Source organism: Manihot esculenta, chromosome 16, assembly GCF_001659605.2.
Source record: "Manihot esculenta cultivar AM560-2 chromosome 16, M.esculenta_v8, whole genome shotgun sequence".
Lineage (NCBI taxonomy): Eukaryota > Viridiplantae > Streptophyta > Magnoliopsida > Malpighiales > Euphorbiaceae > Manihot > Manihot esculenta.
In genome coordinates, this window is record NC_035176.2 from 8791382 (window position 1) to 8863470 (window position 72089).

General features: G+C 37.6%; 3 protein-coding genes across 6 annotated transcripts; 1 reads left to right on the plus strand and 2 right to left on the minus strand.

Moving 5' to 3' along the window:
* Nucleotides 1-3079: 3079 nt before the first annotated feature.
* On the plus strand, nt 3080-4769 carry LOC110604206 (extensin). Of its 2 annotated transcripts, none has more exons than XM_021742342.2 (3): nt 3080-3240; nt 3341-4219; nt 4418-4769. In XM_021742342.2, the coding sequence occupies exons 1-3, from the start codon at nt 3156-3158 to the stop codon at nt 4447-4449; spliced, it is 996 nt and encodes a 331-aa protein (XP_021598034.1). In that variant the 5' UTR covers nt 3080-3155; the 3' UTR covers nt 4450-4769. The 2 variants fall into 2 exon arrangements, with proteins under 2 accessions (XP_021598034.1, XP_021598033.1); XM_021742341.2 differs by having other exon boundaries at nt 3081-3240; nt 3338-4219.
* Nucleotides 4770-4928: 159 nt separating this feature from the next.
* Nucleotides 4929-13083, minus strand: LOC110604205 (ent-kaurene synthase, chloroplastic). Of its 2 annotated transcripts, none has more exons than XM_021742339.2 (15): nt 12878-13083; nt 10980-11035; nt 10583-10868; nt 10327-10507; nt 8614-8831; nt 8408-8528; nt 7841-7938; nt 7530-7750; nt 7298-7410; nt 7089-7184; nt 6512-6727; nt 6284-6425; nt 5820-6065; nt 5420-5720; nt 4929-5247 (listed from the first exon to the last, which is right to left on the minus strand). In XM_021742339.2, coding segments are annotated over exons 1-15 (2346 nt in total). In that variant the 5' UTR covers nt 12927-13083; the 3' UTR covers nt 4929-5245. The 2 variants fall into 2 exon arrangements, with proteins under 2 accessions (XP_021598031.1, XP_021598032.1); XM_021742340.2 differs by lacking the exon at nt 12878-13083 and adding an exon at nt 11678-12858.
* Nucleotides 13084-32799: 19716 nt separating this feature from the next.
* Nucleotides 32800-39067, minus strand: LOC110603153 (ribosomal RNA large subunit methyltransferase I). 2 transcript variants are annotated; one of them, XM_021740844.2, is made up of 8 exons: nt 38784-39067; nt 37794-38019; nt 37591-37725; nt 36656-36878; nt 35688-35874; nt 33894-34078; nt 33316-33457; nt 32800-33067 (listed from the first exon to the last, which is right to left on the minus strand). In XM_021740844.2, the coding sequence occupies exons 1-8, from the start codon at nt 38896-38898 to the stop codon at nt 33018-33020; spliced, it is 1263 nt and encodes a 420-aa protein (XP_021596536.1). In that variant the 5' UTR covers nt 38899-39067; the 3' UTR covers nt 32800-33017. The 2 variants fall into 2 exon arrangements, with proteins under 2 accessions (XP_021596536.1, XP_021596535.1); XM_021740843.2 differs by having other exon boundaries at nt 33320-33457; nt 38784-39057.
* Between the last annotated feature and the right edge of the window lie 33022 nt (nt 39068-72089).

The window sequence follows — 72089 nt, forward strand, 5'->3', positions numbered from 1 at the left end:
AAATTTTGAAATTCATAATTAATATTAACGGATTATTAATAGATTTCAAATTTATTGGTGAATTTTTACACAAAATTTTTTATATTAAGAATTACCAATAGATTTTCAAATCCATTAAAGTTAATGATAGATTAAAATCCATTGATAAAATCCATTGATAATTCGGTAATTTTTATAGTGTAAAAAAATAATTCGACTCTTATGAAAATAAAAATTCTACTAGTATTGCCTTTTAACTCTCGCAAAGGGGGAGGAATATGACGATTTACACATAATTTGAAGTTTTAGGCTTGTCTTCTGCGTGCGAGCTCTATCATTTTTCTTACTCTTTACAAAACCCAATATATTATTTTACTTATAAATTAAGGTGAAACTCTTATTTTGAATGAATATGAGATTTGAAACTTTTAAAATTACCATAATTATTGCTTTAATATAAATATGAAATGATGTTAAAATGGGGTTAGTTAATGCCTAAATTTTCTTTAGTGATTTCCGTTTTATTATTGTTTAAAATGTAACTTTATGTTTTTTAGAATAAAATTGTAATTTTAAGGTATATAAAAACGAAAAACCACTTTTTTCCTTAAAGAATATATATGATTTATTATTTAATTTTTATTAACTTTTATTTTCAGTTTAATGGTTTAAAATTTAATAGTAATATATAATATTTATTGGTATAAATCGATATTAAAATATATTAAATTTAGGTCTAAGTAACCCAAACCACATCGATTATTCAAGTAATCTATAACCCTTAATAAAGTGGTAAAATTTTATAACAATAGGATATTATTCATATCAGAATATTATACTTATTTATTTAGGATTTTATATCATATTTTATATAGGATTCTATATCCTATTCTATTCTATATAGAATTCTATTATCTCACACCTCTAATAATATCCAAACTCTATTCAATATAATATATAAGGAGCTCACAACTTCTATAATTAGGTATGTTAATTTATAATTAATTTTATTATTTATTCAATACATATAGGCATCGCGAGGTTGCTAGACCAACCCATTCAATATGCTTTCTTATTTTGCAAGTATGAAAAAGTATGAAGTGAATAATATCATTGACGCCGTTTATGGAAACCGACATAAAAGTTGTGTCTCTCTTATTCTTTTCATTCTATAAATTTAAAAGTTGTACAAGTATTACTTTTGTAGATAAATTTCAAAGAGGCTATAATGTTCATAAAAAATTTATAACACTGAAGCGATGGTACATTCTGCGAATCAAAAGTTTTATACTCACTCTCAACAGTCTTCTGTCCATTCCAATGGTTTTCAACATCAAATGCGATTTGTCACCAAAATTCCATAAAACAATAAGTTTGTCAAAGGAAACTACCAAGCGAATCGTCGCCAAGATTCCGGTAATGTGATAAGTTCATCAAAGAGAATCATCAAGGCTATTCGTCACCAAATTCCTGCAAGGCAAGAAATTCATCAAAGAGAACTCCCAAGGCAATTTGTCGCCAGAATCCCACAAGGTGACTAGTACATCAAAGAGAACCATTCAGTATCGAACTTAAAGATTCGATCACTAAAGGAGGACTACTTATGTAGATCGTTATTAAAATATATTAAATTTAAATCTCAGTAATCCAAATCACATTAATTATTCAGGTACTCTATAACTTTTAATAAAGTAATAAAATCCTAATCACAACATAGCATTATCTATGTCAAAATATTATGCTTATCTATTTAGGATTTCATATCATATTTAATGTAGGATTCTATATCCTATTCTACGTATAATTCAATTATCTCATACAATTCTAATAATATCTAAATTCTATTTAATACGCTATATAAGGAGTTTACAACATTCATAATTAGATATGTTATTCTATAATTAATTCTCTTATTTATTTAGTACTCATACTGAATTAAGTATCGAAGAGGTTATCCGACCAATCCATCCGATATTTTCTTTTATTGTCCAGTAGATAAATGAAAAAAATATGATAAGAACAACTTCATTTATAATAATATATAAAATAAAAAATTACAATGAGACACTGTGTTGATAATATGTTTTCATCATTAATTTGTATTATTACCGTCATTAATTTAAATATTCAATGAGTTAAATCCAGATAGAGATGGCAGTAGTCGAAATTTTAATAGGATGGATTTGAGTAATTATAATCAGATTTGGGACGGGTTCGGATTTAAAAAATAATACTCGCTGCGGATTCGGATCGAATTCGAATTTTATGCATAGGGTACCCACCACCCTGAACCCGTCTATATAAATAATTAATTTAATATAAAAAATATATTTTACAATAATAATTATAAAATTTTTTATATTTTTTTATTTAAAAATTAAAATTTAAATATTTTTTAAAAATATTAAATTTTTTAAATAAAAATTATTAATGAAAAATATTTTTTATATAAATTATTAATTAAAACATATAAAACTAAACAGATAGAGTACCCACAAAAATTAAATTAATTGAATTCGAATCTGATTTATATTAGTAATTTTTAAACTCGTCCTGAACCCAATTAAAATTTAATCTATTCCAAATCCGATTACTCTATCCGTTTACATCCCTAATTTCAAACTGTATAAATGCGTAAAAAAATTGGCTTGTAATTAAATTTCAGTAAATTAAAACTCATATGCCACCCTTGACAAAATTAAAGCACCCAAGTCATTCATCCTAATTTCAATATGAACCAAAAGAAGAAGCCTAAGGATACAAGTGAAGAAAGAGAGAGCTGTGAAGGGTTTGAGTAGAAAGCAAGCAAAACCAAAAACCAACACCAAGATCTTTGCCAATATGAAGGCAAGCATATATGCCAGACACACTGCATACAGATCCAAAAAGACAAAAACAAAGAAAAGATTATTATTTATACTACACCTTTTAAGCATTTCTTCAACTGCACATCTCTAAGCAAAGTGACTGTGTAGCAAAGTGAAGCTGCTAAAGAATCTCTTTTTGCCTCTTGTTCCTTCTTGCCCTTCCCTTTCAACTATTCCAGGGCTTGTCCGAGGCTCTCTCTCTCTCTATGTATATATGTAAGCTTCTGCTTTGTGTCTTCTTGGGTGTTTTCATTAACATTTTACTAAGCTAGCTAGGTTTGAGCTGCTTCTCTGGTTTCTTTCATAGCCATGGAAAGGAACACTCCCTTCTACTTCTCCAGAGTTTCCCTTGCTATATTACTGCTTCTTCTTGCTATTGCTGCTATTAATTGTGGTAAGTTTTTTTTTTTTAATAATGAGAAATGTTAAGTTGAGCAATCACTCTATTTTGCATGCATGATATTTACACAATTTTTATATTAATTTTTTAGCAGAAGCAAGAAAATCTATGCATCTACTCAGAGGCCAAATGCACACAAGAAGCTCAATAATCCAACACATAGAGAAATTCAAAGTGACAAAGCACTTTGATTTGGCTTCATTACTTCTCCAAAAAGAAACTATGAATCCTTCTAGCACTAGCCCTTATGTGAGTTCACCATTTACTTTGCCCCCTTATGACTCATTGCCCCCAATTCCATTGCCTGAAAATGCCCCTCCAAATTGTATTTATCCCCCAAATACCCCTCTACCTCCTTCCACAACAATTCCAACTCCTAATTTGTCACCCCCATCATCACCCTTCTCTTATATTCCACCTTTTCTTCCCATCCCAAGCCCACCTCCCAGCCCGATCGGTATCGTACCTAGTCCACCCGAAACTACGCCTTTCCCTAACCCACCTGAATTTGTTCCTAGCCCGCCCACTCTCATTCCAGGCCCACCAGAAATTGTTCCTAGTCCAATAACTTATATTCCGAGCCCACCTTATCCTGAGTTTAGCCCACCTAGTTATATCCCTAGCCCACCAACTTTTGTTCCATCTCCAACAGGCTACATTCCGAGCCCTTTTCTACCACCGGTGGTGTACCCGCCGCCAACAGTTCCACCACCACCTAGAACTGTTCCACAGCAGGCCTTGTGGTGTGTAGCCAAGCCATCGGTGCCAGACCCAATAATTCAAGAAGCTATGAACTATGCTTGTGCATCTGGTGCCGATTGTGGCTCGATACAGCCCAATGGGCCTTGTTTTCAGCCGAATACGTTATTTGCACATGCTTCCTATGCTTTTAATAGTTACTGGCAAAGGACAAAGGTCGCTGGTGGCACTTGTTCCTTTGGTGGGACTGCTATGCTTGTTACTGTGGATCCAAGTAAGCTTTTGTTTTTTTTTCTTTTTAATTGAGATTTAAGTTAAAAGAGTAATGCTATTGAGAGTTTAAACTCATACAAAAGAATTTTAACAAAAAAAAATTGTATATTTTAATTAAATTTATATAAATTTCAATTTAAATATTTAATATAATGATTATTAAGCTCATTCCAGTCACTAAAATCCACTATGATTACAGGTTTTGATGGTTGCCACTTTGTATACTCCTGATGAGATCAAGACAACTTTCAGTGTTTTGAAGAAGCTAGAAGGAAATAGTCTAGAAAAGGAATCTCATTTTCTTTTCATAAATTAATAAGAGAGATAGGTTTACTCTTTTTTTTTTTTATAAAAAATCATTCAAACCTAAAAAATTTTGTAAGTAATTCTATTCATAGATTTTGTTAGGTGGGTTGTAAATGAAAATGAAATTTCCCTTTTCTTTATTGAAGGATGACCCACCCTTTATTTCTTTCTCTCTCTCATGAAATTTGTGTAAGCAACATTTGTTGAATCATTAATAAGATATTAATGTGAATATTTGTTTCCACCCATTTTTCAATTGTGATGATTTTCTTTTGGATTAATGGATAAATTCACCTTATCCTTATTAAAAATCTATTCTTTTCAGAAAGGGGAAAATGAAAGAAGAAAAAAGAGAATTAATTTAGTTAAGATAAAGTTGTGAATAATCAAATTGACCACAAATAGAAATCAAAAGTCTCTTTAATTATCAGTATAAAATAAATTAAAATAGAAGCATCTTTTGTCACATGAGAGCATGTGATTGAAATTAAAATTAAAGTATAAAAGATCTAATTAAGAGCACAAATGAGCTATTTGCCTTAAGCCTAATTAAAACATAAGACCACAATGACTAGGAGATATTAAATGGTAGGAAAATATTTTTATAAACTAGCTTTCACCGGTTACTTTCCTGCACAATAACTAGCTTCACCCTTCTTTTTTGTTCCAAGTGACTTTCTTCTTTAGTAACACCCTTCACCAATCTTCGTCCATGGATTCTCTCTGCAACAGACAAAGCTGAATGATCAATAACTCAACACAATAATTATCAGATTTTAGCATACAAGGTAGGCTTAACAAGGAAACGATTGAAATGATTCGACTCAAATGCACAAAAAGTTGTTTATAGTTGGATTTTAACAAGGAACTGAGGAAGTTTGTAGCATTTACTTACAGTTCATGAAAGAGAGGGGTTCATTAATTACTGCATTTGCAGCATTCATCATCTCGTCTAGGGTGAATCCATCATCATTCATGTAAAACAAATGCAAAACTCTGATCATTTTCCAAAACAAATCCTTGCACGGTCTAGGGATGATGCTATTCTTCTCCTGCAAAACTAGTCTCAACAGCTGTCTCCTCTGGCTGCTAATCAAAGCCTGTAATTTTTCGATGGCCTCTTCTTCAGTTACAACATCACTTCCATGAATCATGTGCAATGAGACAGCATTCAATTTGCCTTCACTTGATTCTCTCTGCAATTTAAGACAAACCATTAACAAACAACTGCATTAGGAATGAGTTCGGCAACTTCAATTTCTCTTTTTTTTTTTCCATTGAAAAGAATCAAGCACCTGAAAGCCTCTCCAATCATTGAGTAGACGCCCACAAGTACTCATAGTCTTAAACAGATCATGAAATTCAGGGTTTCTAATTTCCTCTTCTGCAAGTTTAGGCCCGACAAAGTACAGGGCTGGAAGGACAATTGGTCCTAAAGCAAACGACACATATCCATTAGCCATATATTCATCGAGTTTAGGCGTCGCCTTCGTTCTTGACCACTGAGATTCTCTAAGCATCGACTTTAGCAAATCCAACCACTGCAATGCATACATAGATCAGCTCATCTCTGTTCTCTAAGCTACCTTGTAAATTCCCAATTCAGAGCAGTTTCTTTAAGGCTTATAGAATTGAACATAAACATGTTGATGAATGTGGCTGAAACTAAAAGGATGCATAATTATTTTTTTCAGAGCTTCCAAAAGGTCCTTAATAGGTAGTGACAAGGGATAAAATGATCAAAGAGATTTTATCTTACGATCTCAATAACATGACTTGTCACTTTACGTCCTTGCCATGTGAACGCTTTGTCTCCAATCTCACAAATGGTGCTGTGAAGTGCTGAAAATATGATCTCAACTTGCTCTGAACAACATTCGGTGCTGCTATCTACATCCCACCTGTGTTTCATTTCGTATAAACCATGTTTTTAATAGGGAATGATGACCCAGAAAAACTAAGAAAGCAAAAGAGGAAAAGAACATACTTTTCAACCAACTGGATAAGGTTTAGCAATTCCTCCTCAGAACCTCCAACATCAAAGAAGTCGTCAATAACAGTAGTAAGCACTCCATTTTTCGCCCATGACATGCGAGCATCAGATAGTTCAGGAGCGAAGAGTGCAGCTGCACCGGAGAAGTAACAATAACCCAGCTTCTGCCTAGCAAATTTTAGCTTGTCCAATCCGTTATCCACAACCCACCTGTTTACATATAGATACAGAACGAATATCAGATTTCTCCACTACAAAATTGATGAATTTTACTTTAGATATGATTGGTGAATTTCAGGATTATAAAGAAACAATAGTCAAGTTTAAACAAAGGTAATTACTAATGAGTCTGAAGGAGAGCAGTAGGTTTATCTTTTAAAGCACAAGTAATAGAAATAAAAGGGGAAAATCCAACAAGAGCTAATATTCAGTTCAGCCAGAAACTTTTCATTAACTTTCATTTTCTATTTTGACTCATGCACTTGATTGTCAAAAATTGACCTTGCTGTCATGAATATTTCATGAAGATTCCAGACAACATGTATCCAAGAAAATTATGTAGAACATATACCTGCCAAGATGTTCAAGTTCTTCACGATGAATTGACTGGCAGGCATTGAAGTCTTCTACCGCCAGTTTAAGAATATGTTCATTCCCAATGTTTGAACTAGCAAATGGAAATAAATGCACAAGAACTTAGCAGTACATAAATATATAACTAACCAAATTAAAATTTTTCTTGGTAAAAGAGTAACAAAAAAAGAGACAATTTGAGTATACCGATATGAGGTTTTTAAAATCCTTGTTTCATCAACACTATAATGCTCAATGCATCTCCTATGAGATAGGCGGTCCAAATCAGCACAGTAAGGAAAATTCAGAGCATCTTGAACCTGAAATGGCAAAAGGTAGCCAGGTAAGAAATTCCACTGGAATGAAAATGGCTGCTGTGATGTGATAGAGCTAGCTGGCTGAGGGACTTGACTATTGCCAACAAGTCGGAAAAAACTACCTCTGCAGTAATATGTTTACCGAGTCTGTTGGCATAAATTGAACCACTGGATAATTCCTGTTTCAGGAAATCACTAGTCCATGAATTTTGTTTTTCCAGAAGTGGTTCATCTGGATAAATTATCTGTGAAGCTTTGCATAACTCTAAGGCACTGCTTGTGTCCTTTAAATATCCTCCAAGTGAATTTAAGAAGCGTTCCTCTGTGAACTGAGTTAACATATCTGCACCATATGCTAGCATGATTAGAATTTTTGTGATTAAAAATATTTTTAGAAGTTCCAATTATCAACTCTGCTATCTTAACAAGATACCTGATGATACATCATATCCATTGACACGTAATAATCGAAATGCCATTGCACAGGTGGTACAATCTAGAAATATTTCTTCATTCCCCTGCAGCCAATATCTGTTTCTTTGCTAATTCAAGGTTCTCAGTGATAAAAATAAATAATAATAATAATAATAAAAAGAGCAACCCAAATAACCTTAAAATTGATAAATCACTTTTCCCATTTTCAGAACTTCTTCAGAAAATTCTATGACCAATTTTAAATAGTATAATTTTACGCATTTTTAGGATTCTTTCAAAGGAAGAGTTAAAGTTTATCTAGTTCTGCTAAATTATGTCAATGCGTGATGGATTTTATTGATAGAACCCTAGAGTTATATATTCAGAGTTGGTTATGACCTCTTACCTAAAAATTGAAGAATTTGGCCAAATGTCCTAGATTAATAAATAATTTGGCGTAGATAAACCAAGAAAATCCATTAAATTTAGGCAGAATTCTGAAAAAATTCATCAAAACATGGTGGTAAATTCAGTTCTCTATAAAACTACCAGAACAAATCATTGTAAAGGAGACTTTGGATATTACCTGTATGTTTCATCCAGAATGAATTTTATTTCCTTCCTGAAATGCCGATCAATTCCCAACCTTTCAAGAGTGTCAACCATAAAAAGACGAGCATATATGTCCAAAGGGTAAATGGTTGGAACTGGCAACAATAGTAGAAAGACATTAGTAAATAACTTTGAGATTTAAGAGTACACATGACATTATATAGGGTTAACTGGATGAACCTGCATTCCCAAACTTCTCTAAGACTGAATGCAGGTAACGAAGACAATCGGCATCTTGAACGTGACTAAAAGCAGCAGCAGTGGTGGATGGTGAATTGAATAGTGACCCATTATTTCTTTGATAATTCATGACCATTTTCCAATCCTGTAATTCTCCAAGTCCTTCTGAAACATATGCCAAGTAGGCTTTTCTTGCTTCTGTGTTCCCACCACAGCCACTACACAGACCACATAAAAGATGACCTTTCCAATGTCAGTGCTCTAAAATGAATATATATTTCTTCTGATAGCAGTTATGATTTTTATGCAACATAAGCAGTTTCACTATTTGTATGAGTAACAATGAGTAGCACTGGACCATATAGACCAAAATGAAACAAAGGTGGCAATAAGTTCTCTGACTTTTTTTATTACAGAAATAACTCAAAGTAATACTTAGAAAAGAGTTTAACTATCAACAACTTAACAAAATTATTGATTGAAAACAAATACAAGCCTTGCTTGAAATAGTCATTTATATGAATAATTTTGAATCTCTATCTCACAAAAAAAAACAAATGTATTTTGCATAATCCAGAAAATTATTTTGGTTGACAATCTCACAGTGACAATGACTAAAGTTCACTATTGAATTCCGAATTAGTAAATTATGTTAAAAAGTCTTTAAAAAAAAGTTTAATATAACTTTGTAAAATATTCTGTTTTCACATTAATGGGCTGACGGGCAATATAAAAATAACAGTAGACAACCAAAATACATACTTAGGACATGTAGCATTTGTTTGAAGTGAGCTGACAGCTCAAAGGAAAGGTATGAGACTTCTTAAAGGAATAAAAAATATAAAATGAAAGGCAACTTCTTCATGCTCAGGTATCTTGTAGCCCCTCCCACCCCCCCTCCCTTCCCCTCTCTCCCCATTCAAATCCCACTCTCTAGCTCTATCTTCTTCTGCCTTTGCCTTGCCTAAGCCATAAAACTATCGCCCTGACACAGCAGACATGATTGTGGATCCAAAATCACCATCCCATTTTGCCGGTTGCATTTCTCTGACATTTGATGCATAGGTTGCATTTCCATAGTTCATACATTGCTTGAAAAGTTTTATATGCACAATTTTTTTTGAATTTCAGGAATAAATACAGCCTGTTTTTTCCTAGTCTCTGAAAATTACTTGACCAGTCTACCAAACAAGTGATCAGCCAACCTAAATTCTGAGCAATGTCGGATGAGCTTGAATGGCTTCATACTTATTGCTGAGATATTAGCAGAAAATGGGAGGATTATCGATTATGTAGTGGTTGTAGGCTGTGTTTTTCTGTTCTATGAACCCAGATGAAGGAAACAAAAGAAAGAAGACGATGAAGGTCAGAAAATCAGCACCAAGCTTGGATATCATGAAAAACAGATGAGAGAGAAAGAAGAAAGAAGCTTGATTATTTTCTCAAGCAAATGGGGATTATATGCTGTTAAATTACATCAGGTATGGAAATACAACCAACAAATCCTACAATCAACCAGTAATCACAGCTTCATTCTATTGCTATAATACAGCCTACATCTCTTCAAAATCCTACCATTTTCTCCTGATATTTCAATGCTCATGGTTGTAGTCTGAAGAACTAAATTTTGAAGCACATATTCTTTTGGAAATAATCTTTCTCAACAAACACATGAAAGCAAATAAGATAGTTTAAAAATCAGTAGACATGTACCTTCTAAGCTCCAAATCTCTCCTGCAAATCATTGCATCTATGTATTCTGATTTCAAAGGCAGGTTCAAAGCCAAATATTTAGCTTTGTCAAGCATACCAGGGAATATTATGTCAAATCCAAATGGTGTATGTTGCTTCTGATCAGTCAGTGAACCAGAATTCAACTCAATAAATTGGAGGCCTGAAACAAAAGAGAGAATAAATATTCACTTTTTTATATTTTTGGCCAAAATATGAATTATAAACTTATTAATACCTTTATTCATTTGATTTTCACCAATGCCCCATCGCTTCAAGGCAAGGACACATGCTAATGTAGATGATAGAGCATCCTTAACTAATAAGGGATGGCGATGAGGTAGACCCCAAGAGCCATCACTGAGTTGATTATCGACTATCCACTTTGCACACTCAGGAAAAAGGGGAACACTTGAGGAATTTGGAGATGGAACCATTGCCACCCAAGCAGTATCATATGAAGAAACCGAAAGTTCGATCTTATCAAACATCTTCTGAATCCTTTCCTTAGTGCCATCAAACCACTAAATGGATAAAATAGTAAATAGTTTAATACAATATTATTTCCTTTTACTACTGCAAAGGATATAAAAGGGAGTATAATATCAACAAATGGTAGGATCAGAATCGGATACCTGAACTGATGTATTGATTTCTGTGACTGAACCAGATCGAGGGTCTCTCACATTTGCTTTTGAAAGATTATTAGAAACAAAAAGTCAATAAAGATTATCCATGATGAATAGCTTATACAATAGCAATTTGAAAAAATCAGAGAATGAAACACCAATCTTGTTATTTATCTCAAGAAAAACAAGAGGGGAAAATTTTTGCTTATTTATAAAATTGCAAGTCAATTTTGCGAAGGAATTGAATAGATCTGCTCACTGTTATGGTACCAACTCAAAAAAAGATGAACGGCGAAACAGATATTTGAAGAAAAAAAAATACAACAAAAACAAGCCTTATCAAGTGCTATTTTCACATTGAAATGTTTTTTACAATGGTAACATATTTTGTTAACCATGCCAATGGAAGTTATTTGTCTTTTGCAATTGACCAATTAGCTGTTTTTACAAGACAATATAAATCTTAGACTTGCAATCATTGATTTCATGGACCAAACAACCATTATAATGAAGAAAAGATCTTTCCAATGGCTTAACTTCTTTTTGTGGATAACTAATTCTACCTTCTCTTATCTTGTTTACACATTCATTTAAACATTTTAACATCCTCATTAACAAGATGATTTTGTGGATTAGCCTATTTACTTTGTTCTTCAATTATGAATGTTCAACATTTAAAAAAAAAGAAAGGAAAATAATCTCACCTCCTTCATCTTGCTCTACTTTTAAGACCATTGTCCTCTATAACTTAAGGAAAAGCAAATAAGCTAACAAAATCGGCACTGTTAACCTTTACTGTAACCCATTTTCATAACCCTCAATAGTAGTTGAATAAAATATTCCAAACTTTGTTTTTGGTTTTCGCTTTTCCTAAACATCGTTCTCACCAAAGCTGCAGCATCCATGTCCTTGGACACATTAACATCTTTGTTTCATAAGTCTTTCCCTCTTGAAAAGCCATATTTGCTGTATGGTAAGAGTTTTAGATTCACAAGTGGGAAAGCAATCACAGCTGTATGAATGTTAAGATATAGATCATGCACGGTTCTGCTTAGGCAGGACCATGACTAGGTAATCGATTTCTCTTGTTTCTGATGAGAGACAATTAGGGCCATGACCAAGCTGAAAGAACTCAACTAGTCAGGCAGAATGGTATTTAAGCCTGATCCGTCTAGATCCAATTCAAACTGAAGACAAACGCCAAAAAGAAGCTCAACAGTTGAAGAAAAGGAGATTTGAAACTTGGTCTTGATGCGCTCTGGAATAAGATCAAAAGGCTAAGAAAAAATAGACTGTTGATATAATTTATTATTTAATACCAAGCGCTTCAACCCCTTTTTCCCATTTTTTGGGTTTCATCTGTTTTTCTACCCACTATATGATTCACTGAACTAAATTTCACACAATTCTAGTAAAAGGTCCAATTTGGTTCAATCTTTCCCCTAATTTGTTTACTTCTTCCTATTGCTTTGACCAAAACACATCATCTTTTTTATTAATTTTATATTCTCAAGTGGAAGTCAAATTGAATTCATCTTTTTTTGTCCCTTTCACTCTTTTTTAATCTCGTGTAGCGATTAGAGGAAAGAGCCAGTATGAACCAAAATAAAACTGCAAGAATGGTTTACCCTTCTAACCAAAAAAGCAAACAATAAAATCATCAAACATCTGCAGATCACAATAATAAACCTAGAAAACAAACATCTTCAACCAGAAAACAACCAACCAACATTTCCAAGAATCTGTAAATCTGCAAAAGCAGCTTAGAAAACAAAGAATATAGCCAAATTGTACAAGAAATGAAAGAAAACAAACACTCAATCAAAAGAAGAAAAAAAAAACACATTTCACACAACCCTTCAAATCTCAAACCAATAACCACTAAAAAAGATAAGAGAAAGAACCTGGTATGGAAGAAGAAGGGAAGAAACTGGAGGAGCTGCTGGAAGACATGACAATGCCAAAGCGAATTTAGCTTGCAGTGTCTTGAAAAGAACAGAGGAAGAAACAAACAAAGCTTATAGAAACAGAGGAATAGAGTTTTTTTTATAAGTGGCCTCTCCAATTCACTAGTCACTGTCGCAGGGAATCAAAGAGCGTAAAGATACGCTTCCTAGAAAGGACACTTCGCACTTTGCAACGGTAAGTGTATATATATTGTCCCGGACGTGTCCAGCGCACTTGCACTATTTAATTTTTATATTAAAAAATTCACTTATTAATTTTATAATTTTAGATATTTTTATATATTTTTAATTTAAAATTATAAATTACATCTATTTAGCCATCAAAAAACATAAGCTGTGATTTTATTCACAGGTTTACGAATAATATCAGCTCATTTTGAGTTAGATCAAAAAGTTTAGTTCATGTCCTTTCTTCTCATATAATTTTTTTAATTGTTGTAAATTAAAAATATTTTTGTCATTTTTTTAAAAAGTAATAATAATAATTTTTTTATTAATTTTATAATTAAATATTTTATTATTAAATTTTTATATTTTAAAAAAATATATTAATTAATTTTTAAATTTTTAAAAATTTATTAATTAATTTTTATAACAGCAATATTTTAAATTTTTTATAATAAAAAAATATTTAAAATATTTTTTATAATACTTAACATTAAAATTAATGAAATAATAATTAATAAATTTTTTAAAATATTAGAAAAACTAATATATTTTTTTAAAATATATTCTTTATTATAATAAAGAATATAAATGTGTGAATTTATTATTACCAATATCACATAAATAAATTTTCCAAATAAAGATTAACGGTTATATTTGTAACCGTATTTATTTATCTATGGAGAATTCACAGAAAAAAAATATTTACAATGCAAGAATAAATATTGTATATAATAAAATTAAAACTCTAATCTTCCTTGATAATAAATAAATTGCAAAAAATATTATATACAATAGTTGAATCAATCTCACGTATAATAGATTAAAAATTTGCTGCTATTTTAATAACTACTAGAATAGTACGTACCTCTCTACTACAATTGAAAAATATTATACTCACATAACATATTCATATATAATTTTACAAATACTATCTCTAACTACTAGAGCAATAGTAATAAAGAAAAATTAATTTAGCTAAAACACAGAACGCATTTGGTTACTCGAAATTTCAAATTGATGATACATATTTTTATATGTTTTGTGGAATATATAATTTATTCTTTCAAATAACCACATTCATATAACAACTTTATAATTAAAAAATATATAATATAATATAATTTTGAATGTATAAAATATTAAAATAAATATTATATTACATAACTAAAATAAAATATTAAATATATAATTTGCACCACCAGTAGCATAATGATTGACTAAAAATCTCCGATATCAAATTTGATTACTTAATTTTTTTTTTCAAAATTAAAAGATATATTAAAATATAGGACTATAACTCTAAGAAAATAGAGCTAAAACTACAGCCCATCAAAGAGTACAATAAAGAAATAGGATTTTAAGATCAAAGAAAAAGGAAGTCCATGCACCACAAAATTAAATAATAAAAAATAAATTATACTATTGAAAAATATTTTTTATGATAAAATTTTAAAAAAAATATTATTTAGTGCCTATGGAGAAAATGATCTCTCAATTTTAAAAAATATATTAAAATAGTCTTAATATTTTAAAAAGTCTATTAGTTAATCTCTTCATTGAATTTAGCCGTTAAATATTATAAAAAATTTTAAAATACCCCTAATATGAAAAGATTAATTAGTAAACGATATAGAGGTACCAATCAGTAAACTTTTTAAAAATTTAAGAGATCGACTAATAAATTTCTTAAAATTATAGAGACTAAATAATAAAATATTTAACGAAAAAATTATCGAGAAAATTAATCAGTAGACTTTTTAAAATATCAGAGATATTTTAATATATTTTTCAAAATTAAGATACTAACTAGTTAGTTTCTTCCTATTCTATCGTAGGTAGGGGTGAACAGTATTCGGTTCAAACTAAAAAAATTGACCGAATCGAATCAATTTGAAATTTTGGTTTGGTTGTTTATATATTTCGGTTCGGTTCGATTTTTAATTTTAAAAATTTTGGTTATTTCGGTTCAGTTTGGTTTTCATCAGAAAAAAAATTAAAAAAACCGAATCGAACCGATTAGTGATAACAATATATTTTTTTAATAATATAGAGAAATTAAATCATATTAAAATTAAAATATTTTAATTAAATTTTAAAATATTAAAAATAAAGTGTAAAAAATAAAAAAATTATTACAAATCGAAATCGATCAAACCGAACCGAATCGAATCGAATCAAACTGATTCAGTTCGATTCGATTTCTGACCAAAATCGGTTCGGTTTTCATAAACACTAAAATTTCAGTTTTCGGTTTATTCGGTTCGGTTCGGTTTTAAACCGAACCGACCGAATGCTCACCCCTAATCGTAGGAACTAAATAATAACTTTTTTAAAAAAAATTTTAGGTCAAATATTTTTTAAATATAATTTTTTTTCACAAATAAATAGATTCTAAAAATATGCTTTCATCGAGACCTTAAAATAAAAAAATTTAATCTCCTACGAATTTTATTTCTCTGACTTCCCTTCATAGCTTCTTCATATTACTCTTTGTTTTCCATATCTTAAAAAAAAGGGAAATATTAAAGATGTTAACATTTATTATACTCTTCTAATTGTAATTTGCTATATATCTTTTATACATTTTACCGGTTTAAAAAAAATTAAATCAGTAATTTATAGAATAATTTATAATATAGTCTATGAAATTTAATAAAATTTATAATTTAACCCATTTTTTATTAATACTAAATAATTTAGTCTATAAATTTTTATTTTATTAATAAAATAATTATTTTGTTAAATTTATCGTTAATTAATTATTAATTAAAAAAGTCAATTTAAATTAAAAAATTAAATTATTATAAATATAAAATTATAAAGATTAAATTGCTATAAATTATTAAAATTAAAAAATTTTAAAAAATTAAATTATTATATTCTAACAGTCATTTTAATAGAATGACTAAAATTTTAGAAATTAAATTATTTATTATTAAAATAATTATGACATGAATTTTTTTAAATTTAAGAAATTATATTATAAATTACTCCAAATTATTTAAGTGAAGTATTTATTTAAATTTGATTTATTATGAATTAATATACAAATAAATGGGTCTGTATGAAAAAAATAAATAAATTTTAATATTGTTTTAAATTACAGTGAATTAAATCTACTTGAAAATTTTTATAAGAAATATTTGTCTGAATTATAAAATTAAAAGTGAATATTCGGCCGGTTCGTTTAAAATCGAATTGAATTGAATAAATAGAAAATTAAAATTTTAATATTTATGAAAATTAAATTAAATCAATCTAATTTAATTCAATTCAGTTTGATTTGATCGATTGAGTTTTTAATAAATTTTTTTATTTTTATATCTTATTTTAAATATTTTAAAATTTAATTAAAATATTTCAATTTTAAATATATCTTTAATTATATCTCTATATTATAAAAAATAATGTATTATTATATTCGGTATAATTTTTTTGATCGAATTAAAATAATTAAATTTTTAAAATTAAAAATAAAATAAAATTAAAATAAATAAAAAATTAACTCAAAATTTTAAATTAATTTCATCTGATTAATTTTTTTTAATTTAAACCGTTCGCTCCTAATTAAAAACACAGATAACTATTATGTAAAAGTTATATTTGGACTAAGAATTTGTCGTTAATGAAATCGGAATATTTAAGAATGGAAAAATCTGGTTGGAGTTCTAAACGATGCAGAGAAGCGCGTTCTCAGTTCAGAACGTCAACTGAGAACGTGCGCGTCGTAGCCGGTGTGAATTTGATTCGTCATTCATTTCATTTATAGTATTCCAAATGGAGAACGTGCTTCCTACATGTAGTTGGTGTGAATTTGATTCATTATTCTAGCGCTCCGACTCCGAGCTATTGATCCAATTAGAATTTATTAATGATATCCAACCAAGCCGTGTCTTTAGGAAAATATATTTATATGCCGTGTTAATTTTTTGACCAATCCCCAATATATTATTTCTTTTAATTCTGATTATGCTTTGTGATTCGTTATCAATCTAACCAGTATCCTCATTTCTATTTTCTTAAATAAATTATTATTATTAAATTTTAAAACTTAAAAACAGAGAGAAAAACATGGAAATCAGAAGTATAACAAAAAAAATAAATAAATAAAAAGCCAAAACTTTTTCTAAATTACAGAAAAAAGTTAAATTTCACAAATTTCACCTTTTAATTTAAATTTATTTATAAATTATTATTAAAAAATTAAATAATATTAAATAACCTCTCATTAATTATTATTTTTTAAATAAATATTTAAAATATATTTTAATATTTAATAAAATTTAATATCTTTAATATGGATATAATTAAAAAATTAATAAAAAATATTTTTTAATATATATGAAAAAATAAAATAAATAAAAATTATAAAAGAGAAGAAATAATAATTTAAACACTTCTGCATAGTTTGTTGATAAATATGGCCTCTTAGTTAATTAATTTATGATTAATTTATTTTTTATATTTGAGATGTTAAAAAAATTTAGTTAATTAAAAATATTTTTTTAATTAAAAAATTAAATTATTTTTTTAGAATGACTCTTTTTTGAAAGTGAAAATCTTTTTTTATATTTTAAATATTTTATTAAAATTTAAATATATAAATTTATTAATATACTTTATTTTTTAAATTATAATTAAATAATAAAAATTAAATTATTTTATTAAAAAATATTTTTTACGAAAAACAAATATTTTTTTAAACAAACAAAGCATTAGTGAACATTTTAATTGAGCATAAATATATAATATTTTATTATATTTGAGAGATTCTTTTAAATGCGACAATTTCCTTAATTAAAATAAACAGTTTGAAATTAATAATTTTACACGAATTTAATTTAATAAATTTTTTTAAAAAATAAAAAATTTAATTTTTTTAACCAGAAAGAAATTTATTTTAAAAGAAATGAAAATTATATATAATTTTATAAAAATTTATTTAAACTTTTTATTAAATAAATGAAAGTAGTCGAATTTCACAATGACTGCTTGAAAAATTCTACCACCTATTTGAGTGTATATATCCATCTAATGGAATCATGACACACGTAATTTAAAATGAAAAAATTTTTTACTTAACGCCCTTATAAAACTACATTTTAATATCAAAATTTATTTTTTATTAATTAAATATATAAATAAATTTATATACACGATGTAAAAGTGACTATTCGGCCAGTTCGATTCAAAACTGAACCGAACTGAATAAATCAAAAATTAAAATTTCGGTATTTATAAAAATCAAATCAAATCGATTTTAAACAGAAAATGAATCAAATCGAACTGATTTAATTCGATTCGATTCAGTTTGATTTGATCAATTTAAATTTTTAATAAATTTTTTACTTTTTACACTTTATTTTTAACATTTTAAAATTTAATTAGAATATTTTAATCTTAATATATCTAATCTCTTTCAATAATATATTATTATCATTAATCGATTCGGTTGGATTATTTTTTATTTTTTTAATTAAAATCGAACTGAACTAAAATAATTAAAATTTTTGAAATTAAAAATCAAATCGAATTGAAATAAATAAAAAATCAAATTAAAATTTTAAATTAATTTGATTGAATCGAATTTTTTAGTTTGAATCGAATATTCATCCTACCCTCATGGATGGTAGAATTTTTTATGATTCTTAATATATAAGTAGGTTTAACTACTAATAATTAAATGAAAGCGACCATCAGAATAAATTTAAAAAAAATGAGAGCTGAGTGTTTCTGACCAAGCTTCATTTTCTATATTATCTATCCCTTTCCCATGTTTTGTATTGATGCATGTGGTTTAGGTATGATAAATTAATAGAAAAAGAGGCAGCCACAGGATCAAGGCATAAAAATGTGGTTGCTTCAAGGATCTTTCAAGGTCAAATAGTTTCATTTTATTTTTGTTGGGTTAAACAGAAACACAACTTTAGATTTAAAGTTTAAATATGTTCCAACTTAGTCAAATATCAATTTTTAATTATAAAATGTTATTGCTGTAATTTTTAAATATTAAAACTTATCTATTATTTTTTAATTAAAATAAAAATAAAAATTTTAAAATTCAAAAATTACAACAAAAAATTCTTAATCTCATTTTGTTAACCCCATGTTAAACATATCTTAAGAGTGAAGTCGAGTGAGTGCTTGCCCTACTAATCTCTTAATGGTCATATAAAGACCGGTGTGTATAATTTGGTGAAATTAAATCCTTTTTATTATGACCCGCTATAAAAGTAACAAGGTAAAATGTATACTTAGCATATCTGGGAGATAGAATTAGCCAATGGCTTGTTTGTTTGGCTTACAATTATTATGGCTTGATGGCTATCTGTCAAGGGCTTAGTGTAAGCAATTCGACATTACAACTTCCTAACCTTGTGCTTTCACCTTGCTACAAGCTTTGACTTATACTACATGCCAATACTGGTAGGCTTACCGATCACTCCATGGCACTCAGAAGGTTTTTGTGGCCCTGCAACTTCTTACTTTGATTTTATGATTTCAAAGCTCTCATCATTTTTTTTTATATAAATACCCAAATGAATGAAGGTATTTGAAAACCTTATGGTTGGATAAAGAAGATATAAGATAAGATTACTTCTATAGCCTAAAATCAATCTTAACTTAAAGCCTTATTAACTTTAAGATTTGAAATGTGTAACGACTCAAAAATCATACCGCTACTGGTGTTAGGATTCAGATTAACTTAAGGTCATCGGAACTTATAGCAAGCGTACTACACATCTTGCTATACCTGATATAATCCCAACATAATTTTAAATTATAGATAAAACGTTATCATGAATCAAACTCAGTATGTGCATATAAACATAACTGTAAATATAAATCTATACTAAAATATTCATCAAATACTCCAGTATAGTCATCATTACATACCACAATTCGATTCAAACATAACATAAAAAATTTAAAACTTTTTACATACTAAGATTATTGACAAAAGGATCATAAAAAAACTTTGGGCAAAACACAATACTAAACCATAATAACCTCATATATGTACGACTAAGTTATTACACAAAGAACTATACCCAAGAGATTCTGCTGAACTTACACGCTAACTCTGTTCCTACAAACTTGGGATTAGGGGAAAAGAACAAGCTATAATAGCCTAGTAAGTAGAAACATGTTATAAAATATCTTAACGTAACATATGGTTAAATGTATGCGTCATAGCACAAATAATTCACAACAAAATGGACTTATCACTAGTAATCCCCCATAAAATCCAATAGTGTTTAGCTCACAACAGATGCTCCTCAGGACTTCTTTTTAAATATAATATGCTCATAGTGTTAAGAGCGTAAAATGGACACTCTGATCTTTCTCTTACATAATGCCAGAAGTATAGAATGGGTCTCAACCTAGACTTTCATATTCTTTATATGTAAATATATTGTATCATGTCATGAAAGCTAGTGGGTCATCCAATACCTATCCACAATAATAATTAAATATACAATGTATCATATTCATGAATTTGATGCTGAATAACCTATTCAAATATATATGGCATTCATGATGCATGAGCACGCTTAAAATATTTGATTTGATTTGATTAAAATAAGAATTTAGTTTAGGTTAGACAAAAGTCTCGCTCTCTAGCAGTTATCTCACTGTTGGCCTCTAAGATCTCCCAAATTTGATCATACATAGACAGATTCAAATGAAGAACCAAACATAACTTTTACAACTTTTAAAACTACCTCAAGAAACCCTTAAAAGTATAATAAAAAATATGCTGAAAATAAACTGAAAACAGCTGAACAAGAGACTTTCAGTAGCAGGTTCGGTGGTCTAAAATTCAATTATAAACCCGAAAGTCACATTTTCAAAGGTAGGTTAGGCTGCCAGAGGTGGCAACCTACACAAGCAGGTTCAGCGGCCGAACTTGGTTATTTCTGCAATGTAGAATCCAATTCTACTTTGATGCATCAACCCCCAAACTCAACTACAAAAACACATGCAGAGGCTAGAAACCCTATTCTTTTCATCTTAGAAAACTTAAAACCACACAAAACTATCCGAAAGTTTAACATGCACTCATCAAAATAGGAATTCACCCATTATAACAAATTTTGAATTTTAAACCCTCAAGCTTTGCATGCATTGCTAATCCACTTAAACAATTTACATTCTTCTTTAAAAGTCTAAGATAAAAGAGAGGCAAAGATTTTATCTTACCTCTTTTGAAAAAACAATGACCACAACAAAATTTGGAGAGGAGGAGGATGTTTTGCATACTTTAAACTTAAAGCTCGTAATCCCAAGACCTTGATCATCAAAACTGAATGAAAAAACTGTGAATCCTTTGAAAAATTAAAGGAATAAAACTAAAATATCAAGAGCTGGGTTGGACTCACCTCTGCCTGAAATACAGAGAAAATGCTCTCCATTTTTGGGCAAGAAACTTTTTATATGTGAGTTTGCTAGCTAATGTTCGGTGGCCAACTTGAAGGGTTTGCTGGCCGAATACTAAAATTTTTCAAAATTCATTTAAAAAAAAAAAACACATTTCCAATCATACTTAAAACTCTCTAAAAGTTTATTTTACCCTTCTAAAATTTTTTGATTCCGAGATCCCATCGGAATTTAAAATTTCGACATTGAAATTTAGCCAGGTCTTAAATTCTTCCCCTTTTAAGATCATTCATCTTTAAATATCCAAAACAAAATATGCAGACACACGTAGAAACATGACACAATTGCACATATATCATAGAAACACATCAAGAACATAGAACTTTCTAGATACTTACTTCAGAATAGATGAGGGTACTGTTTAAGCATACTCTCTAGTCTCTGAGGTATACTTCTCTATATTGTGGTGATTCCATAAGAATTTCACCATTAGGGGTGCCAATGAACTAAACTATTCATGAGTTATTCGAGAATAAAAGTTTGATCGGGCTCGGCTCGTTTTCTAAATGAGTCGAGCTCGAGCTCACTTTTTAGGCTCGTTTAATAAACAAGCAAAGCTTGAGCTTAGCAGTATTCGACTCGTTTAGACTCGCGAACTGACTCGTGAACAAGTTCATGAGCAGGCTCGCGAACAAGTTTGTTTGCTAACGTTAATCCCACATCGTAAGTTGAAGGGATATGGGGAATCGTGACTTCTCTATAAAAGAACAACCCTTCTACATTTTTTTTCATTAGTTTTTGGTTCGAGAGACTTCAATCAAATAAAAAAAATTAATTTAGAAGTCTCTTAATAACCTTATAATTTAAATTTGTTTATAATTTAAATAAATTTGAATTATATTGAGCTTGTTTATAATATAATCGAGTTCAAATTCGAGCCTAAATGAGCTCAAATTCAAGCTTTTTGAATGGAGTTTGAGTTGGCTCGTTAATGTGATAAATGAGCTTATTATGAATTGAGCTCGAACCGAGTTCGAGTTTAATATTTATTTTATGAATCGAGCTCGAGCTCATAAATGAAGCTCGAGTCGAGCTCGAGCTTTTAAATTTATTTTCTAATCGAGTCTGAGCTTATCAAAGCTCGGCTCGACTCGATTACAGCCCTATTCACCATAAGAATTTTCTTATTTGTCAACTTTCTGACCTGCATGTTTACAATTTACACTGGCTACTCAACATAGGTGAGATCTCCTAGGATCTTTACATCAGGATCACCAAGAACCATGCTTGGATTCGATATGAATTTTTGTAATATGAAAACATGAAAAACCGAATGGATTGTCTCTATAGAAGCAGGTAAATCTAACTTGTAAGATACTTTTCCAATCTTTTAAAAGATTTCGAAGTGTTAAATGTATTTTGGAGCTAGTTTACCCTTCTTCCCAAAGCGAATCACCCCTTCATAGGAGACACCTTAAGAAATATCATATCTTCCTCCTGGAAGTCCACTTGCTTCCTACGGATGTCTGCATAAATTTTTTGCCTGCCTACTCATAAATGTTCTAATTCTTTCTCTGATAATGGACATCACTTTGTTAGTGATTTCCATTATCGCAGGTCTTGCTAAAGCCTTTTTTTCTGCTTCTTCTCAATAAACAGGTGACCTGCACTTCCTTCCATATAAAGTTTAGTAATGAGCCATCTCAATGCTAGCATGATAATTGTTATTGTAAGCAAACTCCAAGAATAGAAGATGTTGCTTCCAAGAGCCACCAAATTCTAGCACACATATCTTCAACATGTCCTCTGTGGTTTGGATGGTCCTCTATGACTGTCCATCACTCTGTGGGTGAAAAGTAATGCTGAAATTTAACCTTGTGCCTGTAACATTCTATAGACCCTACCAAAACCTAGAGGTAAACTGGGGTCATTTATCTGACACTATAAAAACTGAAGCCCTATACAATTGGATGATATCTTCCACATAGATTTATGCTAGCTTGTCCACAGAGTAACCACTCATAACATGGACAAAGTGAAAAGACTTAGTCAATCTATCAACTGTTTCCAATATTGAGTCATATCTATTGGATGTCACCGGCAACCCAACTACAAAATCTATTGCCACATGTTCCTATTTCCACTCTGGAATTAATAGTGAGTTAAGCATTCGATTGGATTCTGATGTTTCAACTTCACTATCTAACAGACCTCACAAGCAAACACAATCTAAGCCACCTCCCTCTTCATATAAGTCTACCAGTATACCTTCTTAAAATCCTCATACATCTTGATAGCTCTAGGGTGGACACTGTACCTGGTATTATGAGCTTCTCTCATAATGTTTCCTTTCAAATCTATGTCATCTGGTACACATAATTTGTTGCTATAACGGAGGATCCCTCTATTGTCAAACTTGAACTCACTATTCCTACCTTGTTGAACTACTCCTGCTATTTTCACCATCTTAGGGTCCTCATGCTATTTCTATGCCACTTGTTCTAGAAACACAAATGTCACTTTTATCTGTAACACTAAAGCACTTGTACTAGACAATTCTAGCTATAAGCCTTCATGAACTAATTTGTAAAATTCTTTTATTACTGGTCCTATCTCCACTAAAATCTGAGATAAACTGCCAAGTGACTTCCAACTAAGAGTATTTGCTACTACATTTGTAACGACCCCAAAATGGACCGTCACCGGTGCTAGGATTCAGGTCGGCTTAAGGCCGCCAGAACCCGTAGCAAGCCTGCTATACTCTCTGTGTACCTGTAAATCTCATACATGATCATACATTTTCTGTGCAAATAAAACTCTTTTCTGAACCAAGGCTTAACCTGTGCATGCACTATCACTGTACTCTGTACCCTGTACCCCTGACTAGAGCTTGCTTTAGGTGGGTTATTTCATACCTGTTAAGCCTGGTTTTTCACATACTCTGTAACACATATATACATACAGATCATGTACATAAACCAAAGATTTACAATACAACTATGTCAAGCACAATTCTAACTGAATACACAACTAGTACATCTCTTTAATATTACATGTCCACTCTAAGCTATTTCATAACTCTTCTCTCTTTCTGATACTCTTCTGGTCTTCCCCTGTGCACTGTACACTGAACCTGCAAGACTGGGGTGAAGGGAGTGGGATGAGCTCTATAGCCCAGTGAGTAGAACAGTAAAACATTCATTCAAACATGCTCTTATGAAATGCGTCATATCACAGACAATCCACATCAAGAGTAAACCTGTCACCACATAGTTCCAGTAAACCGTGCCAGGTCGTAGACTGGGGTCCTGGTCTTCCTGTCCTGTATATGTATATGTGTATATAACACCTGTACTTACCATTTGCCAGGTATAGACCGGAAACCTGGTCTTAATATACCAGCCAGGCCGTAGAATAGGGTCCTGGACTTTCCTATACTTGCCAGGCCGTAGAATGGGGTCCTGGACTTCCTGTCTGGAACTACTGGATCATTCAGCATTTTCCCACACCAACAAATAGGTATGCAATGCAACACCTTTGTGAATTCTAATGCAATCAACCTATTGCATAATCATGATGCATGAAAGATGCTAAAAGCAGGTAATATCTCAAATTAAAACGAGTAATAAGTTTAGTTCCACTCACCTCTGGCTCTGGACTGACTCTGCAGGTTCTGTAAACTCTGGAGCAGTACTCACTGCTGCTCTCTCTGGTTCCTCTAAGCTGTGGAAGCACAGAAAGACTCAAATGAGGGACCAAACTTACTCAAGAATAACTCTATTAAACTCCCCAAGAGTCCCCTTAATCTCACTCTAAAACTCATGCAAAGCATGCAAAAGAAAAACTGAACAGAACACTTTTGGCGGCAGGTTCGGCGGCCGAAAGTCCTCTCCAGAGACGAAACTCAGGCACCTTCGGCGGCCAAACCCTTTCGGGGGCAAATTTCGGGGGCTGAAAGGCACTCCAGAGACGAAAGTCTCTAACCTTCGGCGGCACCTTCGGCGGCCGAATCCCCCAAACCGAGCCGAACGTCAAAACTCTCGGGGGCAAGCTGTGGCAGCCAAAGCCACCATGCAACAGGTTCGGCGGCCGAATGAACCTTCGGCTGCCGAACCTGAGTTCATCCAGAACTCAGCCCCAACGGCAACCTAGCTCCTCCATCCCCTCAACCTTTCTAAACATGCATATATCACTTCCTCAACACACATATACTCAAGTATATGTACAAAGGGGTCCAAAACTATCTAAAACCCCAACAAACATATCAAACATAACACATAATCATGCTTACATGCATCAATCATCAAAACCATCATTTTTCGCCTAAACATGCATCTTTACCAAACCTCCATAAAACTTCTGTAAAACATTAACACAAGTTCAAGATCTTCACTTACCTCTTGTAAACAGGAAGATGAACGATCTGAACAAAGAAAATATGAAGGATATGGGTCAAATCGAGAGTACTCCGACATACCCTCCATCGGATACTCTGGATACTGGGAAACAGCTGGATAATCAAATCCTGAGGCCTGAACGCCTCCCTGAGATTCTCCCATACCTTCATCCATAGACGGATCAGTCTCCATGGCCTCCCTCACTTCCTCTGATCTACCTCCTCTAACAATCCCTCTTCTGCTCTCGTCTACAGACCTTCTAGGGTCTATTGACATGCTTTCCCTGCTAGATCTCTGAGACCTTGCCCTCGGCAATGCAGGAGGACGAGCAGCTAATCCCTCACTATCTGATGGGACTCCAGTCAATCGAGCTGATCGACGAGTTCCTCGCATCTTAACTCTCTGAAAAACAACACGTACTATAGCATATCAGCACATAAACATATATCTCAATCAAAATACACATGCATATGCATTTCATAGCATCAAAAACACAGGACTCAACATCCTATCCTAGTGGACATGATTTCCTATTGTGCTTAACCACCTGTAATCTCTATGAGCCCAACACTCTCTCTATAGGTCCGATCATATGAACCTAGGGCTCTGATACCAATCTGTAACGACCCCAAAATGGACCGTCACCGGCGCTAGGATTCAGGTCGGCTTAAGGCCGCCAGAACCCGTAGCAAGCCTGCTATACTCTCTGTGTACCTGTAAATCTCATACATGATCATACATTTTCTGTGCAAATAAAACTCTTTTCTGAACCAAGGCTTAACCTGTGCATGCACTATCACTGTACTCTGTACCCTGTACCCCTGACTAGAGCTTGCTCTAGGTGGGTTATTTCATACCTGTTAAGCCTAGTTTTTCACATACTGTGTAACACATATATACATACAGATCATGTATATAAACCAAAGATTTACAATACAACTATGTCAAGCACAATTCTAACTGAATACACAACTAGTACATCTCTTTAATATTACATGTCCACTCTAAGCTATTTCATAACTCTTCTCTCTTTCTGATACTCTTCTGGTCTTCCCCTGTGCACTGTACACTGAACCTGCAAGACTGGGGTGAAGGGAGTGGGATGAGCTCTATAGCCCAGTGAGTAGAACAGTAAAACATTCATTCAAACATGCTCTTATGAAATGCGTCATATCACAGACAATCCACATCAAGAGTAAACCTGTCACCACATAGTTCCAGTAAACCGTGCCAGGCCGTAGACTGGGGTCCTGGTCTTCCTGTCCTGTATATGTATATGTGTATATAACACCTGTACTTACCATTTGCCAGGTATAGACCGGAAACCTGGTCTTACTATACCAGCCAGGCCGTAGAATGGGGTCCTGGACTTTCCTATACTTGCCAGGCCGTAGAATGGGGTCCTGGACTTCCTGTCTGGAACTACTGGATCATTCAGCATTTTCCCACACCAACAAATAGGTATGCAATGCAACACCTTTGTGAATTCTAATGCAATCAACCTATTGCATAATCATGATGCATGAAAGATGCTAAAAGCAGGTAATATCTCAAATTAAAATGAGTAATAAGTTTAGTTCCACTCACCTCTGGCTCTGGACTGACTCTGCAAGTTCTGTAAACTCTGGAGCAGTACTCACTGCTGCTCTCTCTGATTCCTCTGAGCTGTGGAAGCACAGAAAGACTCAAATGAGGGACCAAACTTACTCAAGAATAACTCTATTAAACTCCCCAAGAGTCCCCTTAATCTCACTCTAAAACTCATGCAAAGCATGCAAAAGAAAAATTGAACAGAACACTTTCGGCGGCAGGTTCGGCGATCGAAAGTCCTCTCCAGAGACGAAACTCAGGCACCTTCGGCGGCCGAATCTCAATCTTCGGCGGCCGAATCCTTTCGGGGGCTGAAAGGCACTCTAGAGACGAAAGTCTCTAACCTTCGGCGGCACCTTCGGCGGCCGAATCCCCCAAACAGAGCTGAACGTCAAAACTCTCGGGGGCAAGCTGTGGCAGCCAAAGCCACCATGCAACAGGTTCGGCGGCCGAATGAACCTTCGGCTGCTGAACCTGAGTTCATCCAGAACTCAGCCCCAACGGCAACCTAGCTCCTCCATCCCCTCAACCTTTCTAAACATGCATATATCACTTCCTCAACACACATATACTCAAGTATATGTACAAAGGGGTCCAAAACTATCTAAAACCCCAACAAACATATCAAACATAACACATAATCATGCTTACATGCATCAATCATCAAAACCATCATTTTTCGCCTAAACATGCATCTTTACCAAACCTCCATAAAACTTCTGTAAAACATTAACACAAGTTCAAGATCTTCACTTACCTCTTGTAAACAGGAAGATGAACGATCTGAACAAAGAAAATGGATCAACTCCTCTTCAAACTCATAAAATCTCAAAACTTCAAAACCTTTGAAAACCAACAAAAACTCTGCATGAGCTGCTAAAAGGCTTGCAAATAAATCATGGGAGATGTGGCCAATCTTCTGGACAGGGTTTGGAGATAACACCTGTCCAAAATGCTGACTAAGGAATGCACAAGAGCTGGCTGGCCAACTCAGCTTCGGCTGCCGAATCGCATGTAAAACCATGCAACATTCGGGGGCCGAATCTGAGCTTCGGAAGCCGAACATTGGGCACTTTCGGCGGCCGAACTTACCTTCGGCGGCCGAACATGGCTTTTCTGCCTTGGTTCATTTCAACTCAAAACTTAGTTCCATTTAACTTTAAAACATACAACATTTCTTTTGTTAGAAAAACATAAATCCTACCCTTCTAGAGGATTCCGACACCCCGGATTCCACCGGACAACAAGAATTCCAGTGCCGGACTCTAGCCGGGTATTACAACATTTGCCTTAATCAAATGGTATTGAATTTTACAATCATAATCACCAAGTAGCTCTATCTATCTCCTCTACCTCAAGTTTAATTCCCTTTGACTTAAGATGTATTGCAAGTCTTTATGATCAGTGAAGATCTCACATTTTACTCTGTAAAGGTAATGTCTCCCCATCTTGAATGCAAATATCACAAACCATCCCTACATCATGTGTAAGGTAGTTTAACTCGTCATTCTTCAAATGTCTAGAAGTATAAACTATTACCCTATTATTCTATGTCAACATACAATCTAGTCCCACTTTGACATAAATAAAAATATAATTTTAAATTATCCAACATAGTAAAATATAAATTTTTAATAATAAAATGTTATTGTTGTAATTTTTAAATATTAAAACTTATCTATTTTTTTTTATTAAAATAGAAATTCAAAACTTACAATAAAAAATTAATATTTTAATATGTTAGGATGTACTTAGCTTTAAATTTAAAATTGTGAACTTATTTAGTTTAAAAAAATAAAATTGAATTTATTTAACTCTGGTGAAAATTACAGAAGCAAATTTAAATTTATTTTTTGATTTTGTGGTTGTGCCTTCTAGTTTTATCTTCTTATTAGTTTTTTTCTTCTTTTTTTTTTATCAAGAGGTTAATCTTTCAACCTTTGAAGTTTCGTATCCAATCGACACATTAGGGTAATAATAAACTCATACATTAGGGTAATAATAAACTCATTTAGCTATAATTTATTTTGGATTAAAATTTACACTAGATTAATGTAAGAAAATCCAAAGATTACTGCAATCCAAAATTACGCAGCGAAAAAAATCTCTATTTTCCTTTTCAGAATCCGAGTGCTTTATTTAATTTGAAAAGAATGATAAGAAACTAACCTTTTAGCAAGACATTATGACTACCCAATTAATATGAGGATCGATAGTCCAATAAATCCTAATAAATAGAACATGTATTAATATTTTGTCACACGATATCTAGTTTGAATATAAGTCATGGTCAATATCAAACTTATAATATTTAAATTTATGATTTCTCGATCTCTAAGTAAACTAATAAAATCAAATGATATTGATCAAGTTATCAATTCATTTGAACACGTCCATATATTTCTCAATCTCACTTATCGAGAGACTCAGAAGATATCTCTCTCAAAGAGAGAGATAAATTCTATATTGATTGTTTAATATCATCTACATAATTTCTAATTTACTTGATTATAATTTTTATGATTATTTGATTAAAGATAATGTTTGGTTATATTAAAATATAATAGTCCTTAAACTACTTTTTCTTTAATTTAGGTTCCATTTATTTCACATAAAATATTTTTCAGAAAAATATATTTCATATTTTTCTGGCATTTAGAGTAGTCAAAAAATTTAATTAACGAAAAATATTTTCCTGATCAAAGGAAAAAATAAAAAATTTTAATAAAAATAACTTTATCGTTTTTTTAAAAAAAATTCATTTTCCGCATATTGACATCTTTATAAACATCGTTATATATGAATGTTTTAATAAATTTTATTTTTAAATTAAAATTAAACAATGAAAAACGAGTTATCTTTAGAGGTGAGCATTCGGTCGGTTCGATTCAAAACCGAACCGAACCGAATAAACCGAAAATTAAAATTTTAGTGTTTATGAAAATCGAACCGAACCGATTTTGGTCAGAAATCGAATCGAACCGAACCGGTCTGATTCGGTTCGATTCGGTTCGGTTTGATCAGTTTCGATTTTTAATAATTTTTTTTTATTTTTTACACTTTATTTTTAATATTTTAAAATTTAATTAAAATATTTTAATCTTAATATGATTTAATTTCTCTATATTATTGAAAAAATATATTATTATCACTAATCGGTTCGATTCGATTTTTTCAGTTTTTTTCTGATCAAAACTGAATCGAATCGAAATAATCAAAATTTCTGAAATTAAAAATCGAACCGAACCAAAATGTATAAAAAACCGAACTAAATTTTTAAATCAATTCGGTTCGATCGATTTTTTTGATTTGAACCGAATACTACTGACCCTAATTATCTTATTGCGTTCGAATATGGAAATATATGGTGAATATAATCTCCGTAGTAAATATCTAAATTTCCTTTAGATCTGATTCCAATATAATCTCCTTGCTTAATTGGCCCAAATTGCTCCCAGAAGAATACCTATACATTCTCTCTTGCTAAACTCCCTAATCGAAAATTTCCTCAAATTGATTAACCATATATTGGCCTTTGTAATGGTGCCACTGCCACCTCCACCCGTCCTCGCACCTCTGGTTTTGGTTCGTCGTTTGCACTTCCATAATATCACGCGTCATCCTCTTAAGTCACCATCTTTCCTTTCCCTTGGATTACTCTTATGGATTCTTTTTCTTTGCTGTTGTGGCTAATTGGCAATTGATTATTCTATTGTTCTTACTGCTTCTATTCAAATCAGCAGCACCGCCATTATCAAGAGGAGAGTTTCTTGCTTTTTTATAAATAATATACAAAAAAAAAAAAAAAAGAAAGAGAGAAGATATCTAAAGTAGAAAACAGTTAATGAAAAAGTCCAAGACAGAGAAAGCAGCATTAGGATTCTTTTCGCTCAGTCTCAACACAATCTCAAGGAGCTGAGATTGTGAGGAGGAATTGAGAATGTTAGAGGGATGTATTAATATCTTTCTTTCTTAACTGTTAATTTCATTTAAAATTAAATCAAATTGACTAATTTAAAAATTAAATTTTTAATATTTATAAAAGTCAAATTAAATTAATTTTAAATAAAAATTAAATTAAATTAACTCGATTTAATTTAATTAATTTTTTTTAAAAAAATTTATTTTTTATACTTTACTTTTAATATTTTAAACATTGATTATAATTTAATTTTTTATATTATTAAAAATAATATATTATTATTAGTAGTAGATTTAATTTATATTTTTAATTTTTTATTAAAATAAAATTAAAATTAAAAATTAAATTAAATCGAAATGAAAAAGTAAACCGAATCAATGAGCACGTGATTGCTCAAATGGATTTTTTGTTGTTAAAATGTAAAATTTAGGTTTAGTTGCTATCTTTTAAAATTCTTAGGAGGCTTAATGGTCCAATATAATTGACCAGCCCTTATTTGATCATTGAGAATTTTTACAGGGGCCCAAAATAGCCTTTTAACTAAATAACACAGTAACAAAATCCTTTATTATGAATTCTAGAATTAATTTCTTAATTTACAAATAATAAATAGAATTGTTTATTATTTATTTATTAATATATAGAAAAAAGGCCACGAAAGTTTTTTTTTTTTATTTAATCAAATGTGAAAGGCAAGGTATTTAGAATTAAAAATTTTATAAAAATTTAATTTAATTGATTTTTAAAATAAATTATAATTTAATCCTACTAAATTATGAAATGTCTACTTTAATTTTTATATTTTTAAAAATTTATAATTTAATTTTTAATATTTAACAAAAATTATAAATTAATCTATACCATCAAATTTTTAATTAATTATTAGAATAACTTTTAATATATATATTTTTAATTTAAAATAATATAGTCTTTGAGGTTTAATTAAATCTATAATAAAATCCTTATAATAATATGGTAGAAATTTATTAGTATATTAATATTAAAAATTAAGTAAAATAATAAATTATTTAAAAATTAAAGTATAAATTTAATAATTAATTAATTAAAAAATTGGTCTTAAAAAAGAAAAATCTATAAATAATTTAAAATTGCAAATTCGCCGCTTTAAAAAAAATAATAAAATTACAAAAAGTAAAGGTGAGTTTTTATTATTTTATAAAATTTTTTATAAAGGAATTATTTTTTAATGAACTAACACTTGGTTAAAAAAAAAGTTTATCTTACAATTTTACTTATTATTTTATAATATTTTATTTTACGTTATGTAATAATAAAATTTTAATTAAATAAATTTTAAATATAAATAATAGTAAGAGTTTATATTTATAAAAACTCTAAAATTATACTGATTTTAAATAAATTTAAATGAAAAATTAATATAATTAATCAATCAAATTAAAGATTTTCAAATAATAATTAATTTATATTTTTTTAACAATCAAAATAAAAGAAATCTCGCAATTTCTAATTAAATAAAAAATAAGATATTGTGTAAAAAATTGCATGACTCAGAAAGACTTATGATACTCTAAGTAAGACGTTGGTTAAATATGCACCTTCCAGGTAGGATGGGTCAATAGGATGGTCAGAAGCTGCACTACTCTGCCTCACAACTGTGATTTTTCTTCCTGCCATTGATGCTGCGCCCTGATTATCATAAAAGAGAAGAAGAAAATAAGAAAATGATATCCAAATTATGGATCGCAACAATGAAATTAAATCTAAACCTAAAAAAAATATTTTCGTAGAAAATAAATTTTTTTAGAAAATATTCTCTAATAAAATAATTTAGTTTCCATTGTTTAATTTAATAATCATCATATCATTTGCAGAGACAGTAAGATAAGACTCCTCCAATAAAAAAATTAAAAAAGAAAAAGAAAAAAAAACCCTACTTGCCTGGAGAATGCGCAAGAATACACCACTTTGGGTCACAGCTCCTGAACAAGAACAAGTCATGAGAAAACCACCTTTCTTTGTCAATCCCAATGCTAATGAATTCAGATTTCTGTACATGCCTGATGCACTTTGTAAAACCTGATTTTTAAAAAAAATTCCAGAAAATTAATAACTGCTGACAAAATGTGTGGAATAAGCGAAGATTTCTTGTGTTTCAAGGCATATGACATTTTTCCTTTAACATTCTTTTCTAAAGAATCAAATCATGTTCAAAACATAATCAAGATGACATTATTTCAAAACCAACCTATTTGCAAAAAAAATTCTGATAATTGCACAAGCAACAAATAATCTTACATGAATTTGAACTATGATGGAATCCAATTTAACATCAACATTATACTTTTTTAAGTTAGAACATGAGAACTAGATTTCCATTTTGTCAAGCACACAATTAACAGAATTTGAAAAGTTCTAACTCAAACCAATCTTGACAATAGATTGCATCTGTTAGAATGAAGCTTGAAGCAAATTGAGTTTCTGTCAAATTAGATTTATATGCATGTTGCAATACCTTCTTTTTTGGTGCTAATTTAGGGGGATCCAAAATAACTAAATCCCATGATTCATTTCTGGAAAGAGCACCCTTCATAAACTCAGTTGCATCTTCTCTCAAAAAGGATATTCTTCCTGGGTCCAGGTTGTTAAGAATAATATTTTCTCTAGCAAGCTCTAGAGCAGGCAATGATGTGTCAACACCTGAAAGAAAGAAAAAAACAATAATTAAAAAAAAAAAAGGAAAACCTTTTTTAAGATTCATCAATCTTTCATTCTGTAAAGTAGCTTCCAAAACTTGAATTTACAAATGGCAGTTAATATCTACATTTTTAATTTCAACATCACACCATTCCAAGTTTTATATGCAGTGACAGAGCAAGAAACAAATTTGCTAAGAACAAATGGAAAAATTTTGGAGCGAAAATGGGAGAGAGAAGAAGATGGTTGAGAGCTGTCTAAAGCTTTTTTTTTTTTTGGTGAGATTGGAGAAATAAAGAACTGTTGCTAAGGTAACAGATTTAAGCAAATATTTTTGAGCTTTGGCCACTCTCATTCCCCCACCTTACCTGCAGTGGCTGTCAGTAATGGAAAATAGCAAGTGTACACATGTGTGCGGGCATGCAGGCATGTGTGTGTATGTGTGTGTGTGTGTGTGTGTGTGTGTGTGTGAGAGAGAGAGAGAGAGAGAGAGAGAGTTAGAGAGAGACTGATTTAACAAAAAAGATAGAAATGACAACAGAAACCCATAAGCTTGTTTCCAATAGTTTAAGATTCTTCAATTTACAAGTAGATTATGTAACAGTCAGAAGAATTGCAGCCCAGCAACTTATATATGAGTAGGGCCTGTGCATATGGAGTAAGAGTTTAATGACAACCAGTCAAGTTCTTATACAAAAGTATGTCCTTGAATACCTTAAAATGCACGAAGTACATGGACTTGATGATAGGATCAAGTGCAATAATGCTGATAAATTGACTCCTGAAGCACAGGGAAACAAACTCACCAAATTTCATCCATGAGACAGGCTAACACATCTCAGAACCCACATAATTCCAGTCCTAGATTTGAAAGGCAAAGAGTTACACGCCCTAGAATCTACTCAACTATATCATTGTCAATGCCTAATGTTAAGATTATCCAAGTAGAAGGCTTATGAGGACATATACAATCCACAGGGAGAAAAAACCTAGTGTCACCCAAGATATATTAAAAAATCAAACATTTTGTACATTAACTTGTATAGAGTTGGCTTAACCACAAGACAGAAAAGCCTAATATTCAGGAATTGATACTGGCACACCGAGTACTTGTATGCATGCTAAATTGGTCTAAATTTCAATATTTTTGCCCAATTTCAAAAAAGTAAGTTTTGGTGGTATGATATTTGCTTCACTGGCTCTCCACAGATCATCCAAACCTTCTTTTTATGGTTAAACATTTGGATGACACATTAAACAGATGGAAATTCAAGTGGAAATATATAGGAAATTTAGCCTAAATGTCAACTGAAAAATATCTTCAAAAAGTACATGACTGATTCAAACCTTTAAAAAAAAATCAAGTAAAAATAGAACTGTCTAAAATAAAATTTTAAGAGACACATGATTATATATATATATATATATAGAGAGAGAGAGAGAGAGAGAGAGAGAGCCATGCCAGCCAATTTAACATATAGGCTGGCAAATCAAATCATATAGTATTTACCTTGAGATTCTACAAAGTGGTATTTTGCTAATGCTGAATGAAACCAAAAGGAAGCAGCTTAAAATTATTTATAAACCAAAAAAACAAAAGATGTGATTGTACCTAAAACATCTACGGCACCTCCACATGCAGCATTTAAAGCAAAACCACCACTGTAGCAGCAAACATCAAGAACTTTCTGACCAGCTGAAATTGTTGATATAAATAGGCGATTTTCGCGTTGATCAGCATAAAATCCAGTCTTTTGGCCCACCAGTGATATTGCATAAGAAATTCCATTTTCCACAACCTGCAGCATGAAAGTTTGAGGATGACATTAAAGAAATGCTTATAGTTAATAAATTTCTATAGAAGCAGAAGCAGCTTCAGCAAGAAGGTATGCTCAACCCAATACGTGTAAGGAAATATTAGTTGGTTTTACCCAAGAATATCCACATGAAATGAGCTTTGTTTGACATTTTGGTAGGAACAAAGAAATATCAATATGGCAAAATATACTAGACAGTCATCTGGCCAAATATAGACACTAACAAACAACTATAGGATAACAATAAAAATATGAAGCAATAATGACACTGATCGTAGAGGTAATAAAAATAAATTGTAATTTTTAAAAAGTTTCCAATGTCACAAAAGAAGTGCATCAAGAACAAACTAAACTGGTGAATTTCTGGGTGGTAACCCAGTATCAGTAGATATACAGAAACAGCCATCATGAATGATGTTTGTGCTTTCCCCTCTTCTTTAATATTCTATTATATCAAAACTTTCAAGAAGCCAGTTGCCAGCCTTCACAGTTAAACATTGGCCACGTTTGAGGTTTGTTTGTGTGACCTCTATGGTAAACTGGTTGTAAGGTAAGGCAGTAGAATATTTTGGAAGGAAAAGGGGGTGAATGATTGACTTTCCCTAGGGAATTGCAAGAGGTATTACTTATGACAAGTATCCTACACAAAAGTTCAACTTCAAGTTAAAGGTGAACAAAATTTGATGTTTCAAACTGATGAAGTAGCTTGAATGATAAAATTGACAAAGATGCAAGTACTTAATAATCCAAAGACGTATTCCACCTTTGTCCTTTCACGACAAATTGAAGAATGTATATCTTTCAAATTGGTCACATCAATTCCTTCTTCTCTTAAAATTTCAATTGATGGTCTCCAGTTTATATGATTAGTTTCACCAATCCTTCTGATGCAAGCCTCTACTTCTGGTTTGTACTTCTCAACCCATGCAGCAGATGATGCTATTACTGCTAAATCTCCAAAGACATCAACAATTAATCCAGACAATCTGCAGTACAGAGGGACAACCAATTTGCAAATAAGTGTGCTACTGTGCACATGGACAATTAAGTGGTAAGGTAGAAGAGACAACGAAAACCAATGATAGGTCCCAAAACATTATTCTCCAAACAAATTGTAGTTCCGCAAAAAGTAATTTATCTCTCTCTGTTCTTTCCTTTTTTTCTTTCCTTCTGCTGAAGCATTTATTAGATTATAAGCACATATTATACCCAAGTCTGAAAATCCTTATCTGACATGGGTACTTCTGGACAAAATAAAGGACTGAATTTAAGTAATATAAGAAGTTGGAAGAAGGATATTACAGATAATAATATTTCAAACATCAGTAATGCAATACATCAAGAACCCAATCTGACATTTCAAACCAATTGACAAAAGATTCAGCAATCAACAATCTCCAATTTAATTTCAAGACTCAATATTTGTAACAGGTATATACATCTATCTGATTGTTCTATGCCTCAATGTTCTGAATCTATAATGTTATGTCTACTGGGACACTAGGACTATAATTAACTCAGCAGATGCTTCAGTATGGAGGCATTCATGCACATACAAAGAATAGTTTAACAAAAGAAGTTTTATGAAGTACATAAAACTTCCTTTATATTGTGCTCAAATCAGTACAATTTGCCAACAAGGAAGACGTTCAAGTAAATAAATATAGTAATTGCATCTATGCAATCAACACAAGGTACCTATCTCCTTCACTGTTGACAAGGCGATATGCATTTGTTCGGGCTGAGGGCAGACCCAACCTTCTTCGTAATTGTTTAGCAGCACCAATTCTTGTTTCAAGTAGTTTCTCCATGTTTAATGCACAAGAAGGATCTCTGCACCACATGAATCAACTTATTGCTTTATGAAGAAAAGCCAAACTATGAAATCCTTTAAAATATACCTTATTGCTTCCTCTTCTAATTGCATAAGCCTAACACAGAACATGGATACAGAATTATACAAGCCCCAAGCAATAGGTTTCTCTGTCCCATCAGCTACCAGTACAACATCACCAGACTTAGGTGGTGGTCTACCTATTATTCTATCAACTGCTCCACTGTATACCATTGGGCTTCCATCCTTAAAAAGTTGTGCCTTCCCTTTTTTCAATACAACCTTAGCAATACCTACCAAACCAGAAAACAAAAATACAAGAAACGTGATATAGAAATTTGGAACCGAACTGTTCAATTATAAGCACAAGAATACCATACCCAGTTGCTCTTGTCACACAGAATAAAGAGGGTATATCAACATTCTTAACACAGGTTGATCATGTTACGCTAACAGAAAGGGTAAGAAAAAGGCGACAGTGATAAAAGAGTCTCTTATCCGAAAGCTCAAACATTCATTTGAGTTGCAGTGCTAAAAGAATCTCTTATTCGAAAGCTCAACACTCATTTGAGTTGAACAATGTTAAACATTATTAAAAATAATCGTGGTATAATATCAGATAAGCGCATAACCGGTTGCATATAGCCAAGGGCAAGACAAAGTAAAACAAATTGTACCCAACAATGAGTTAATGTTGTAAAGAGGAAATACAAACTTTCAAGGAATCTTGTCGATAGTCCAGCACAGTTAAGAGAGAGAGAGAACAGGGTATTTATCCAAAATTTCATTAAGAAGCAAATTTCACAAGAAACATAACAATGTAGTATAGTATTGGAAATCAAAAAATTACAGTTAAAGAATATTAAATGGCAAAAACTATATTAATCCAGCAATTCAAAATTGTATTCAACAGTTGTGGATAAACTGCAAGAAAAAAATGCTAGAGCTCAACTAGTTCAGACATTGTGAAGCTTATGATTGAATGCATCTAAAATCTTTCAAAGAGAAAAACCCATTAATCATACAAGCTGGAAGAAAAAGAAAAGAAGAAATAAACCTTTAGTTGGGAGAGAAGAAGCAATTTCTTGAAGAGTAGTAGTGGTAGATGGAAGTGAACAGAAAGGCAGAGACTTTAGGTGGCGGGAGGGAAGCTTCAACTGCTGAAGCATCATCTTGTGATTTTAAGCTACCCGACACCCCTCTCTCTCTCTCTCTCTCTCTCTCTCTGCTATGCCGATTTTGATTTTTTGAAAGCTCGAGGTGGCTAGGTTTGCTGTTTGCAGAATGCTCATGAGCCTGCAGAATTGCACTTTGCACCAATCGGCCAATTTCATCTTTTCGCTTCCGAAGAGCCTTCTAATTTTGGCCTAAGTGGCTTTGTTTTTTTGTTGCATGACACAATCAATAAAATAGAAAAATATATATAATTTTATTGAAAATTAAACACTAAATTTAATTGCTTATTAATTTATTTATTTATTTTAACTTTTATTATAAATTTAACAATTAAATTTTTGAGATAAAAATTATTAAAAATAATACATAAAAATTATTAAAATAATACATTTAATTATTACCGAAAACGATTGTTAAAATAATATATATAAACTGATAATACGCTTAAAATTCTGATAAAATTATTATATATTAAAATGGATTAGTAAACGGGCTAAATAAATTTTAAGTTTAAATTTCATCAGTAGAAAATATTACAATATTAAATAATTTTGAATTTGATACTTATTAAATATTAAAATAACTTATTAACTATAATAGTGCTTTTTCTTTTAATAAGGGTGAAAAAATAGAGATTAAATTTAAAATTTCTCACAATTCAATATAATAAATTTATTGTCGATTAAGTCCATGAACGAAATTATAATAGTGCAGTTAACTTTTAAATTAGCAAATAGTTGACCCCAAAAATTTTGGAATAATTTGACTTTAATGATATTAAAACCTAATGAATTTATTTAAACATAGGAAAAAGAAAAAGATAAGTCATTGATAAGTCCATGAATGAAAATAAGTAATTTATTTTCTTGACTAAAATTTTTAAAATTTAAAATTAGATATCTAAATTTAAAAAGTTTTAAATATAGATACTTAATTTCCGTTCCACTTTACTTCTAGATAATCAATTTCAATTTGTCAAAGCACGTTTTTTAACATGATAATAGTAAGTTTTTAAAAATTTAAAATTTTTTATTACTGTTGATTATCCTTTGCGGCTGGGATATGGAGATTTCAAAATACTTATATATGTGAGTTCTTTATTCATTTTAAAACTTAATGAAAGTTTTGATATTCAAAGAGTGTTCTTAAGCTTACTTACCTACTTATTTTCAATACCAAAATTTTTTATTGGCAAATCTTCTTTCTTCTTAATAATATTTTATTGTATTGTTATGAGTTATTGAAAGTATTTTTAATTCATCCAAAATCTATATAAGATTGATCAAGTGAAGGTATTCACATAATAGAGATTTTAAGCATATGTTGAAACTTAAATAGAAGTTTGAGATGTTTATCAGATTTGTAAAGGTGCACAGGCACCTAGAAAGTTTGTTGTTTGTAGAAAAATTATTCTCTTATCAAATTAAAAGAGTTATAGGGAAGTGAAGACTTAAGGAGGATTTTGAGAGAGCTGATGAAAGCTGAGTCTGTAATAACCTAAAAATCCGGACTATTATCGATGTTAGAGTTCAGATCAACTTAAAGTGACCAGAATCCGTAATAAGTCTACTATACATTTAAGTACACCTGATATAATCATAATATGATCTCAAAACATACATAAAACATAATAAAAGAATCAAACTCAGCATGTGGAAACTATAACTGATAACATAAATAGATACTAGAAGCCCTCATCAAATGCTCCAGTACACAATCACTACATGCCATAGAGTTTCAAACATAACACAAAATTTTAAAATTTTTATATACCAAGATCATAGACAAGGGGATCATAAAAAACTTCGAACAAATTATAATTCTAAACCATAAATATTTTACATATCCAAACTATGCTATTACATGAGAAATTATACTTAAAGGGATCTATTGAACTTCCAAACTAACTCTAATCCTGTAAACTTAGGGTTAAGGGAAAGTGATAAGCAAAAATAGCCTAGTAAGTAGAAATATGGTATAAAACAGTTTAACATAATATATGCTTAAATATATGTATCATAAAATTAAAAAAAAACACACACAATAAGATGGACTTGTCAGTAACTCTCCTTAATTGTAATAGTGTCCGACCCACAATGGATGCCTCTCAGGACTTCCTCTTAAATATAACATATCCATAGAACCAAGGGCATAAAATGGGAACCATAGTCTTCTCTTACATAATGTTAAAGGTATAGAATAGGTGTCAACCTGTATTTCTATATTCATCACACATAAATATATCGTATCATGAGGGCTAGTGAATCACCAAATATCTATCCACAATAATAATTTAACATGCAATACATCATATTCGTGAATCTAATATAGAATAGTCTATTCAAATATAAATGGCATTCATGATGTATGAGTATGCTTGTAACGATCCGAAAATCCGGACCGCTACCGGCGCTAGAATCCAGATCGGCTTAAGGCCGCCGGGACCCGTAGCAAGCCAAACATACATCCTGTGAACCTGTTTAATCCCATACATGATCAACATCATACATAAAGATTTGAACTTTTCTTTTTCATTCATGAACCAAACTCAACCTGTGCATGCATTAACATAGATATTAACATTAACCCCACCTTGGAGTCCTCATCAATACTCCAATGGGGTGACATAATCATGCATTAAGTTTGGTTAAACATAATCATCCATAAACATTTAAGATCATGAATCTAAAAAAGGATTTACAACATACTATGGTCAAGCACACTTCTAAACCTCAATATCATCATTACATTACATAGCTCAACATTACATTACAACATCATGTCCACTGCTAGCTATTTCATAACCAAGACTTTACTCTATCCGACCTCCTGCTCTATCCTGTACCTGCAAACCTGGGGGTTAAGGGAGAGGGGTGAGCTAACAAGCCCAGTGAGTAGAATCATAAAAACATGTTTACAAACATGCTCGTATGAAATGCATCATAACTCAGACAATTCACATCAAGGGTCGGGTGAACTTGTCACCAAGTAGTCCCAGCATCATTTCATGCCAGGCCGTAGCATAGGGTCCTGGTCTTCCTGTCATATCATACATTACTTACCATTTCCCCAGGGCCTCCTCTGGGCACCTGGTCTTCGAGTCCCATATCCGTGCCAGGCCGTAGAATGGGGTCCTGGTCTTTCATTTCCGTGCCAGGCCGTAGAATGGGGTCCTGGTCTTTCCTCAGGGACTACTTGGGTCATCCAACATTCACCCACATTGTAATACCCGGCTAGACTCCGGTATCGGAATTCCTACCGTCCGGTGGAATCTCGGATGTCGGAAGCCTCTAGTAGGGTAGAAGCATGTTTTCATAAAATGTTTTAAGGTATTTCATGGTTTTAAGTAAAATGGAAATGAGTTTTTGCATAAAAACAACCTTGAAGGAAAACTCAGGTTCGGCCGCCGAACATGCATGCCTTCGGGAGCGCCTTTAGGCCCCCGAAAGCATAAGTGAGGAAAGTCCAAGTTCGACCGCCGAACCTCAAGTTCGGCCGCCGAACATGGCATGCATGCGGAGGCACGTTCGGCCCCCGAATGTGGCCTGGCCAGCCACTATAAAAGGGTCCCTTAGCCGAAAATAGGCGAGCTTTTTCCCCATTTCCGGCCAAGGTGAGCTCTCCGCCGCCCCTCACCGATCTTGAGTCTTTTCCTTCAGATCTTTCGAGTTTTTCACTAGTTTTCATCTTGTTTTGAAGATTTCCGAGTTTTGAGCAAGTTTTGGAGCTTTGAGGTTCAAGAACTCAAATCTCTTCCAACTCCAAGTTAGATCGCCTCTACCCTCGATCTTCAAGAGGTAAGGGTCGATCTCTAGCTTACTTTATGTTTTAGACAAGTTTTATCCAAGTTCATGGGGTAGAAAATGCATGTGTAGCTTATGTTGAGCTTATGGGTTTTTGGTGTGATTTTTGAACAATGTGGCTTGCAAATGTATGTTGGATGTGTGATAGATGGGGTTTTAGTTAGTTGATGCCCCTAGGAACTTGTATGCTTGTGTATGAGTGTTGTAGAATAGGTTTATGCATGTTTGGATGAGAGTGGAGGCATAAATGCATAAAGGAGCTGAGTTTCTGCCATTCTGGGAGAAACCAGGTTCGGCCGCCGAACATGCTTGTGGAGGCAGCCTTCGGCTGCCGAAGCTTGCCCCCGAAAGGAGACTTTCGTCTCTGTCTGGCACTTTCGGCCGCCGAAAGTGCCGCCGAACATGCATGAGTTTCGCCTCTGTCTGGGAGTTTCGGCCGCCGAAGGTGCCGCCGAACCTGCCTGACTTTCGGCTCTGGAGGGACTTTCGGCCGCCGAACCTGCCGCCGAAAGTGCCCTGTCCAGCCCTTTCTTGCGTGTTTTTCTATGATTATTCCATGATGTTTTAGGGGGTTTTTGGGGAATAGTTTAGAGTTGTGTTCGCGTATGTTTGGTCCCTCATTTGAGTCCACCTGTGTAGGTTCGGACCCGAGGAACCGAGGACCCCAGCAGTGAGTCTATTGCCCCAGTGTCTGGTCAGAGCTATCCAGAGGTGAGTGGAATAAACCTTTACGATTAAAGTAAATAAATTTCAAAGTTTTGAGCATGTTCATGCATCATGAATGCCATGTGATGAATTAGGTTGCTTGCATTAGAATTCACGAATATGTTGCATTACACATTTTGATGTTGATGTGGATGAATGTTGAATGATCCATAGCCCTCGATCTATGATATGACGATGTGATATGTACGGTACGGAATGTAAGACCAGTGGGACCCATTCTATGTTCGCTGGCACTATGTAAGGGAAAGACCAGGACCCATTCTACGTTCTGGCACAGTTGGACCATGTAGAGGGCTATTGGTGACAAGTTCATCCTTGATGTGATTAGCTGTGATGTGATGCATTTCATGTTATCGTATGTTTTAAGTGTTTTATTATTCTGCTCACTGGGCTCTAGTAGCTCACCCCTCTCCCAAATTTCCCAGGTTTGCAGGTACAGGGTAGACCAGGAGGTCCGCAAGAGTCATGAAGTCGTGTGTATGTAATAGATAGTGTGGACATGATAAATGTATTAATGTTATGTAAGAGTACAGTTTCAGTCATGTAAAGATATTGAGGATTAGAGATTGTGCTTGACTTTATGTATGAGGTATCCCTTTCAATACATGGTCTTAGATGCTTTAAAATGTTCATGTAAGCCAACTCATCTTATGATGTATCGCCTATTGGGGCATTGATGAGATCCCACAGAGGGATTATGATTATGATTATGAGTATGTTCAGTGCATGCACAGGTTGAGTTTGGCTTATGAGTGAAAGAAAAGTTTTAAATTTTTATGTATGTTGTTGATCATGTATGGGATTAAATAGGTTTTCAGGTTGTATGTCAGGCTTGCTACGGGTCTTGGCGGCCTTAAGCCAACCCGGATCCTAGCGCCGGTAGCTGTCCGATTTTCGGGTCGTTACACACATCAACAACAAAGAATGCGATGCAACATATTCGTGAAATCTAATGCAATAATCCTATTGCATAATCATGATGCATGAAACATGATAAAAGAAACATTTAATTTCTCATTTTAAAAGATTAAGTTTAGTTCCACTCACCTCTGGCTGACTCTAACAAACACCGAAGCAGCTGAACTCACTGCTGGGGTCCTCGGTTCCTCGGGTCCGAACCTACACAGGTGGACTCAAATGAGGGACCTAACATACATAAACATAACTCTAAAAACATCCCCCAAAGACCCCCTAAAACACTTCAAAACAATCAAGGAATTCATGCAAAGGAGGGCTGAACAGGGCACTTTCGGCGGCAGGTTCGGCGGCCGAAAGTCCCTCCAGAGCCGAAAGTCATGCACCTTCGGCGGCACTTTCGGCGGCCCAAGGTTCCCTCCAGAGACAAAACTCATGCATGTTCGGCGGCACCTTCGGCAGCCGAAACTCCCTTCCAGAGCCGAAAGTCCACTTTCGGGGGCAGGGTTCGGCAGCCGATACATGCTACCACAGACAGGTTCGGCGGCCGAAGGAGCCTTCGGATGCCGAACCTGGTTTCTCCCAAAGGGCAGAAACTTGGTTTCCAACATGCACAAACGTCTCCCAACTCATTCAATCATGCATTTTCCTATTCTACAACATGCATACTCAAGCATACAAGCTCCTAGGGGCTTCAAACTATCCTAAACCCCAACTACAACACATCAAACAACCCACATTGTTCATAAACATACATAAACCCATAAACATAACAAAAACCTAGCATGCTTTTCTACCCCATAGATCTTCATAAAACTAGTTTAAAACATGCAAGAAAGGTCGGATCTAAGCTTACCTCTTGAAGATCGAGAGGAAAAACGATCCTAGCTTGGAGGTAGGGAGAAATCCACTCTTTGGTCTCCAAGCTTCCAAACTTGCTCTTTTGCTCAAAGATCTTCAAATCAACATAAAGCTTGTTAAAACATGAAAGATCGGAGAAAAACATCAAAAACGAACCAAAGGAGAGCATGAACTCACCGTGGCCGAAAATGGGGAGAAAACTCGCCCGTTTCGGCCATGGAGCTCTTATATAGGGCTGGCAGACCACCTTTCGGCAGCCGAACATGCCCCCACATCTCATGCAAGTTCGGCGGCCGAACATGAGGTTCGGCGGCTGAACCTTTGAGACTTGCGGAAGCGTAACTTGCCCCCCTAAACCATCCAATGCTCGGCGGCCGAACTTGAGGTTCGGCGGCCGAACCTGGAAATGCCTCCTTGGTCCCCTTTCATTCAAAACTCAGTTCCTTTCTTACTTAAAATCATTAAATACATTAAAACATTTTGTGAAAACATGATTTTACCCTTCTAGAGGTCTCCGACATCCGAGATTCCACCGGACGGTAGGAATTCCGATACCAGAGTCTAGCCGGGTATTACATTCTTCCCCCCTTAAGAACATTCGTCCCCGAATGTTCACCAAACAAACATGGCATAGCATAAGACATGAACATACAAAGTATAAAACATAACCATACATACAAAACACATAAAAACTCACCTTAGAAGAGATGAGGATATTGCTGGAGTATAGACCCCCGTGTCTCCCAAGTACACTCTTCAATATTGTGGTGATTCCAAAGGACTTTCACCATCGGGATTTCCTTGTTCCTTAGCTTCCTGATCTGGGTGTCTAGGATCCGTACCGGCTGCTCAACATAGTCGAGATTCTCTTGGATCTCCACATCAGGCTCACTAAGAACCTTGCCCGGATCTGACACGAACTTTCTCAACATAGAAACATGGAAAACCTGATGGATTCTCTCCATTGAAGCAAGCAAGTCTAGCTTGTACGATACATTCCCAATCTTTTGCAAGACTTCAAAGGGTCCGATGTACCGTGGAGCTAGCTTACCTTTCTTCCCGAACCGAATCACCCCTTTCATTGGAGACACCTTGAGCAATACCAAATCCCCCTCCTGAAACTCTACTTGCCTTCTGCGGATGTCTGCATAACTCTTTTGCCTGCTTGCAGCAGTCTTGATCCTTTCTCTGATTATGGGTACCATCCTGCTGGTGATCTCCACTAGCTCAGGCCCTGCCAAGGCCTTTTCTCCAACTTCTTCCCAGCAAACAGGTGATCTGCACTTCCTTCCATACAAAGCTTCATATGGGGCCATCCCGATGCTAGCATGATGGCTGTTATTGTAGGCAAACTCCACCAAAGGTAGATGCTGCCTCCAAGAACCGCCAAAGTCCAGCACACACATTCTGAGCATATCTTCTATTGTCTGGATGGTCCTCTCTGACTGTCCGTCCGTCTGTGGATGGAAAGCAGTGCTAAAATCCAACCTGGTACCCATGGCATTCTGCAGACTCCGCCAAAACCTGGAGGTGAACTGGGGCCCTCTATCGGACACTATTGAAACAGGGACCCCATGCAGCCTGACGATCTCATCAACATACACTTGCGCCAACTTGTCCACAGAATAGCCACTCCTGACAGGGATGAAGTGAGCAGATTTGGTGAGTTTGTCCACAATCACCCATATGGAGTCCAATCTGTTGGACGTTGCCGGTAACCCCACCACGAAGTCCATAGCTATATTCTCCCATTTCCACTCTGGAATAGGTAGTGGGTTAAGCATTCCAGCCGGCTTCTGATGTTCCAGCTTCACCCTCTGACATATTTCGCAGGCTGACATGAACTGTGCCACTTCTCTCTTCATAGCTGGCCACCAATAAACCTTCTTCAAATCTTGATACATCTTGGTGGCTCCAGGGTGAATGCTATATCTGGCATTATGAGCCTCTCTCATAATGTCTCCCTTTAGCCCTACATCATCTGTTACACACAATCTGCTCTCATAGCGGAGGATCCCCTTACTGTCAAATCTGAACTCGCTATCTTTGCCTGACTGAACAGTCCTAGCAATCTTCACTAACTTTGGGTCCTCATGCTGTTTCTGAGCCACCTGCTCCAGAAACACGGGTGCCACTCTCATTTGGGCAATCAAAGCACCTGCACCAGACAACTCCAACTGTAGACCTTCATTCATGAGCTCGAAGAACTCCCTCACTACTGGCCTCCTCTCTGCCGAAATATGGGACAGACTGCCAAGTGATTTCCGGCTTAAGGCGTCTGCCACAACATTCGCCTTACCCGGATGGTACTGGATCTTGCAATCATAGTCACTGAGCAGTTCTACCCATCTTCTCTGTCTCAAATTCAAATCTCTCTGACTCAGGATGTACTGCAGGCTCTTATGATCTGTGAAGATTTCACATTTTACCCCGTAAAGGTAGTGCCTCCACATCTTGAGTGCAAAGATTACTGCTGCCATCTCTAGGTCATGTGTAGGGTAATTCAACTCATGCTTCTTCAGCTGCCTAGAAGCATAAGCAATCACCCTTTCATTCTGCATCAACACACAACCCAGTCCCACACGGGACGCATCACAATACACTGAGAAGTCTTCATTACTAGATGGCAGAGCTAACACTGGTGCTGAAGTCAACCTCTTCTTTAACTCCTCAAAGCTCTCTTCACACTGGTCGGTCCACACGAACCTCTGGTTCTTCTTGGTCAATCTGGTCATGGGAGCTGCAATCTTAGAGAAGTCCTGAACGAACCTCCTGTAGTAACTTGCCAAACCCAAGAAGCTCTTGATCTCTATCACTATAGTGGGTCTAGGCCAGTTTGCTACAGCCTCCACTTTCTTGGGGTCTACCTCGATTCCATTTTCTGACACCACATGCCCCAAGAAAGAGATGCTCCTCAGCCAGAACTCACACTTGGAGAAGTTGGCATACAAGCCATGTTCTCTCAAGGTCTGCAAAACTATCCTCAGATGATGGGCATGCTCCTCAACATTCCTGGAATACACTAAGATATCATCTATGAAGACAATAACAAAGTGATCCAGGTATTGACTAAACACTCTGTTTATGAGATCCATGAATGCTGCAGGGGCGTTGGTTAACCCGAACGGCATCACAAGGAACTCATAATGCCCATATCTGGTCCTGAATGCTGTCTTTGGCACATCCTCTTCTCTTATCCTCAGCTGATGGTACCCCGATCTCAGATCTATTTTGGAGAAACAACCTGCTCCTGCTAGCTGGTCGAACAGATCGTCGATCCTTGGCAACGGGTACTTATTCTTGGTAGTGACCTTGTTCAACTGCCTGTAGTCGATACAAAGTCTGAGAGATCCATCCTTCTTTTTCACAAATAGCACTGGAGCACCCCAAGGTGAGGTACTTGGTCGGATGAATCCTCTATCTACCAACTCTTGCAACTGCTCCTTAAGCTCCTTCAATTCTGCTGGTGCCATCCTGTAGGGAGGGATAGAGATCGGTCTAGTTCCAGGCATCAATTCAATTTCAAACTCTATCTCCCTAGCGGGTGGTAAACATGGCAGCTCGTTTGGGAAAACATCTAAGAACTCTCTGATCACGGGCACTGAGGCGGGCTCTCTGACAAGACTATCCAGCTCTCTCACATGAGCTAGAAAACCCTGACAACCTCTCCTGAGCAGCCTACGAGCCTGTAGGGCTGATATTAAACCTCTAGGTGTACTCCCCTTGTCTCCTTTGAAGACAACCTCTGACCCATCCTGACATCTGAACCTGACTACCTTGTCTCTGCAATCCAAGGTAGCACCATGGGTAAATAGCCAATCCATCCCTAGAATGACGTCAAAATCTGTCAAATCTAGAACCACAAGGTCGGCGGACAGGCATCTTCCCTCCACAAAAACTGGACTACACTGGCAGACCAACTCTGCCATTGACGGGTCACACTTGGGTCCACTGACCCATAGGGGACACTCTAACCCAGAGACCATCAATCCCAACCTCTCGACGCCTCTCGGAGCTATGAAAGAATGCCATGCACCAGGGTACATTAAGGCATAAATGTAACGCCCCGGAAATCCGGACCGCTACCGGCGCTAGGATCCGGGTCGACTTAAGGCCGCCGGGACCCGTAGCAAGCCTGACATATAACCTGTAAACCTGTATAATCCCATACATGATCAACAACATGCATAAAAATTAAAACTTTTCTTCATACATCCTGTCATCAACTAACTCAACCTGTGCATACTCTGATCATATACATAACATAGTCCCTCTGTGGGATCTCATTAAGCCTCAAAGGCAAAACATCATGTGTTGAGTTAGTTTACATAAACATCATAACATAAGATCATGTAAATACAAAAGGGATTAACAATATACTATGGTCAAGCACAACTCTAACCTCAATAACCTCATTACATACATACTGTAATCTTTTACATATCATCATAATACATTTGTCATGTCCACAATCTAACTATTACATACATATGACTTTTTCTCTTCTTGCCTTCTCTATCTATCCCGTACCTGCAAACCTGGGGGTTAGGGGAGAGGGGTGAGCTAGATGCCCAGTGAGTAGAACTATAAAGAGAATATTTAAAACATGCTATCATGAAATGCGTCACTGCACAAACAAATCACATCACGGATGGACTGATTCAAAAATCCCTCAACTCCATGCCCGGCCCTATTATGGGCACCACAGGACTTCGTATTGCCCGGCCCTATTATGGGCACCACAGGACTTCATACTCGGAGTTATTGCCCGGCCCTATTATGGGCACCACAGGTCTTCGTATTGCCCGGCCCTATTATGGGCACCACAGGACTTCGTATATAGAAGGCTAATGAATCATCCTAATGTCCATCCACTATCATCTATCACAACAATACAATGCGGCATAGTCGTGAGTTCTAATGCAACAACCTATAATATGATCATGATGCATGAAGCATGATAAAAGCATTTCATTTCTTAATTTAAAAGGTTAAGTTTAGTTCCACTCACCTCTGGCTGACTCTGACAACTCTGTAGCAGTTGGCTCACTACTGGGGTCCTTGGTTCCTCGGGTCCGAACCTACACAGGTGGACTCCAATGAGGGACCAAACATACATAAACATAACTCTAACATATTCCCCAAAAACCCCCTAAAACATCCTGAAAACATCACATGAAAACATGCATGAAATGGCTGAACAGGGCACTTTCGGCGGCACCTTCGGCGGCCGAAAGTCCTGGACAGAGACGAAACTCAGGCAGGTTCGGCGGCACCTTCGGCGGCCGAAAGTCCCAGACAGAGACGAAAGTCTCTTTTCGGGGGCACCTTCGGCAGCCGAATGCTGCCTCCACAAGAGGGGTTCGGCGGCCGAAACTTCCTTCGGCTGCCGAACCTGGTTTCTGCCAAACGGGCAGAAACTTGGTTCACATGAACCCCCTGCCTCCCAAATCCACAAATCATGCATATACTTCAACCAAAACATACATACAAGTTCCTAGGGGCCTCAAACATGCATATACCCCATTTACAACACTTCAAGCATACTCAAGCAAGCCACATTGTTCAAAAAGTCATCAAAAACCTAACATTTACTCAAACATGCATATTACCCTAAACATGCTATTCTACCCCATGAATCTTGCATAAAACTTGTTTAAATCATACATTGAGCTTAAGATCGGCTCTTACCTCTTGAAGATCGAGGGTTGAGGAGATCTAAACTTGGAGATGAGAGAAGTTCCAACTTTTGGTCTCCAAGCTCCAAAACTCGTTCTAAGCTCAAAGATCTTCAAAACCAAAGTTATAAACTTGTAAAAATCATGGGAAAAGGAAGGAAAAACTCAAGATTGGGGAAGGATGGCGGAGTGCTCACCTTGGCCGAAATGGGGAGAAAAAGCTCGCCCATTTTCGGCTAAGGGACCCTTTTATAGTGGCTGGCCAGGCCACGTTCGGGGGCCGAATGTGCCTCCGCATCCATGCAAATGTTCGGCGGCCGAACATGAGGTTCGGCGGCCGAACATGAGGTTCGGCGGCCGAACCTGCACTTTCCTCACTCATGCTTTCGGGGGCCTAACGTGCCTCCAAAACGCATGCATGTTCGGCGGCCGAACTTGACTTTCGGCGGCCGAACCTGGGTTTTTCCTCCAAAGACTTTTCATGCAAAAAAACCCATTTAGTTTCATACTTTAAAACATTAAAATACATGAAAACATTTTATATAACATGGTTCTACCCTTCTAGAGGTCTCCGACATCCGAGATTCCACCGGACGGTAGGAATTCCGATACCGGAGTCTAGCCGGGTATTACATTCTCCCCCCCTTAAGAACATTCGTCCCCGAATGTTCCTCACTAGCACACAAAGCATGGCAAAGAACGTAACACACATTCAAGGCACATAAACACATAGGGATCTAACCTTAAAAGAGATGAGGGTACTGCTGGAGCATAGACTCCCGTGTCTCCCAAGTGCATTCCTCTAGATTGTGGTGGTTCCACAGGACTTTCACCATCGGGATTTCCTTGTTTCTTAACTTTCTGATCTGGGTGTCTATGATCCGTACTGGCTGTTCAACATAGGTGAGATCCTCTTGGACCTCCACATCAGGCTCACTAAGAACCTTGCTCGGATCTGACACAAACTTCCTCAACATTGAAACATGGAAAACCGGATGGATTCTTTCCATCGAAGCAGGTAAATCCAGCTTGTACGACACATTCCCAATCTTTTGCAAGATTTCAAAGGGTCCGATGTATCGTGGGGCTAGTTTACCTTTCTTCCCAAAGCGAACCACTCCCTTCATTGGAGACACCTTGAGCAATACCAGATCCCCCTCCTGAAACTCTAACTGTCTTCTGCGGACGTCTGCATAGCTCTTCTGTCTGCTGGTAGCAGTCTTGATTCTCTCTCTGATTATGGGTACCACCCTGCTGGTAATCTCTACTAGCTCAGGCCCTGCCAAGGCCTTTTCTCCAACTTCCTCCCAGCAAACAGGTGACCTGCACTTCCTCCCATATAAAGCTTCATATGGAGCCATCCCGATGCTAGCATGATGGCTGTTGTTGTAGGCAAACTCCACCAAAGGTAGATGCTGCCTCCAAGAACCGCCAAAGTCCAGCACACACATTCTGAGCATATCCTCGATAGTCTGGATGGTCCTTTCTGACTGTCCGTCAGTCTGGGGGTGGAAGGCAGTACTGAAATCCAACCTAGTACCCATGGCATTCTGCAGACTCCGCCAAAATCTGGAGGTGAACTGGGGCCCTCTATCTGACACTATAGAAACAGGAACCCCATGCAGTCTGACTATCTCGTCTACATATACCTGCGCCAACTTGTCCACAGAGTAGCCACTCCTGACAGGAATGAAGTGAGCAGATTTGGTGAGTCTGTCCACAATCACCCATATGGAGTCCACTCTGTTGGACGCCGCCGGTAACCCCACTACAAAATCCATAGCTATATTCTCCCATTTCCACTCTGGAATAGGTAGCGGGTTAAGCATCCCAGCCGGCTTCTGATGTTCCAGCTTCACCCTCTGACATACTTCGCAGGCGGACACAAACTGTGCCACTTCTTTCTTCATAGCTGGCCACCAATAAACCTTCTTTAGATCTTGATACATCTTGGTGGCTCCGGGGTGAATGCTGTATCTTGCATTATGAGCCTCTCTCATAATGTCTCCTTTTAGCCCAATGTCATCTGGTACACATAGTCTGCTCCCATAGCGGAGGATCCCCTTACTGTCGAATCTGAACTCACTATTATTGCCTGACTGAACAGTCCTGGCAATTTTCACTAACTCTGGGTCCTCATGCTGTTTCTGAGCCACCTGCTCCAGAAACACGGGTGCCACTCTCATCTGGGCTACCAAGGCACCTGTACCAGACAACTCCATCTGTAGACCTTCCTCAATAAGCTTGTAGAACTCCTTCACCACTGGTCTCCTCTCTGCCGCGATGTGGGATAGACTACCGAGTGATTTCCGGCTTAAGGCGTCTGCCACAACATTCGCCTTACCCGGATGGTACTGAATCTTGCAATCATAGTCACTCAGCAGTTCTACCCACCTCCTCTGCCTCAGATTCAGATCCCTCTGACTCAAGATGTACTGCAGGCTCTTATGATCTGTAAAGATCTCACATTTTACCCCATAGAGGTAGTGCCTCCACATCTTGAGTGCAAAGATTACTGCTGCCATCTCAAGGTCATGTGTGGGGTAATTCAACTCATGCTTCTTCAGCTGCCTAGAAGCATAAGCGATCACCCTCTCATTCTGCATCAGTACACAACCCAGTCCCACACGGGACGCATCACAAAAGACTGTAAAGTCTTCTCCACTAGATGGCAGAGCTAACACTGGTGCTGAAGTCAACCTCTTCTTAAGCTCTTCAAAACTCTCTTCGCACTGGTCGGTCCACAGAAACTTCTGATTCTTCCTGGTTAGTTTGGTCAGAGGAGCTGCTATTTTCGAGAAGTCCTGAACGAACCTCCTGTAGTAACCTGCCAAACCCAAGAAACTCCTGATCTCTGTCACTGAAGTGGGTCTAGGCCAGTTAGCCACAGTCTCTGTCTTCTTGGGGTCTACCTCTATTCCATTCTCTGACACTACATGCCCCAAGAACGAAATGCTCCTCAGCCAGAACTCACATTTAGAGAACTTGGCATACAAGCCATGTTCCCTCAAAGTCTGCAAGACCAACCGCAGATGATGGGCATGCTCCTCTGCATTCCTGGAATACACCAAGATATCATCTATGAAGACAATAACGAAGTGATCCAGGTACTGGCTAAACACTCTATTCATGAGATCCATGAATGCTGCAGGGGCGTTGGTTAACCCGAACGGCATTACAAGGAACTCAAAATGCCCATATCTGGTCCTGAAGGCTGTCTTCGGCACATCCTCATCCCTTATCCTTAGCTGATGGTACCCCGATCTTAGATCTATTTTGGAGAAACAACCTGCTCCGGCTAGCTGGTCGAATAGATCATCGATCCTAGGCAATGGGTACCTATTCTTGGTAGTGACTTTGTTCAACTGCCTGTAGTCGATACAAAGTCTAAGGGATCCATCCTTCTTTCTCACGAACAAGACTGGAGCACCCCAAGGTGAGGTACTCTGTCGGATGAAACCCTTTTCTACCAGCTCTTGCAATTGCTCTTTCAACTCCTTTAACTCGGCTGGGGCCATCCTGTAGGGAGGGATAGAGATCGGTCTAGTTCCAGGCACCAACTCTATCTCGAACTCTATCTCCCTAGCAGGTGGTAAACCTGGAAGCTCATCAGGAAAGACATCCTGAAACTCTCTGACAACTGGCACCGAGGCCGGCTCCCTGACCTGACTGTCTAGCTCTCTCACATGAGCTAAGTACCCCTGACATCCCTTCCTAAGAAACCTATGAGCCTGAAGAGCTGATATCAGACCTCTAGGTGTGCCCCTCTTGTCTCCTCTGAAGACTACCTCTGACCCGTTCTGATCTCTGAACTTGACTACCTTGTCCCTGCAGTCCAAGGTAGCACCATGGGTAGATAGCCAATCCATCCCTAGAATGACGTCAAAGTCTGTCAAATCTAGAACCACAAGGTCGGCGGAGAGGCATCTTCCCTCAATAAAAACTGGACTGTACTGGCAGACTGACACTGCCACTGACGGGTCACACTTGGGTCCACTGACCCATAGGGGACACTCTAACCCAGAGACTATCAGACCCAACCTCTCAACGGCTCTCGGAGCAATAAATGAATGAGATGCACCCGGGTCCATTAATGCATACACATCAGAACACCCAATGATGAGATTACCTGACACTACGGTGTTGGATGTGTTAGCCTCCTGCTGTGTCATGGTGAAGATCCTGGCTGGAGCTGATGGACCTTCACCTCGGGAACCAGAAGAAGAGGCGGCCCCTCTCCCTCTACCTCTGCCACTGCCCTGAGTTGTGGCTGGAACTGCTGGCTGTGCCACACTACCAGAAGCTGTCTGCTGGGGCTGGCCCATAAAAGGCGCTCTAGGACAATCCCGAGCTATGTGTCCCTCCTGTCCACATCTGAAACATGCATTAGTCCCAGCTCGACACACTCCCCTGTGTGGTCTTCCACATCTTTGGCATTCTGTACCATCTGAGCCTGAGCTCGAGCCACCGCCAAATCCCAGACCGGATTTCAACTTGTTCCAAAACTTATTCTTCTTCGGCTTCTTGGTGGTGCTATCCCACCTCTTCTTACTTGAGCTCTGAGAAGAGAAACCTGGTCCTCCTCTGCTTGGGGTCTTAACCCCTGAAGACTGGGTCACTGACTGCCTCACTGACCCCTCAACTATAGCACTTGCCTCCATTCTTCGAGCCATATCCACCACAGTGTGGAAACTTTCTCTCTCAGCTGACTGAACCAACGAGGAGTACCTGGAATGCAGCTTCATAACATATTTCTTGGCTTTCTTCGTATCTGAATCTAGAGCTTGCCCTGAAAAAGGCAATAGCTCCAAGAATTTATCCGTGAACTCCTCTACACTCATGTCTTCTGTCTGTCTCAATCGCTCAAACTCAATCATCTTCAGTTCTCTAGAACTGTCTGGAAAAGCCCATCCAGCGAACTCATTCGCAAATTCCTCCCATGTCATACCGTCTAGTCTCGGGTCCACATAACACTTGAACCATTCCCGTGCCTTCTTGCACTTTAAAGTGAACCCTGCCATCTGAATGGCCCTGCTGTCACTTGCCCCTAGCTCATCAGTTATTGTCTTCACTACTCTCAGATACTCAAAGGGGTCATCCCCTGACCTGTATTTGGGAGCATCCAGCTTGAGGTAATCTGTCATCTTTACCTTGCTCCCATCGACTGAGCTAGGTCTAAGAGGTTGAGTAACTGGGGCTGCTGGTTCTGTAGGTGGTGGAGGTGGAGGTGCAGCATTCCCCGAGGTGGGGTTTGCTGGGTTTGGATAGAAGGGTGAGGGTGGATAAGCTGGGTACTGTGGGTAAGGTGGATAGAAAGGTGGATAAGGCATGTAGGTAGGGTAGGGGTTAAAGCTGGAGTAATCCGATGTACCTCCCATCGGATACCCTGAACCCTGTGGGAAGGGTGGATAATGGGGTGGAAAACCATACCCCGAGGCCTGCACGCCTCCCTGAGACTCCCCTGTCCCTTCTTCCTGCATGCTCACATCCAGGTTCCCATCCCTCCTCTGATCCTCTTCCATCACCTCCCTCACATCTGAAGAACTTCCACCTCTATCTGTTCCCCTTCTGCTAGCATCAAAAGACCTTCTAGGGTCCCTTGACACTCTTTCTCTGTTTACTCTGCATGACATTGCCCTAGGCAATATAGGAGGACGGGCGCTCGTGCCCTCATCCTCAGGTGGCACTCCAGTCAATCGTGCAGATCGACGAGTTCCTCTCATCCTGTTTTCTGGAAACAGTACACATCATACAAACATTAGCATCATATGGTTCATGTGGGCACACATGAACCCTCATCACATATACATCATTCATATCATAGCATATCATTAATGCACATGCATAAAGTCATGGCATTTCACATCATCATGCAAGACAGGACTCAACATCCTATCCTAGTGGACATGACCTTCCTATTGTGCTTGACCTTTTATCACATCTATGAGCCCGACACTCTAGGTCCGATCCTATGAACCTAGGGCTCTGATACCACTCTGTAACGCCCCGAAAATCCGGACCGCTACCGGCGCTAGGATCCGGGTCGACTTAAGGCCGCCGGGACCCGTAGCAAGCCTGACATATAACCTGTAAACCTGTATAATCCCATACATGATCAACAACATGCATAAAAATTAAAACTTTTCTTCATACATCCTGTCATCAACTAACTCAACCTGTGCATACTCTGATCATATACATAACATAGTCCCTCTGTGGGATCTCATTAAGCCTCAAAGGCAAAACATCATGTGTTGAGTTAGTTTACATAAACATCATAACATAAGATCATGTAAATACAAAAGGGATTAACAATATACTATGGTCAAGCACAACTCTAACCTCAATAACCTCATTACATACATACTGTAATCTTTTATATATCATCATAATACATTTGTCATGTCCACAATCTAACTATTACATACATATGACTTTTTCTCTTCTTGCCTTCTCTATCTATCCCGTACCTGCAAACCTGGGGGTTAGGGGAGAGGGGTGAGCTAGATGCCCAGTGAGTAGAACTATAAAGAGAATATTTAAAACATGCTATCATGAAATGCGTCACTGCACAAACAAATCACATCACGGATGGACTGATTCAAAAATCCCTCAACTCCATGCCCGGCCCTATTATGGGCACCACAGGACTTCGTATTGCCCGGCCCTATTATGGGCACCACAGGACTTCGTACTCGGAGTTATTGCCCGGCCCTATTATGGGCACCACAGGTCTTCGTATTGCCCGGCCCTATTATGGGCACCACAGGACTTCGTATATAGAAGGCTAATGAATCATCCTAATGTCCATCCACTATCATCTATCACAACAATACAATGCGGCATAGTCGTGAGTTCTAATGCAACAACCTATAATATGATCATGATGCATGAAGCATGATAAAAGCATTTCATTTCTTAATTTAAAAGGTTAAGTTTAGTTCCACTCACCTCTGGCTGACTCTGACAACTCTGTAGCAGTTGGCTCACTGCTGGGGTCCTTGGTTCCTCGGGTCCGAACCTACACAGGTGGACTCCAATGAGGGACCAAACATACATAAACATAACTCTAACATATTCCCCAAAAACCCCCTAAAACATCCTGAAAACATCACATGAAAACATGCATGAAATGGCTGAACAGGGCACTTTCGGCGGCACCTTCGGCGGCCGAAAGTCCTGGACAGAGACGAAACTCAGGCAGGTTCGGCGGCACCTTCGGCGGCCGAAAGTCCCAGACAGAGACGAAAGTCTCTTTTCGGGGGCACCTTCGGCAGCCGAATGCTGCCTCCACAAGAGGGGTTCGGCGGCCGAAACTTCCTTCGGCTGCCGAACCTGGTTTCTGCCAAACGGGCAGAAACTTGGTTCACATGAACCCCCTGCCTCCCAAATCCACAAATCATGCATATACTTCAACCAAAACATACATACAAGTTCCTAGGGGCCTCAAACATGCATATACCCCATTTACAACACTTCAAGCATACTCAAGCAAGCCACATTGTTCAAAAAGTCATCAAAAACCTAACATTTACTCAAACATGCATATTACCCTAAACATGCTATTCTACCCCATGAATCTTGCATAAAACTTGTTTAAATCATACATTGAGCTTAAGATCGGCTCTTACCTCTTGAAGATCGAGGGTTGAGGAGATCTAAACTTGGAGATGAGAGAAGTTCCAACTTTTGGTCTCCAAGCTCCAAAACTCGTTCTAAGCTCAAAGATCTTCAAAACCAAAGTTATAAACTTGTAAAAATCATGGGAAAAGGAAGGAAAAACTCAAGATTGGGGAAGGATGGCGGAGTGCTCACCTTGGCCGAAATGGGGAGAAAAAGCTCGCCCATTTTCGGCTAAGGGACCCTTTTATAGTGGCTGGCCAGGCCACGTTCGGGGGCCGAATGTGCCTCCGCATCCATGCAAATGTTCGGCGGCCGAACATGAGGTTCGGCGGCCGAACTTGCACTTTCCTCACTCATGCTTTCGGAGGCCTAACGTGCCTCCAAAACGCATGCATGTTCGGCGGCCGAACTTGACTTTCGGAGGCCGAACCTGGGTTTTTCCTCCAAAGACTTTTCATGCAAAAAAACCCATTTAGTTTCATACTTTAAAACATTAAAATACATGAAAACATTTTATATAACATGGTTCTACCCTTCTAGAGGTCTCCGACATCCGAGATTCCACCGGACGGTAGGAATTCCGATACCGGAGTCTAGCCGGGTATTACACTGTAACGCCCCGGAAATCCGGACCGCTACCGGCGCTAGGATCCGGGTCGACTTAAGGCCGCCGGGACCCGTAGCAAGCCTGACATATAACCTGTAAACCTGTATAATCCCATACATGATCAACAACATGCATAAAAATTAAAACTTTTCTTCATACATCCTGTCATCAACTAACTCAACCTGTGCATACTCTGATCATATACATAACATAGTCCCTCTGTGGGATCTCATTAAGCCTCAAAGGCAAAACATCATGTGTTGAGTTAGTTTACATAAACATCATAACATAAGATCATGTAAATACAAAAGGGATTAACAATATACTATGGTCAAGCACAACTCTAACCTCAATAACCTCATTACATACATACTGTAATCTTTTACATATCATCATAATACATTTGTCATGTCCACAATCTAACTATTACATACATATGACTTTTTCTCTTCTTGCCTTCTCTATCTATCCCGTACCTGCAAACCTGGGGGTTAGGGGAGAGGGGTGAGCTAGATGCCCAGTGAGTAGAACTATAAAGAGAATATTTAAAACATGCTATCATGAAATGCGTCACTGCACAAACAAATCACATCACGGATGGACTGATTCAAAAATCCCTCAACTCCATGCCCGACCCTATTATGGGCACCACAGGACTTCGTATTGCCCGGCCCTATTATGGGCATTACAGGACTTCGTACTCGGAGTTATTGCCCGGCCCTATTATGGGCACCACAGGTCTTCGTATTGCCCGGCCCTATTATGGGCACCACAGGACTTCGTATATAGAAGGCTAATGAATCATCCTAATGTCCATCCACTATCATCTATCACAACAATACAATGCGGCATAGTCGTGAGTTCTAATGCAACAACCTATAATATGATCATGATGCATGAAGCATGATAAAAGCATTTCATTTCTTAATTTAAAAGGTTAAGTTTAGTTCCACTCACCTCTGGCTGACTCTGACAACTCTGTAGCAGTTGGCTCACTGCTGGGGTCCTTGGTTCCTCGGGTCCGAACCTACACAGGTGGACTCCAATGAGGGACCAAACATACATAAACATAACTCTAACATATTCCCCAAAAACCCCCTAAAACATCCTGAAAACATCACATGAAAACATGCATGAAATGGCTGAACAGGGCACTTTCGGCGGCACCTTCGGCGGCCGAAAGTCCTGGACAGAGACGAAACTCAGGCAGGTTCGGCGGCACCTTCGGCGGCCGAAAGTCCCAGACAGAGACGAAAGTCTCTTTTCGGGGGCACCTTCGGCAGCCGAATGCTGCCTCCATAAGAGGGGTTCGGCGGCCGAAACTTCCTTCGGCTGCCGAACCTGGTTTCTGCCAAACGGGCAGAAACTTGGTTCACATGAACCCCCTGCCTCCCAAATCCACAAATCATGCATATACTTCAACCAAAACATACATACAAGTTCCTAGGGGCCTCAAACATGCATATACCCCATTTACAACACTTCAAGCATACTCAAGCAAGCCACATTGTTCAAAAAGTCATCAAAAACCTAACATTTACTCAAACATGCATATTACCCTAAACATGCTATTCTACCCCATGAATCTTGCATAAAACTTGTTTAAATCATACATTGAGCTTAAGATCGGCTCTTACCTCTTGAAGATCGAGGGTTGAGGAGATCTAAACTTGGAGATGAGAGAAGTTCCAACTTTTGGTCTCCAAGCTCCAAAACTCGTTCTAAGCTCAAAGATCTTCAAAACCAAAGTTATAAACTTGTAAAAATCATGGGAAAAGGAAGGAAAAACTCAAGATTGGGGAAGGATGGCGGAGTGCTCACCTTGGCCGAAATGGGGAGAAAAAGCTCGCCCATTTTCGGCTAAGGGACCCTTTTATAGTGGCTGGCCAGGCCACGTTCGGGGGCCGAATGTGCCTCCGCATCCATGCAAATGTTCGGCGGCCGAACATGAGGTTCGGCGGCCGAACCTGCACTTTCCTCACTCATGCTTTTGGGGGCCTAACGTGCCTCCAAAACGCATGCATGTTCGGCGGCCGAACTTGACTTTCGGCGGCCGAACCTGGGTTTTTCCTCCAAAGACTTTTCATGCAAAAAAACCCATTTAGTTTCATACTTTAAAACATTAAAATACATGAAAACATTTTATATAACATGGTTCTACCCTTCTAGAGGTCTCCGACATCCGAGATTCCACCGGACGGTAGGAATTCCGATACCGGAGTCTAGCCGGGTATTACACTGTAACGCCCCGGAAATCCGGACCGCTACCGGCGCTAGGATCCGGGTCGACTTAAGGCCGCCGGGACCCGTAGCAAGCCTGACATATAACCTGTAAACCTGTATAATCCCATACATGATCAACAACATGCATAAAAATTAAAACTTTTCTTCATACATCCTGTCATCAACTAACTCAACCTGTGCATACTCTGATCATATACATAACATAGTCCCTCTGTGGGATCTCATTAAGCCTCAAAGGCAAAACATCATGTGTTGAGTTAGTTTACATAAACATCATAACATAAGATCATGTAAATACAAAAGGGATTAACAATATACTATGGTCAAGCACAACTCTAACCTCAATAACCTCATTACATACATACTGTAATCTTTTACATATCATCATAATACATTTGTCATGTCCACAATCTAACTATTACATACAGATGACTTTTTCTCTTCTTGCCTTCTCTATCTATCCCGTACCTGCAAACCTGGGGGTTAGGGGAGAGGGGTGAGCTAGATGCCTAGTGAGTAGAACTATAAAGAGAATATTTAAAACATGCTATCATGAAATGCGTCACTGCACAAACAAATCACATCACGGATGGACTGATTCAAAAATCCCTCAACTCCATGCCCGGCCCTATTATGGGCACCACAGGACTTCGTATTGCCCGGCCCTATTATGGGCACCACAGGACTTCGTACTCGGAGTTATTGCCTGGCCCTATTATGGGCACCACAGGTCTTCGTATTGCCCGGCCCTATTATGGGCACCACAGGACTTCGTATATAGAAGGCTAATGAATCATCCTAATGTCCATCCACTATCATCTATCACAACAATACAATGCGGCATAGTCGTGAGTTCTAATGCAACAACCTATAATATGATCATGATGCATGAAGCATGATAAAAGCATTTCATTTCTTAATTTAAAAGGTTAAGTTTAGTTCCACTCACCTCTGGCTGACTCTGACAACTCTGTAGCAGTTGGCTCACTGCTGGGGTCCTTGGTTCCTCGGGTCCGAACCTACACAGGTGGACTCCAATGAGGGACCAAACATACATAAACATAACTCTAACATATTCCCCAAAAACCCCCTAAAACATCCTGAAAACATCACATGAAAACATGCATGAAATGGCTGAACAGGGCACTTTCGGCGGCACCTTCGGCGGCCGAAAGTCCTGGACAGAGACGAAACTCAGGCAGGTTCGGCGGCACCTTCGGCGGCCGAAAGTCCCAGACAGAGACGAAAGTCTCTTTTCGGGGGCACCTTCGGCAGCCGAATGCTGCCTCCATAAGAGGGGTTCGGCGGCCGAAACTTCCTTCGGCTGCCGAACCTGGTTTCTGCCAAACGGGCAGAAACTTGGTTCACATGAACCCCCTGCCTCCCAAATCCACAAATCATGCATATACTTCAACCAAAACATACATACAAGTTCCTAGGGGCCTCAAACATGCATATACCCCATTTACAACACTTCAAGCATACTCAAGCAAGCCACATTGTTCAAAAAGTCATCAAAAACCTAACATTTACTCAAACATGCATATTACCCTAAACATGCTATTCTACCCCATGAATCTTGCATAAAACTTGTTTAAATCATACATTGAGCTTAAGATCGGCTCTTACCTCTTGAAGATCGAGGGTTGAGGAGATCTAAACTTGGAGATGAGAGAAGTTCCAACTTTTGGTCTCCAAGCTCCAAAACTCGTTCTAAGCTCAAAGATCTTCAAAACCAAAGTTATAAACTTGTAAAAATCATGGGAAAAGGAAGGAAAAACTCAAGATTGGGGAAGGATGGCGGAGTGCTCACCTTGGCCGAAATGGGGAGAAAAAGCTCGCCCATTTTCGGCTAAGGGACCCTTTTATAGTGGCTGGCCAGGCCACGTTCGGGGGCCGAATGTGCCTCCGCATCCTTGCAAATGTTCGGCGGCCGAACATGAGGTTCGGCGGCCGAACCTGCACTTTCCTCACTCATGCTTTCGGGGGCCTAACGTGCCTCCAAAATGCATGCATGTTCGGCGGCCGAACTTGACTTTCGGCGGCCGAACCTGGGTTTTTCCTCCAAAGACTTTTCATGCAAAAAAACCCATTTAGTTTCATACTTTAAAATATTAAAATACATGAAAACATTTTATATAACATGGTTCTACCCTTCTAGAGGTCTCCGACATCCGAGATTCCACCGGACGGTAGGAATTCCGATACCGGAGTCTAGCCGGGTATTACAATAAACATCTGAACACCCAATGATGAGGTTACCTGACACCACGGTGTTGGATGTATTCGCCTCCTTATGTGTCATGGTGAAGATCCGTGCCGGAGCTGATGGACCCTTACCCCTGAATCCCGCTGAAGAAGAGGCTGCCCCTCTCCCTCGGCCTCTGCCACTAGCCTGAGTCGCGGCTGGAGCTACTGGCTGTGCCACACTGCCTGAATCTGTCTGCTGAGACTGTGACCCAAAAGCTGGCCTAGGACACTCCCGTGCTATGTGTCCCTCTGTAACAGCCCGAAAACCGAATTGCTACCGGCGCTAGGATCCAGATCGGCTTAAGGCCGCCGGGACCCGTAGCAAGCCTGTTGTGAACTCTGTGTACATGTGAAATCCCATACATGATCATACATTTTCTGAAAAAAATTAAAACTTTTCTCTGTTCCAAGGCTTAACCTGTGCATACACTATCTTTACACTGTAAACCCCTGCTAGAGCTCTCGTCTTTGCTCTAGGTGGGCTAACTCATATCCTGTTAAGCCTGGGTTTTCATACATATAACATAAAACATTTACATAAAAGATCATGTATATAAAAGGATTACAACTCTGCTAAAACAATACTCGTACATATACATGTCCATACTAACTATTACATAACCCTTCTCTTCATTTGTACCCTGCTGACATCTCTGGACTCTGAACCTGCAAGACTGGGGTTAAGGGAGAGGGTGAGCTATACTAGCCCAGTGAGTAGTACATATAAAACATGTTATAAAACATGATCTCATGGAATGCCTCACAACACAAGTAAATCACATAATCTCAGACCGACTAATTCAAAATTCCCTCACATTGCTCGGCCCGCGAAGGAACTCCTTAGGTCTTCATTCAGCACCCTATGGTACCGTGTGCCCGGCCCTTTCAGGGCTCCTCAGGTCTTCATTCAGGGGGCTAATGAATCCAAGCTACGCCTGATCTGTACATGCACTGATTAATGCAACATCTTCGTGCTCACTAATGCAATACTATAAACATGGCATAAATGATGCATGAAACATGCTAAAAATGTTTGAGTTCTCGTAAAAGATTTAGTTCAGTTCCACTCACCTCTGGCTGACTCTGTACTGACTCTGCAGGTTCTGAAGCAGTGGTCACTGCTGAACTCCTTGGTTCCTCTAGTCCGTTCCTACACAGGTGGACTGAAATGAGGGACCAAACTAACTCAAGCACATCTCGGAGAAACTCCCCCAAAACCCTCTAAAGCATCCTAGAACAATCACAGAAAATATGCAAAAGAAAGCTGGACAGGGCACTTTCGGCGGCAGGTTCGGCGGCCGAAACTCCCCTCCAGAGACGAAACTCATGCATGTTCGGCGGCACCTTCGGCAGCCGAAAGTCTCGTCCAGAGACGAAACTCAACCTTCGTCGGCACTTTCGGCGACCGAACCTTGCCTCCAGAGACGAAAGTCCAAATGTTCGGGGGCAAGCTTTGGCAGCCGAAACTGCCTCCACAAGGGGTTCGGCGGCCGAACCTTCCTTCGGCGGCCGAACCTGGTTTTGCCCGTTGGGCAGAAACCTGCTCTGTTTCATGCAAACTTCACCCAAAACCTATCCAACATGCATAGCAACTACTCCCAACTAGCATATACCATATAACATGCATAAAGAGGTCTAAACCTATCCTAACACCTCCAACAAACATATCAAACAACACGGAACTATGCTGATACACCAAAAATCCTCAAAAACCTCCCTTTACCTAAACATGCATAACGACCCATACAACTCCCATAAAACCTTCAAAATCAAGAAAGGAAGTTCAGGATCTTCACTTACCTCTTCCAAACAAGAGATTGAACGATCCCTACGTGGAGATATGGAGAAATCCTCTCTCAAACTCTCCAAGCTTCCAAACTTGCTCTATGTCTCAAAAACTTCAAAACCACATGAAAATCCATCAAAACCATGAAAGATTTGAGAAAACACATAAATCACTCAAGGAAGATCAAGTCTCACCTCAGCTCGTGCAAATGGAAAGAAAATCTTATCCATTTGATCGACCTAGGGCCTTTTATAGTTGGCTGGCTAGACCAACTACGGCGGCCGAATGAGAACCCGAATGCCATGCACGTTCGGCGGCCGAAAGTCACTTTCGGCGGCCGAAAGTCACTTTCGGCGGCTAAACCTTGGCTTTTCTGCCTTAGTGCTTTTCTTGCAAAACCTTACTTCTTTAAACACTTTAAAACATGAAAACGCTTTCAAAACATAGGAAAACATAATCCGTACCCTTCCAGAGGATTCCGACATCAGAAATTCCATCGAACTACAGGACTTCTGACGCCGGACTCTAGCCGGGTATTACATTCTCCCCCCCTTAAGAACATTCGTCCCCGAATGTTCCTCAAACACGAAGCACATAAACACATAGAAAAGGGGAAAACGAACCTCAAAACAGAGATGGGTATTGCTGGAGCATAGACTCCTGTGTCTCCCAGGTGCACTCTTCTAGGTTATGGTGGTTCCACAGGACTTTTACCATCAGAATTTCCTTGTTTCTCAACTTTCTGATCTGGGTGTCAATGATCCTCACTGGACGTTCTACATATGTGAGATCTCCTAGGATCTCGACATCAGGCTCACTGAGAACCTGGCCCGGATCTGACACAAATTTTCGTAGCATGGAAACATGAAAAACCGGATGGATTCTTTCCATAGATGCAGGTAACTCCAGCTTGTACGACACCTGCCCGATCCTCTGCAGAATCTCAAAGGGACCAATGTATGGTGGAGCTAGCTTACCCTTTCTCCCAAAGCGAACCACGCCCTTCATTGGAGACACCTTCATCAAAACCATATCCCCCTCCTGGAACTCTATCTGCTTTCTACGGACATCTGCATAGCTTTTCTGTCTGCTGACAGCTGTTCTGATCCTCTCTCTGATGATAGGCACTAATCTGCTGGTAATCTCGACTAACTCGGGCCCTGTAAGAGCCTTCTCTCCGACCTCTTCCCAGCAAATAGGTGTTCTGCACTTCCTCCCATACATAAGGAGCCATCTCTATGCTAGCATGATGGCTGTTATTGTAGGCAAACTCCACCAGAGGTAGATGCTGCCTCCAAGAACCGCCAAAGTCTAACACACACATTCGGAGCATATCCTCTATTGTCTGGATGGTTCTCTCTGACTGACCGTCTGTCTGTGGATGGAAATCAGTGCTAAAATCCAACCTCGTGCCCATAGCAACTTGCAGACTCCGCCAAAACCTGGAGGTGAACTGAGGTCCTCTATCTAATACGATTGACACAGGAACTCCATGCAGCCTTACTATCTCTTCTACATACACCTGCGCTAGCTTGTCCACAGAATAGTTACTCCTGACTGGAATGAAGTGAGCAGATTTAGTCAGTCTATCCACAATCACCCATATTGTAACGACCCGAAAATCGGACCGCTACCGGCGCTAGGATCCGGGTCGACTTAAGGCCGCCGGGACCCGTAGCAAGCCTGACATATAACCTGTAAACCTGTATAATCCCATACATGATCAACAACATGCATAAAAATTAAAACTGTTCTTTCTATGAACATCAACCAAACTCAACCTGTGCATAACATTAACATAACTTTGATCCCTCTGTGGGATCTCATCTGTGCCCTCAAAGGGTAACATAACCTGTGTTGAGCTGGTTTACATAAACATCATCAAAATCTCTAAGATCATGTATAAAAAGGGATACAACATTCTATGGTCAAGCACACACTAACATCCATAGAACTCATTACAACTATACTGTACTTTTACATTACAATTTGATCATGTCCATTTCTAGCTATTACATAAGCATGACTTCATCACTCTAACCGAACTCCCGCACTATATCCTGTACCTGTAAGCCTGGGGGAAAAAGGGAGAGGGGTGAGCTAGAAGCCCAGTGAGTAGAGCTAGTAAAACACATTAACTCTATGCTCAAATGGAATGCATCATAACACAAACAATTCACATAAGGGTTGGGTGAACTCGTCACCAATTAGTCCAAGTTATCTCTGTGCCAGGCCTGTAGAATGGGGCCTGGTCTTCCTGTCAGAACATACATTACTCACCATTTTTCCAGGGCCTCCTCTGGCTCCTGGTCTTCAAGTCCCATATCCGTGCTAGACCATAGGATGGAATCCTGGTCTTTTCCTTACTCTGTGCCAGGCCTGTAGACTGGGGCCTGGACTTGCTTACTCTGTGCCAAGCCTGTAGCATGGGGCCTGGTCTTCCTGTCTTGGACTAATTGGATCATCCAACATTCACCCACAACAACAACAATTTATGCAATGCGGCATATTCGTGAAAACTAATGCAATCATCCTATTGCATAATCATGATGCATGAAACATGATAAAGCATTTAATTTAAAAGATTAAGTTTTAGTTCCACTCACCTCTGGCTGACTCTGACAACACCGAAGCAGCTGAACTCACTGCTGGGGTCCTCGGTTCCTCGGGTCCGAACCTACACAGGTGGACTCAAATGAGGGACCAAACATACCTGAACATAATTATAAACTACTCCCCAAAAACCCCCTAAAACATCCTGAAAACATCACAGAAAATATGCATGAAATGGCTGAACAGGGCACTTTCGGCGGCACCTTCGGCGGCCGAAAGTCCTGGACAGAGACGAAACTCAGCTAGGTTCGGCGGCACCTTCGGCGGCCGAAAGTGCCAGACAGAGACGAAAGTCTCTTTTCGGGGGCAACTTCGGCAGCCGAAAGGCCTGCCTCCCCAGCCATGTTCGGCGGCCGAAAGTACCTTCGGCTGCCGAACCTGGTTTCTGCCAAAGGGCAGAAACTTGGCTCCCTTTGCCCATTTCGCCTCCAAACCTACCAATCATGCATATTTCTCAACTAAAACATGCATACAAGTTCCTAGGGGCCTCAAACATGCATATACCCCATCTACAACACTTCAAACATACTCAAACAACACACATTGTTCAAAACATCAAAATATATCCATAACTCAATATATACCCTAGCATGCATTTCTACCCTTAGATCTTCATAAAACTTGTAAAAATCATACATTGAGCTTAAGATCGGCTCTTACCTCTTGAAGATCGAGGGTTGAGGAGATCTAAACTTGGAGATGGGAGAAGTTCCAACTTTTGGTCTCCAAGCTCCAAAACTCGTTCTAAGCTCAAAGATCTTCAAAACCAAAGTTATAAACTTGTAAAGATCATGGAAAAAGGAAGGAAAAACTCAAGATAGGGAAAGGATGGCGGAATGCTCACCTTGGCCGAAATGGGGAGAAAAAGCTCGCCCATTTTCGGCTAAGGGACCCTTTTATAGTGGCTGGCCAGACCACGTTCGGGGGCCGAATGTGCCTCCGCATCCATGCAAATGTTCGGCGGCCGAACATGAGGTTCGGCGGCCGAACCTTGACTTCCCTCACTCATGCTTTCGGGGGCCTAACGTGCCTCCAAAACGCATGCATGTTCGGCGGCCGAACATGACTTTCGGCGGCCGAACATGACTTTCGGCGGCCGAACCTGGGTTTTCCTCCAAGGCTATTTTCAAGCAAAAACTCATTTTGTTTCATTCTGAAAACCATTAAAAACATGAAAACATTTTACAAAAACATGATTCTACCCTTCTAGAGGTCTCCGACATCCGAGGTTCCACCGGACGGTAGGAATTCCGATACCGGAGTCTAGCCGGGTATTACACATATGGAGTCTAGCTGTAACGACCCCAAAAAGGACCGTCACCGGCGCTAGGATTCAGGTCGGCTTAAGGCCGCCAGAACCCGTAGCAAGCCTGCTATACTCTCTGTGTACCTGTAAACCTCATACATGATCATACATTTTCAGTGAAAATAAAACTCTTTTCTGAACCAAGGCTTAACCTGTGCATGCACTATCTCTGTACTCTGTACTCATGTACTCTGTACTCTGTATCCCTGACTAGAGCTTGCTCTAGATGGGTTATTTCATACCTGTTAAGCCTGGTTTTCACATACAGGAAAACATATATACATATACAGATCATGTACAACACATACATCACTAGGTCTAGGTCAAGCAACAACTAGTACATCTCTTTAATATTACATGTCCACTCTAAGCTATTACAGATCTCTTCACTTTCCTGTACTCTGCTGGACTGTCCCTGTACACTGTACACTGAACCTGCAAAACTGGGGTTAAGGGAGTGGGATGAGCTCTATAGCCCAGTGAGTAGAACAGTAAAACATCGCAGTAAAATATGATCTCGTGGAATGCGCCATAACACAGACAAGCCACATCAAGAGTAAACCTGTCACCACATAGTCCCAGTAACTCTGTGCCAGGGCGTAGAATCGAGCACCTGGTCTTCCTGTCATATATGTATATGTGTATATAACACCTGTGAACTTACCATTGCCAGGGCATAGTCAAAGGCTCCTGGACTTGCTATACACCTGCCAGGGCGTAGTCAAAGGCTCCTGGTCTTTGCTATACGTGCCAGGGCGTAGTCAAAGGCTCCTGGACTTCCTGTCTGAGACTATTGGATCATTCAGCATTCACTCACATCACCAAATAACAATGCAATGCAACATATTCGTGAATACTAATGCAATCAACCTATGGCATAAACATGATGCATGAGGTATGCTAAAAACAGGTTGTGGTTCAATTAAAAGTCATAAGTTTAGTTCCACTCACCTCTGGCTATTTGGACTGACTGACTCTGCAGGTTTACCTCTGGAGCAGTACTCACTGCTGCTCTCTCTGGTTCCTCTGGTCTGTAACACATAAAGATTCAAATGAGGGACCAGACTAACTTAGCAATACCTCTATTACACTCCCCAATAATTCCCTGAAACGCACTTACCTAGCCATGCAAAAACATGCAAAAGAAAAGCTGGACAGAACACTTTCGGCGGCAGGTTCGGCGGCCGAATGTCCTCTCCAGAGACGAAACTCAAGCACCTTCGGCGGCCGAATCTCAAGCTTCGGCGGCCGAACCCTTTCGGGGGCAAGTTTCGGGGGCCAAAACATACTCCAGAGACGAAAGTCTCTAACCTTCGGTGGCACCTTCGGCGGCCGAAGTCCCCAAACAGAGCCGAACATGCTCAACTCGCGGGGGCAAGCTATGGCAGCCTAAGCTACCATGCAAGAGGTTCGGCGGCCGAATGAACTTTCGGCTGCCGAACCTGAGTTCATCCAGAACTCAGTTTCAACGGCAAACCATCTCCTTCTTTCCTTCAACTTCTCAAACCATGCAAACGTCACCTTCTCAACATACATATACTCATGTATATGCTCACAGGGGTCCAAAACTAGCTAATAACCCCAAACAACAAATCAAACATACCACAGAAACATGTATTCATGCATATATCCGCAAACCTTCCATTTAAAACCTAAACATGCAACTCTCTCTTCACAACTCCCATAAAACCTTCAGAAAACATAGAAAACCATAGTCAACACATCACTTACCTCCTAGTGAGTGATCTCAACAAAGGAAAACAAATCAACCTCTCTTCAACTCTCAAACTCTCAAAAGCGTCACTTTTGTTTCTCTCACCTCTCAACACCTTTGCAAGCACCTCAACTGCTGTAAGAGCAACCATAACAGATACAGATGCGTCATAAGAGACGTGGTCATTCCATGGCAAGAATCTGAGGCCAACACTTGTCAAAACAAACATGACTCAGCTCACTAGCCAACTCATCGTCGGCTGCCCAATCACAGGCAAGACCATGAAACATTCGGGGGCCGAACTTCCCTTCGGAAGCCAAACACTTTCGGCGGCCGAACTTACTTTCGGCGGCCGAACTTGGCTCCACTGCCTAAGGTCATTTCAACTTAATACTCATTTCCCTTAACCTTAAAACATCTCATAAAACACATAATAGCACTTACGACCATATAACACACGTCGACATCCTGAATTCCACCGGTAAACAGGAATGCCGACGCCGGACTCTAGCCGGGTATTACATTCTCCCCTCCTTAAGAACATTCGTCCTCGGATGTTCCTAAAACACACAATTAATACACGAAACAGAGAAAACTCACCTCAAAACAAATGTGGATACTGCTGGAGCATAGACTCTCGTGTCTCCCATGTGCACTCTTCTAGATTATGGTGGTTCCATAAAACTTTCACCATCGGAATCTCCTTGTTCCTTAGCTGTCTGATCTGCGTGTCCAGAATCCGCACTGGTTGCTCTATATAGGTGAGATCTGTATGAATCTCCACCTCAGGCTCACTCAGAACCTGATTCGGATCTGACACAAACTGTCGTAGCATAGAAACATGAAATACCGGGTGAATCCTCTCCATAGAAGCAGGTAAATCCAGCTTATACGACACATTTCCGATCCTCTGTAACACCTCAAAGGGTCCAATGTACCGTGGAGCTAATTTACCTTTCTTCCCAAAACGAACCACTCCTTTCATTGGAGACACTTTCAGTAATACCCAATTACCCTCGTGAAACTCCAACTGCTTTCTGCGAACGTCTGCATAACTTTTC

What these genes read in the sequence shown, in the direction of transcription:
- LOC110604206 (XM_021742341.2), top strand. Translation starts at nt 3,156, where the DNA reads ATGGAAAGGAACACTCCCTTCTACTTCTCCAGAGTTTCCCTTGCTATA. An exon ending in TATTGCTGCTATTAATTGTG is followed by an intron (nt 3,241 to 3,337) that starts GTAAGTTTTTTT and finishes TTAATTTTTTAG; the next exon opens with CAGAAGCAAGAAAATCTATG. An exon ending in GCTTGTTACTGTGGATCCAA is followed by an intron (nt 4,220 to 4,417) that starts GTAAGCTTTTGT and finishes CTATGATTACAG; the next exon opens with GTTTTGATGGTTGCCACTTT.
- LOC110604205 (XM_021742339.2), bottom strand. Translation starts at nt 12,926, where the DNA reads ATGTCTTCCAGCAGCTCCTCCAGTTTCTTCCCTTCTTCTTCCATACCA. An exon ending in AAATCAATACATCAGTTCAG is followed by an intron (nt 10,869 to 10,979) that starts GTATCCGATTCT and finishes TTATCCATTTAG; the next exon opens with TGGTTTGATGGCACTAAGGA. An exon ending in ATTTTAAAAACCTCATATCG is followed by an intron (nt 7,185 to 7,297) that starts GTATACTCAAAT and finishes TCCATTTGCTAG; the next exon opens with TTCAAACATTGGGAATGAAC.
- LOC110603153 (XM_021740843.2), bottom strand. Translation starts at nt 38,898, where the DNA reads ATGATGCTTCAGCAGTTGAAGCTTCCCTCCCGCCACCTAAAGTCTCTG. An exon ending in TTCTTCTCTCCCAACTAAAG is followed by an intron (nt 38,020 to 38,783) that starts GTTTATTTCTTC and finishes CTGGTTTGGTAG; the next exon opens with GTATTGCTAAGGTTGTATTG. An exon ending in AATTAGCACCAAAAAAGAAG is followed by an intron (nt 33,458 to 33,893) that starts GTATTGCAACAT and finishes TTTAAAAATCAG; the next exon opens with GTTTTACAAAGTGCATCAGG.